General features: G+C 43.7%; 1 protein-coding gene across 1 annotated transcript; it reads right to left on the bottom strand.

Annotated features, from left to right (window-relative positions):
• Positions 1-14,608: 14,608 nt before the first annotated feature.
• NOX1 (NADPH oxidase 1) lies at positions 14,609-57,195 on the bottom strand. Its single transcript, XM_063432225.1, has 13 exons — positions 57,119-57,195; positions 34,717-34,812; positions 32,650-32,760; positions 32,452-32,536; positions 28,351-28,490; positions 27,742-27,923; positions 27,437-27,593; positions 27,059-27,151; positions 25,437-25,672; positions 25,140-25,302; positions 24,693-24,839; positions 15,989-16,113; positions 14,609-15,694 (listed from the first exon to the last, which is right to left on the bottom strand). Exons 1-13 carry the CDS (start codon positions 57,161-57,163, stop codon positions 15,568-15,570), a joined length of 1,707 nt encoding a protein of 568 aa, XP_063288295.1. The 5' UTR covers positions 57,164-57,195; the 3' UTR covers positions 14,609-15,567.
• Positions 57,196-72,089: the final 14,894 nt, after the last annotated feature.

The following is a 72,089-nucleotide window of genomic DNA, read 5'->3' as shown; positions in this document are numbered from 1 at the left end:
AGTCTCCTTTCCCCAGCGGCAGAGTGTTCTATGGGGAGAGGAGCCTGTTACCCCCTCTCCCCAGCGACAGCTTAGTGTACAAGGGGGAGACTGTAAGCCCCACAACTGTGCAGATGGGACCGTGGTCTCTGCACTTACCACACAGGGGGCAGGGATGGTTCGGTCGGTCCTGCCCCCCAACGACAGGGCTGTTTAGCCAAAGGGGAGACAGCCGGTCTCCCCTTCCGGCAGCAGAGCTGTGTAACTAAAGGGGAGACAGTCGGTCTCCAGCAGCAGAGCTGTGCAGCTAAAGGGGAGACCATCGGTCTACAGCAACCAGGCTTCAACCAGACTACTCCCGCGGTAGTACTGGCACCAGGGCAGAGTACCGCTGGTCTCTGCCCACTCAGCAACTCACCACGGCAGCCTACCAGTCTCCCACACAGCCGTGGTGAGGCACCTGGACGTGGACAAGTTTCTCCTCTACCCAGGTGTAGTAACCAGTTATTGTGGGTGGGCTGTACTGCTGTTTCTGTTTTGTGGGTCGGCTGCTGGACTAACAAGGGCACTGACCAGCAGGAGGTCAGATACCCTGTTAATCTGTTTAGAAAAGGGGAGAGATGTGACGAGAGAAATCTCGCCACATTGTATTGGAGAAGCCTGGTTGCCCGCCTGTTGCCTTTGGACTATGGACCAGACTTTTAAATGACTTATTTTTCCCTGCAGAAAGGCTTATTCGTGCCTTTCTGCCGGGGTGTTCGGTAGATTTTATCTACCGAACAAACTACGGAAGGAGCGACCACCCGGGAGCTGGAGTGTGCCGCCAATTGATCACCCTGAAGCTGCGGTTAACCGCAGCTTAATTGACGAATGCAGGGTGGTCTTTGTTCGTTTGCTGAACACGTGGCGGCGGCCATTTTAAAAGTCCTGTACGGCCAGCGGTGTTCGGCACTTAAACTATGGAACTAAAAACGGACACTTACTTGCACGAACACCGCTGAGCCGTCCGCCGCCTGGTTCTATTTCGTACCGATCTAACGAATATATGTCCCTTCGCTATTTTGTGTGATGTGAATGTGTTAACCCAGATAGCACAGCCATGGAGCCCATTCGTGTAATTAAAGACTTTGGCTCCATGGCAATTGAACTGTGTGTATAGGATCTGAGCGCTATTCGGTAGTTTTGTGCGCTCAGATCCCAGCTATCTGGGGATATGTGAAATGTCTGTGTATTATGTGTAAAATGTGACTTTATGTATTTTAAAGTATTTTAGTGTTTTTGTGTCCCCACGTGTGTAATGGAGTTTTGCCTTTGTCCTGGGAGATAATTGAATTACTTCTCGATTATCTCCAGGGCAGAGGAGAGGAAGCCAAGATGCATTGTGGGGAAGTGTTGAAAATGTATGTCCTGAAATGCTACTTGTCTGTCCGTTGTTACAGTCTTCCATCTGGTCCCCTAGGAGAGTGTCCACCAGGTGGGAGACCTGCATAAATACAGGGGCAGGTAGCCCTCAATAAACAGACCACTGCTTAACCCTCAACACGGAGCCTTGTCTCGTTCTTGGGGGGATTCACTGTATGCTGATAGAGACTGATTGCCAGGAGTGTAAGCCGCTCGGGAGCTTTTCCTGTTTGTCTGCTAGCAGCTATTCGTGAGGTTTCGGTTCGGGAGTTTGGAGTGCTACCTTATTCCCTTGCATGCAGTTCAGGAGTTTGGTGCATTCACTTGTATTCAATTCGGGAGTTTGGTGTTCTACAGTAGCTGACTTTATATCTGAAAGGGGAATATCGCCTAAACAGATTTTATCCCCTTTTATGCCGGGGGGTGCCGTTACATTACACATTTAAATCTCTTTAGTTTAGAAAAATGGCACCTCAGGGGATATGATAGCATTATGCAAATATATTTGAGTCCTATTCAAACCATTGTCTGGAAATCTATTCATAGACAGGACTATACATAGGACAGAAGGTCACACATTTAGACTTCAAAAAAGGAGATTTAGTCTAAGGCAAAGGAAAAGTGTTTTTTGTTTTTTTTTTACAGCGAGCACAATAATGATGTTGAATTCTCTGTCCAAAGAGGGTTTTTTTTATCAGAGTCTGTACAGTTGTTTAACCCCTTAAGGACCAAGCTTCTGGAATAAAAGGGAATCGTGACATGTCACACATGTCATGTGTCCTTAAGGGGTTAAACAGCAATTGGATGAATACTTGCAAAAACATAATATTCGCGGATATAATTGTTAATTACTTAGTTACATAGTTACATAGCTGAAAAGAGACATATGTTGTTGCTGTTGATCCAAAAGAAGGCAAAAAACCTAGTCTGAAGCGCTTCCAATTTTGCCACAAACTAGGAAAAAAATTCCTTCTTAACCCCAAAATAGCAGTCAGATGTCTCCTTGGATCAAGCAGCTATTACCCCACTAATTAGAAATGATATCCCTGTATGTTATGTTTTTGTAAGTATTTATCCAATTGCAGTTTAAACATCTGTAGTGACTCTGACAAAACCACCTCTTTAGGCAAAGAATTCCATATCCTTATTGCTCTTACTGTAAAAAAACTTTTCTTTGCCTTACATTAAATCTCCTTTCTTCCAGCCTAAATGTGTGAACTCATGTATTATGTATAGCCCTGTTTATGAATAAATTTCCAGATAATGGTTTGTACTGGCCCTGAATATATTTGTATAAAGTTATCATATCCCCTCTCAGACGCCGTTTTTCCAAACTCAACAGATTTAATTTTTTTAACCTTTCTTCATAACTAAAATGCGCCATTCCTTTTATCAATTTTGTAGCTCGTCTCTGGACCCTCTCCAGTGCCATGATATCCTTCTTTAGAACAGGCGCCCAAAATTGCACAGCATATTCAAGGTGTAATGTAGGGTAATATCTTCTTGGTCCAAAGAGAGATCTGACTACCATTCTGGGATCAAGAAGGAATTTTTCCTAGTTTGCTGTAAACTGGGTTTACTTCAAACTGTTTATTTTTGCCTTCTTTTGGATCAACAGCAAAACCTGATGTGAGATAGGCTGAACTTGATAGACAAGTGTCTCTTTTCAGCTATGTAACTATGTAAGGTGAATTCAGAATACATTTAAAATTTAAGGCCAAAGTAGCTGAACTTAAAGCATAACTGACTGCAAATTTTTCCAGTTCAGCTACTGTGACCTTAATTTTGGAATTCACTTTTAATTTACCTTGAATTCTCACTTTGGTAAATAACCCTGATAATATTAAAATGTTTTTAATAATTCCAATGGTGGGATTATGCAGTAAAGAGTGGTAGTGATTAGTAATTTAAATATTTAGCATGGAATCATAGCATTGTGAAAATTTAGCAATGGCAAAATATTATCTATAACAATTCTCAGTCCTTCTTTATCTAGAATTTATAATCTTTTCATTGAAGACGTGTTTTTCTTACATTCATCTTTTTAATAACAGGAACATCCTGTTGTGACATTATTAAATTGGTAAGTTTTGCAAAATCTGTCAAAGTCCTACTGTCCTCCCCCGCCCCCACCCCTGCGTGGTGGGTGGGGGCCATAAAAATAATGAGGAGGGGACCTACTGTCCTCCCCCCGGCCCCCACCCCTGCGCGGTGGGTGGGGGCCATAAATCACAATGGGTTGGGGGGACCTACTGTCCTCCCCCCGCCCCCACCCGTGAGCGTTGGGTGGGGGCCATAAAAATAATGAGGGGGGGACCTACTGTCCTCCCCACCCCGGCCCCCACCCCTGCACGGTGGGTGGGGGCCATACAAATAATGAGGGGGGGACCTTCTGTCTTTGGAATTTTCCCACGCTGTGTAAAATGACAAAAAGCACTCTGATTGGTGGGCTTGGAATCTAACCAATCAGAGTGCTCTGTGTCATTTTACACAGCGTGGGAATGTTCTTTAGAATTTTCCCACGCTGTGTAAAATGACAAAGAGCACTCTGATTGGCTTAAACCAGCCCATCAGAGTGTTCTTAGCCTAATTGCAGGGCGTGGCAAGGCTTTATAAGCCTTCCCCCGCCCTGCAGAGCTCAGTCTGCGCGGAGCCCTCCATGGGTGAAGATGGATAATTTTTTTTTTTTTTTAAATTGCGTCAGTTCTTATGGCTTTTTATTTGGCCTTTTTGGGGCTGAAAAAAAGAAGATTTTAGAAAAAAGAAGACGTCAAATGGTAAGTTGAATTTTTCTTTACAGGTTAGTTATTTTATTTCCCCCCTCACTATTTTTTAGGGTGAGGGGGGTAGGTAGGGGGTAACTTCTTTTGGGGTGGGTGACTAGGGGCTTGGGGACCCCTAGTCACCTTTGATTGGGGGAGGGGATTTTTATTTAGGGCCCCCACACACCACTCAGGGGTGGGCGCTGGGGGGGGGGGGGGGGGACAGTAGGTCCCCCCCTTATTCTTTTTTTTTTATTCTTTATTTATTCCAGTGCAAGACATCACAAGCAGATTACATACATCAACTGTGCGATCAGCGTAAACAAGTATACATACTGAGCATAAAGCACTTTACATTTACAAGACAAAGTAGTAGATAATGTCTGTTAACAGGGATCGCTAAATATCATCAAGTTTCCACCCTCCTGGAGAAACAGCTGTCTATAGGAAGCTTGTACATCCTGCCTGGGTTTTTTTTTTTTTTTTCATATATAAAACATTAAACTGACATTAAACATTAAGGAAAGATAGCGATCATAAGGTCAAAAGAATAATAGGGAAATTACACCATTTTGCCGTATGACAGGAATAACGTTTCCCCGCTACAGTTCGGTGTTCCCTACGTATAGGCCGCATATGCGATCTTGACCAAAAAAAAAAAAAAAAAGAAGAAGAAATAAAGTAAAACTAAAAATAAAAAGTAAAGGGAAAGAAGGAAGGGATAGTGTAAAGAGGCGCCTCGGAGATCCGAGGACTTAGAAAAGGAGGACATAAGGGTAGGAAGTTAGGGGGGGGAGGGGAGGGGGGGTAGGCCGAGGGAGAATGTCCAGGAGACAGGTGTCTGAAAATGTATCCCTATCGTGTCCCCGCTATCTCTTGCTGGAGGCCACAGGAGCGTTCCCTGCGTCCAAATCAAAATGCAGCATCCTGCCGCCCTCCTTGTACTTCCTCCTGCGATCTAGTGGGGTCCTTAAGTCACCCGACCTAACTCAAGCGTTTGCTGTGCTATTGATCCAGGGGTCCCATATTTTATCAAATTTCTTCTGAGTCCCCCTGACCTGAGCCGTCAGCTTATCCATCAGAAAAGTGTCTCTGATTTTCTGCTTGACCATCTCAATAGTAGGCGATCTCCTCTGCAGCCACACCTGCGCCAGTGCTCTCCTAGCAGCTAGGTTTATTTTATGAACAAGAGCTTGTTCCGCTCTCGTCCAGCCATCTATGGATCTTGACAGCAGGTACACCCATGGGTCCAACTTCACCTCTCTACCCCATACTTCTCGCTGCAGAGCCGCAATCCTTTTCCAATAGGCTTGTGCCTCCGCGCAGTCCCACCACATGTGCATATATGAGCCTCTAATACCGCAGCCCCTCCAGCATAGGTCCGTCGGGTTTACACCCATACGGTACAGTTTCACTGGGGTGGTGTACCACCGAAACATTATCTTGTAAGATTGTTCCTGCACAGAGACACATACCGAGGACTTTGCGGCCGTTTCCCAAATATCCTGCCATTCCACTCCCTCCAATGTCTCCTTAAGGTCTGCCTCCCACTGGTCCGTATATCCAAGATCCCCCCATTCCAGAGTACGCAAGCTTAAATGAGAGTACAAACGAGATATGATGCCGATCGGGAACTGTTCACCTTTGCACATCTTTTCAAAGAAAGTCAACGGGGCCAGGGCCGCGGTTTTGACCAGGGGATCTCTGACAAAATCCCGAAGCTGGAGATACCGAAAATAGTCAAAGGGGCGCATCGGAGCTCTGCTTCGCAGCACATCGAACGTAATAAAAGAGCCATTTTCGAATAACTCACATAACCTTTGCATCCCTGCGTTCTCTATACCCTTGAAATCTCGGGGCTGCAATCCCGGCGGAAATGCCTTGTTCCTCAGGAAGGGGGTCATGGGCGATAGGGTAGAGGTCAAGCCATATTTGACGGCGGCAGTGTCCCAAATCTTAAGTGAGCTGTGTATCGCCGGGCACACCACATGATCAGTCGGTCTATGTTCTTTAGGGGTCCACATAAGGAATTGAGGCATGTCCTGTCCCATCAGAGAGGATTCCAAGTCCACCCACCTCCTTTCCCCTGGGGGCGAGTGCCACAGAGCTATTTGAGCCAACTGGGCCGCTGTATAATAATAGTAAAGGTTTGGGAGGCAAAGGCCTCCCCTGTCCCTCGCTCTGTACAGGACATTGCGAGAGACTCTATGGCGTCTGTTTTGCCAAACAAACTTGCCTATGGCCTGTTGAAGCGGCCCCAAGTTAGATTTGGTCATGTGGACCGGAAGAGCCTGGAACAAGAAAAGAATCCTAGGTAGGACATTCATTTTCACTGAGTGTATTCTTCCAATCCACGAGATCGGCTTATCAATCCAGCTTTCCATATCGCTAATCAGCCACCTAATCAGCGGAATATAATTTTGCTGGTACAGGAGAGAGGGGTCTGCCGTCAACCACACGCCTAGGTATTTAATCTGATGTCTCTCCATTCGAATATGGTAGGTCCCCGCTATAAACGAAGTCTCGGCTTCCGACATGCCCAGAGGAATTGCACTCGATTTCCCTAGATTGACTTTATAGCCAGCAACTTCGCCGTACACCGTGAGAATCTCTGTAAGAGCCGCCATAGAAGCCTTCGGGTCAGTGAGTGTCAGCAGTACATCATCCGCGAAACCCGAGACCACATATTTCGTACCCCTTACCATAACCCCCTTGATACCCGGAGCTTCCCCTATCGCGTGCAGGAGGGGTTCCAGCAATAGGACAAACAACAGCGGTGAAAGTGGGCACCCCTGTCTCGTGCCGTTCCTTATTCTTTTTTTATGGCCCCACCCACCGCTCAGGGGTGGGGACCAGGGGGGAGGACAGTAGGTCCCCCCCCAGTGTGTATCAGGGTCCCTGAGGACAGGTGTCAATCCATATCTGCCAAGTACAAGGCAAACATAGTCAAATTCTCTAAGTCAGATTTGCAACCAGTTTGGCTACTTTCACTTTTAATTTGAATTTCACTGAGAAATCACAAGAATTCTGACTTTATTGAATAACCCTAAATTGTGTTCTCCAATTTTTCCAAAGTAGCTGCTTGATTTGAAAATTAACCCGATTCATTGTTTAGTATTTAAAACCCTGAATTGTTTTAAAGACCATTTTATTGCCTGATACGAATCAAAGACATGCCCTTCTTTTAAGGCTTGTCTTATAATTAAAGATCATCCAAATAATAGTTTTATTTAGGTCAGAGATCTGTATGCGTGCACAATGGTGAATCACCCAATATTAGTCACAGCTTTCCTGTTAATATTCCTATTCTAGTTACAATTAGCAGTAACCAGGAGGTGCTGACACCCAAACAAGCTTCTATTCAATATTTGCATTCAGTGCTCCTGAGTCCTGATATTTCTGCCAAAATCTCTCTTGTATTACACACATCGATCCCTTCCCTTTCTGCTAACATTGCTCACATCTGCATTATGCATTCCTATTGCTGGTTCCGATCCTATCTGCACATTGTTAAACATTATATTTTACAACAAAGAAACACTTGATTGTCTGTAAAGTGGCATATATTTTATAGTGGTTTCATACAGTACAAAAATATTTACACAGCTAACACAATATATGTACAACACAAAAAAAGATTTACTAGCTCTTCTATAAAGATAACAATCATGAAATAAAAGCATTTGGCATGCAGCTGATTTTTTCATCATTTAATAAAATATTCTTTGCAGGGAAACTGTAAAAGTAACAGTTTATAGTGTAGCGATGGTGCAAGAGAAAGCTCATCGTTCCCCTTAGTTCGATAATAACAGAATACCGTATTATTATTATTGCTATTATTATTTATAAAGCACCAACAAATTCCACATCGCTGTACCATGGGAGACCTAGCAGACGAGTATTTGTAACAAAACGAGTTGGGCACAAAGGAACAGAGGGTGTTAAGTGCCCTGGTCAGCGAACTTACATTCTAGAGGATGTGTAACTGGGGATGTATTGTCCTTACAAAGGAACAAAGCAGATCTACTGCCCTGCTTCTAATCCAATAAACGAATGATAAAGCGGTAGGTCTGCACCTTGTCTATGCTACTGGAGAACAAGTGTAAATAAATATGATTTAAAATCCAGGCAACCTCACTCCAAGCTAAAGAGGGTCATATGAAGGTGCTGGAAAGAGAGATTTATTTTGGTAAAGTGTTACAGCTAGGCAGGAGCACGGCATGATTACCGATTACATGTGGCAATAACGTGAAACTATTATCACCCCTTGTGGCTTTCTTTTCCCCACTCTTTAATGAGAAGTCAAATTCCCAGTTTCAGACACTGATATATATATATATTGTAGAGTTGTTAGACTCATTAAATATTTGCAGCTAAGATTTTATTAAAGACACGGAGGCTCATATTATGCATAACTCTTTCTTTATTTCCTCAGCAGCAAAGATAGAGGAATATAAATATTATCAAAAAATGAAAGAAAAAACTGTACAGGCACAACAGGCAGCCAATCACATAATAGAGGAAGTAGCTATATAAGTCCTGTGTCTCCCACAATCCTCCTCTTTCTTTGCTGCTTCCTCAGACAGCTAAGTATTTTACTTGAGCTCTCCTACTCATTGCATTTTGTTTTGTGATGTTTATTTGTGGTTCATGTTTTTTGATTATGCTTATTACTATTATTATTGAATTTATTCGCTGTTGATATTTTTTCTGTTACCTACATCGTTGGTGTATTTGGGGGTTCCCCTGGGACTTTGCCCGCCGCCGCGGGCTGTTTTTCCCCTCCCTCCCGTCCCTGTTTCTCTACTCGCTTCTCAGCGATATTACTCTGCCGCGGCGGTCCTTCCCCTGCGACCGCGGCTGAGTGTGCTCGTTCCCCTCTCGCGGGCTGCCCGCGCGGGTAGGTGCACGCGCCCCTTCCCCCGCTGGGAGCCGGTCCGCGAGCGCACTCTGACACGTGCGGCGGCCATTTTGGGCGGTCACTCGCATCACCCTGTTCTGCCGTGCGGTCGGTCCCTGTTTCTTCTCCGGGTTCCCCTGCTACACCAACGATCAGGTTTTAGCTGTATTCTATTCTGCTAGGTTAATCAACCCATTTCTGGTTTTCCTTTTAGGCTTATATTAGTGCCCGTTTTTCTCTAGTGCCTCATTATGCAGGATAGTAAGGATGGGCCTACTGACCCCTCTGGGGATTTCCCAATAGTTAACCCTGAGGGTGCTATGGCCTCTCAGGAGTTCCAGGCATTCTTAAAGGCCACTATGGCTTCCTCCCTTCAAAAGGCTATTGCCTCCGCTATGGGGGCTGTTTCATCCTCCTTTACCCAGTCACTTCATTCTGGGTTTTTGCCTTCCATGGCTACCCCTACACCTCTGGGTGTGGGGTCCCCTTCCCCTGCCCAAACTGTGCCGGGTGCCCGTAAGGCGAAGGCAAAATCCCGACATATCGGCTCCCACTCCTCGATGCAGGCTTTGCCTGCCATGACTGACACGCCTCTGGCGGTCGCAGATAGCGTGCATCCCACACGCACAAGAGCCCCTGGCCGGGCTAAAAAGGCTAGATTGTGGAAACGGGCTAGAGCCCTGGATGATGGGTCGGATACCAACCGGAGTGTGGAAGATGATTCCGATATTATGGAGTATGACTCTATGTTGAGGGCGAGTCAGGCGAGGATCGACCCCCTACGGGTGTAACCCCTTCTGGGTCCTCTGCCACTCCCCAAGGGAAAGTGCCAGGCCCCGCTGGGGATGATAATAAAGGGCTTTTAGACCCACAGGGTAACCCCCTGTTTGACCCGGACGACCTACGTCACCCGCGTTCTGCTGAATGGGTCCCTCCGGACCATATCGCCCAATATGTGGCTAAGCGAATACGCACACCTCTGTCCAAGGAAGGCCGCAATAAATTGCGCGCCGAATGCCCACGACCTTCCCTCCCTGGCGCTGCCTGTAAGACCCCAGACGTTGACCCTCAAATTGCCCAATTTTTAAATAAGTCTGGGTGGAAACCTAAGCAGGGTCTTGATCACTCTCTGAAAGGGTGCCAAGACAAGATCCTAGATACGCTGGGCCCCCTGTCAAAGCTGTACGAGCTTCTTGACGCCACTCGTACTGGTGACTCTGTTTTGGATGTCGATGTGGCCATCGGGTGGGTCCAGCGGGCTATCTGCCTTATAGGGAATGCTAACACGGCCATGTCTTCCGAGAGACGCAAGGCAATTCTCTTAAAAATAGACCCTAAACTGGCCGCTATGACCGTAGCTGAACCTGATTCAGCCGATGAGGGGATGTTGTTCGGCACATCCTTCGTGAAGGACATGGGATCCTATGTCAAAACATTCACGGCGATCGACAAGGCGCAGGCAAATATGAAGCGCGTATTCGTGCCCAAGGTTTTTGGAGGGGCCAGGCGTAGCAGGAACCGTCCACCCGGCCATGGTTTCCGAGGCTCGTTCCGTGCCACCAGAGGTTCCTTTTTCGCCTCCCGAGGTTTCCAATATCCGAAAACGCCTCCCTTCTTTCCGGCAAGAGGGAGATTGTGGGGCTCCAGATACCCCCGTGGTGGGTCTTCGGGCAGACGCCCTTATGGTGAGTACCCTTTCTTCCCCTCTAGATCAGGTTCGGGTGGCGGGGAGGCTGGCTTTATTCTACCTAAGGTGGGCAGATATAACCTCAGATGCTTGGGTTCTGCAATGCGTAAAGGGTTATCAACTGGAGTTTGTCTCCCTGCCTGTTCAAACGTATGCCCCCAGGGAATTGTCTCTCCCACAGGAGCAGGACGCGATGATCTCCGCAGAAGTCGAGGAGATGTTCTCGAAAGGCGCAATCGAAGAATTGCCGTTCGCCACTCCAGGCTTTACGAGCAATCTCTTCCTAGTGCCCAAGAAAGGGGGCGGAGTCCGCCCAGTGATAAATCTTCGCCCTCTCAACGCCTTCCTACGCTACCAACATTTTCAGATGGAAGGTATTCATTGTCTCAGAGACCTTCTGAGACAGTCGGATTGGATGGCCAAGTTGGACCTGAAGGACGCGTACTTCACGGTTCCGATAGCAGTAGGGTCCAGGGACTACTTACACTTCACCTGGCATGGACGGCATTGGCGTTTTACATGCCTGCCGTTCGGTCTCTCCTCGGCCCCTTGGTGTTTCACCAAGGTGATGAAGCCGGTGGTGTCGTACCTCCGTACCCGAGGGGTTCGACTGATTATTTACCTGGACGACATCCTGATCATGTCCCAATCGTTGGAATGCCTGAGACTGCATTTGGACTGGACAGTCAACCTTTTACAGAACCTGGGTTTTCTGATCAACTGGGACAAGTCGGTCCTGACCCCCGCCCAGTCTATGGAATTTTTGGGGTTCCAGGTGGACTCCATACGGCAATTCCTGTACTTGCCGGAATCCAAGATGAAAGCCATCCAGAAGGAGCTTCGTCGAGCTCTTCATGCTTCGGACTTATCGGTTCGACAGTTGGCAAGGATCATAGGTCTACTGGCCTCCTCCATTCAGGCGATATTCCCAGGCCCTTTGCATTACCGGGCCCTCCAGCGGCTCAAGGGGTCACACCTACGTTCGGGTCACTCCTACGAATCTCGGATATGTTTGGACGAGGAATCCAGAGACGAGCTGGTATGGTGGCTAGCACACATGGAAGCCTGGAACGGCAGGGCGATTTTCGGTTCCATTCCGGACGTGATCATAGAATCAGATGCCAGCTTGCACGGCTGGGGTGCTCGTTGTGGCGACGTTTCCACAGGAGGCAGATGGTCCGACACAGAGAAGTCGTTGCACATCAACTGCCTAGAACTTCTGGCAGGGGCCTTTGCGATTCGCAGCCTTACCCCTGGAAAGGTGAACTGTTGCGTTCTCCTCAAGTTAGACAACGTATCGGCGGTCCGGTACATAAATCACCTGGGCGGCACCAAGTCCAGGATGTTGGCTCTCTTGGCGAAGGATTTTTGGCAGTTCTGCTTTTTCAACAACGTTTCGTGACGGCGGAACATATTCCGGGTCTGGACAATTCGGGTGCGGATTGGAACTCCAGACATTTAAGAGACTCGGGAGACTGGCGCTTGCACGCCTCGGTCTTCCGAAGCCTAACCGGGTTGTGGGGGCGATTCGAGATGGACCTATTCGCCTCTCGCCTGAACACTCAATTGCCGAAGTTCTACAGTTGGAGACCGGACCCGACGGATGCCTTTCTTCAGGAATGGCCGCCGGGCCGCCTGTATGCCTTTCCTCCATTCAACATGATTGCTCGCACAATCTCGAAGCTGGTTCGTCACGACTGCTGTCTGGCTCTGATCACCCCTCTGTGGAGATCCCGTCCGTGGTTCCCTCGACTGATGGAGTTGTCCATAGACTTCCCTCGTCTATTACCGAACTTTCAGGACCTCCTTCTGGATCCGGATGGGAACTTGCACGAATCGGTATTACGGCACCAGTTGCCCCTGGTAGCGTGGTTCCTTTCAGGGGACGCTGGGTTGTCCCTGACGTTCCACAGACGACTCTCTTGCTCCTCGATAACGCCTGGGCTCCGGGCACGCGATCAGCTTGCCGAGCTGCATGGAAGTCTTGGTCTGATTGGTGCATGGAACGGGCAATGGATCCCGTATCTGCCCCTCTCCATTTGATCCTGGAGTTTCTCACAACCCTGTTCGACTCCGGCAAGGCGTACAGAACTGTCAATGTTTTACGCTCGGCCATATCTGCCGGTCACGGCGGTTTGGAAGGTTTACCCGTCGGTAAACATCCTTTTGTCTGCCGCCTTCTCAAGGGTATTCACCTCGTCCGTCCACCTAGGTCGCGTTTTTCGGCCTTTTGGGACGTCAACATAATGTTGCGGTTCCTGTCGGCGTGGTATCCTAACCATGACTTGACCCGTAAGCAGCTATCCTCCAAGATGGTTATGCTGCTTTGCCTGATCTCTTGTAAGAGAGTCTCCGATGTCAGGACTCTTGACTGGGGTGCCTTCGTGTTTACTCCTGAAGGCGTTACTTTCAACATATCTAGGAGGACTAAGTCGGCATCCAAATCCTTTGTATATCCTAGATTCTCGGTATGTCCGGCACTCTGTCCGGTGGATTGTTTGAAGGCCTATCTGGATACTACGCGAACGTTGCGTTCGTCTGACCGACATCCCCTATTCATTTCCTTTAAGGCTCCTCATCGGCCGGTTTCGACACCGACGCTAGCGCGTTGGATTCGTTGGCTTTTATCCCTGGCGGGTATAGACACGTCTATCTTTACACCTCATTCTGTACGAGGTGCTATGGCCTCGAAGGCATCCACAGTTGGTTGCCGTCTGGAGGACATCATGCGCGCAGCGGACTGGTCCCGAGAATCAACCTTCAGGGATTTCTATTTCAGACCAATTGAACACATTGCATCTCAGGTGATAGCACAGCTTTGAACTTGCATAATATGAGCCTCCGTGTCTTTAATAAAATTCCCAGATTTTACTAGTAACATGACGTAAAGTCATGATTTTATTAAAGACACGGAGGCGAGTATTATTCCCTTCCACCCTCCCGGTGTGGATTTGGGATAGGAGATGCTTCGATACTATGCAGGTATGTTTCCAATTAGGTCTGTATTTGGATCATGTATTTATGTCATGTATTTTTATCATGTTTTGGATGATTTTGAACGTTTTTTTGCTGGTTTCTAATTTTATATATTTTCTATTTTCAGAATCCAGTTTTTATGTATGACTCCTCACGGTTATGTTTGGTAAGTCTACAGTTTTGAGTTTGGAAATTACCATATTTTTCTATCTTTTTTAGCTTGAAGTTATCGCATTGTTTCCCGTTTCCTGTTTGGATCAAGTGGGACATCGTTCTTCTTACCTGGTCTTCGGTTTTCGCAAGAAAGAGGGGGATTGTGGGAGACACAGGACTTATATAGCTACTTCCTCTATTATGTGATTGCCTGCCTGTTGTGCCTGTACAGTTTTTTCTTTCATTTTTGATAATATTTATATTCCTCTATCTTTGCTGCTGAGGAAATAAAGAAAGAGTTATGCATAATACTCGCCTCCGTGTCTTTAATAAAATCATGACTTTACGTCATGTTACTAGTAAAATCTGGGAATTATTATTTCATAGTTGTGCCTTCAGTTGAAATTGGTTTCTGCATGTGACTAGAGCTTCCTATTTTATCGGGTCTGTCCAATTACCTCAGCTATTGCAGTTTTATTTCTAAAGGGACATTCTAAGTAACGTAGCCTGCACAGACCTTATAGTAGTTATGGTCCTATGGGTGCTGTGCCCAAGTTTATGTCAATTTGTTTTTAAGCAGGGCTCTCCTTGGCACTCTTAGCGCACCCCCCTCTTCAGCTGATGTGATGAGCAAATTACACTTCTGTATTACCAAGTACAAATGTGTCCAACTCAATAGTAGAATGAAAGTTCTGGGGACAATTTCTGCGGTTGGATTGACAGAACAAACTGGGATGTCTAAAAGGTTGATCTTGACAGAGTTTAATGTTTTTTCAACATATATCACTATGTAAGATGTATAATGTAAATGTTGCAGTTGTCAACATTGGTGGCTTATAACAGGCACATCATTCTACTATGTTCTGTTTTAACGGCCCCAGCGCTGTTTCATGAAACATTTTTTAGAAGGTCTAAGAACATAACATGACGGATTTTCTAATGCAGAGGAACAAATGAAATGTCAAACGTAGAAGGAATTTCAAAACACAAAGTAACAAAAAATGTCCTCTACTAAATTTAACTCACTGCCTTTAAGCCCTTAAAGGGACACTCCACTGCCCAAATACAATATAAATAAAAATCACTGTTTAGTAGATATACCGCAAATGAAAACTTGCATGCATTTAATTTGTCTTTGCATCCCTCTTCTAACCTTGCCCAGACTTTCTGTTTCTGTCTAATCACAGACTTCCCAATGCAGCTCGATAAGAAATGTTTGCAAGGCAGGTGCTCTGGGCCTGTTGATCTGTTGTCTGCTTGAAAAGCCAGGGGGTGTAACCAGTGAAATTCATAAAAGTGTCAATTTCTATTGAAATCTGCACTACTTCCAAAATGAAAAAAAAAGAGGACAATCTCTTCAAATATAAAGATTTTCAGCAAGCTAAAGTGCTTTAGGGGTCTGGGTTGTCCCTTTAAGGACACATGATGGAACTTTCGCGTCATGTTGGCATTTTACTTCTGAAGCCGTGTCCTTAAGGGGTTAAGTGTTGTTTTCCCTTCATAAACTGGCAGTGACAGGAGTCAGGTTGTTTTAATGTAAAAATTGGAATAGTGTACGTCTTTGATGTCCTTTTACATGCAGCTTGGAAGACATTCCAATGTCATCATAAATAATATTTTCACTCTGTTTCACTCAGTATTCCATCCAAATTATTGGCGTTTTTTTTTCTCCAGATTTTTGCCTTGCACTTGCCTGTAAACAGGAATACTCAGAAGTTCTCCTTATTGAAGTAGAATTGTACTTTCCTTGGATCCATGCTAGAAAACTGGTGGCAACATTGCTGTAGATTCTTTGCAAGTGCACTTGGTCCACAAAGAAATACACCCACTGTAGATCTATAACATAAATCAAGAAGAAAGAATGAAAAATCAATCTTCCTATAATTTTTCATTTAACAATAGGGAACCATTCTCTCTTTTTCTACTAACTTATACAATGATGGTAGGTTGAAAGATCCATTTTCACTGGTAAGATACTGCTTGTATGGGAACAACATTTTCTATAAGTCCCTCTGTCGGTGGGTTCTATACAGCCCAACTCTCTATTTGTAATTGACCACAGTAGGAAAGGACAAACTCACTATTTAGAATTCATTTTGTTTTTCTAATTTTCTTGACTAATAGACTAACCTTGGGTGGGCTTCTGACACCATGGAAAACTCATTTTCCCAAAGTGGTCGTCCGTAACTCGTTTTCTGTCTCAGTCCTGTAACTGCATCAGTTGCTTCATCAAAATGAACGATGGCATGTCCAGCCTGGGTGTGAAAAAAAAGAGATATTTATTAAGGATACGGTGTTACAAAGTTCTACTTTGCCAGATATGTTTTAAAAATATGAGAATAAATTTGATAGGACCTATTAAAACAGAAAGCTATAAAACTGAAAGCCAGATTTTGTGTTCTCTCATTTGCCATTTTATTTTCTCTCTACTCCAACTTGGAAGTGCATCAAGGTATTATGAACACTTTTCTCAATGATGGATCTACCATGCGCTGGGCCAGATTTTCCATTAGGCAGAGAAGGCATCTGCTTACAGGCGCCTGACCAGTAGGGCATATTTACAGCATTTATAATGTGCCTTTTTGAACATTAGGTGGGCTGGTGAGGGACCAGTGTCTTCTGTAGTCAAGTCAGCCTCCTTTGTTTGATAACAGAGTTAAAGGAACAGTTATACACAGAACACTACCAGCTCCTCCAGTGTCTGTGTGTGAGGCTGGACAAGAAGTGGAATGGATCACTTCCTATTTGTCCACCAGTAGCCTCTCATACAGGAAATGCCTTGCAGGAGGAGCAGGGTCAGCACTAAATGATTCACACACTAAATAACAGTTTCAGCAGTTTTACTCAACCATAGAGGGTAAACACTTTGCAAATAATCCATTAAACTCAACAGTCCTGTACCCTAAACACCCAATTGTTACCTAAGCCTAAATGTAACCCCTCCCAAAACCTAAACAAACTCTTTCCTTAGTCCCTTAGTCCCAAACTTAAGCACTCAACGCCGGTACCGGAAACAAAATTCTTTACTTTAACCCTAGGTTTAACTTATCTTAAAATAAAACACACCATTTAACCCTTTACTAAACTTAACTCCTAAACCAAATAATGCTGAACACCACGCAGCTATACTCCTCTCAAGCCTTTAGTCCTCGTAACACCAAGCATCCCGTGTAATCTAACTGTGACAGTAACTCCTAACCTTAACACCCCTTTACCCGAATAACTTCTAACATTATCTTTAACCCTGCATGCATTTACACAGTTGCATACACTCACTATACTTACAGACTGAAACACAATGCGTTAAAAATTTGCAGATACATACATTTATACAGATATAGTTGTAAAATTTGAATATATATTTCAATTCAGAATTGTTAGGGTATTATAGTGACCGCCTTGTAAAAAAAAAAAAAATGCGAAAACATCCCTTGTATTCCATGCTGTTGGAGGATGTTTATAACATATCCCATGGGATCAACCAGGGGATCCCCAAGTCTACTGACGCTGTGACATCCCCCAGGTAAGGGAACCTGACACTCTGTAATCTGTTCCAGAACACATTTTGCCAATGGTCATCAAGCCCCTAAAACAAAAAAGTAGCATTTATCAAGCCCCTAAAAGCAAAAACACAAGCATTTATATGTCACTGCTTCTTCTATCTTGGCTTCCCATATTTTGTGATTGGAAAGGTAAACTGTGTAATGATCTACCAAATCCTCCTAGTATGATTTGGATTTGCCATTCTAGAGGCTTGAGTCACAGTTGAACTATGGTCCCCTTGGACACATGATTAAAGGGGCAAGCCACCACAGACCCATTGACCCTGATATCTCTTTTAACTCATTGAACTTCCTCACTGTGACTTTGGATTCTCTTGGGTCTCCTGCCTCTCAGACACATCCCATGTATTTCTCCATGTAACTTTGTGGCAATTTCCTAAAATCTATGCTAAACTTCATATGTTTCTTACTGTTGAATTGCAGTGTTATTCACTAGTGTGAGAATTCAAAGTGATATCAAAGTGAATTTCAAATTGAAGGTCAAAATGGCCGAACTGGAAAAATTCTCTAAGTCAGCTATGCTTTCCTTTCAGCTACTCTGGCCTTAAATTTGACATTCAATTAAATCCAGTTTGGATTCTCACTGTAGTGAATAACTCTGATAATGAGTGGGACAGAGTGCAACAGATAAGACTAACATTGGCAATGCCTTCTTGTAATGTTAGGTGGGGCTTCAAACAGCATAGTTCATCCTCCAGTTTCGATGCAGATCCCGTCCTTTTGCCAAACTACATCCTGCGTTACCATTGATGTGAACTTATGCTGAGAACCCCAGGCCTATATAAACCCTGCAGTTGTTCTCCATTGTGGTTGTTACTTATCTCTATTCCCAAAAGCAGGTTATTCTTTCAGTCTATATAGGTTTAATGATCTGGCTTATCAACCTTTGTTCTGTCCTCTGGCACCCCGACTCAGCTTGGCCTCTCAATGCTCTCTAAACCCTTTGATCTCAGCTTGTTACTGACTTTCCCACCTGCTTGTAGGTGACTATTTTACCTTTATATTGGCAGCATGTTAAGCTTAGCCACACTAAGGACAACTAATACACATTTGTCATATTTTCATTTCCATTAGGATACATAGATTCAATCTGTTTGTGTTGTACAGTCTGTCATTCAAGTCCCATTGAACGCCTTTCATGGGTATAGTTTGATCACTTAATGATTGTGTCCTTTTACGCCATGTGTCTGTACCAAACCTCACATTTGGTTTTATTCTTCTTTTTCTGATTTTTTTCATATCTTATCTACCCATTATTTTAACTCTAACTAATTATAAATCAATGTTTGGGCAACAAACTTTGCAAGAATATGTTCTTTGTCTTAAGGTTCCAAAGGTCATGCAATTACTATTTATATACATGTAGTTACATCAGATTATACTGGGCTTGGTATATTAAGTAAAAAGTATAGCGAAACTTAGTTTGAAAGTCTAAACAGCAATGTACTTTTTACAGAACCCTGTCTGAGGCCATTTTATTTCTGTACATAAATACTTTCCCTAATATAATTTCATCACTGTTTTATCTTCAAAATTATCTTCAATCGTGTTGTCTGTATTATAAACTGTAACAAAAAAAGGTGTGTAACCACTATAGAATTATCGATCACTTTGTTTATGCAACCCTAGCCCCACCTCTTTGCATGTGACTTGCACAGCCTTCCCAAACCTTTCCTATAAAGATAAATCTAATGTTTTTAATGTTATATTTTTAATCTAATGTTTTTAATGTTTTTAAATGTTTTTATTGCACATTCTGTTTAATTTAGTTTTTCATATTTCCTTCTATGTTAAAAGTCTTCCAAATTCTAATTCAAAGAAAAAGCTCCAGGGCCGGATGGCTTTACTAATATATATTATAATATATTTAAGAAAGAATTAGCCCCAGCTCTTACCAGCTTCTATAACACTGTTCAAACGATGGGCACTTTTCCACCTGAGGTTCTGTCTGGCCATGTCATCACTATCCCTAAACCAGGGAAGTCCCCAACGTCCTGCCAAAATTTTAGACTAATATCTTTACTGAATACAGATACAAAACTTTATGCCAAGATCTTGGCAGAGCGACTAAAGGACATAATACCAACATTAATACATTCGGATCAGGTAGGATTTGTGACCGGCAGACAAGGACAAGATAACACTAGAAAGGTGTTAAATTTATACAACATATTACAGACTACCAAGCAGGAAAGCATTATGTTATCATTAGATGCCGAAAAGGCATTCGACAGGTTAAACTGGGATTTTCTACATGAAACATTATTGGCCTATGGATTTCCACCCGGATTTATCTCAGCAGTTGAAGCTCTTTATAATACACCAACAGCAGCAGTACTCTACTCAGGATTTAAGTCAAAGACTTTTAGCATCACTAATGGGACCCGACAGGGGTGCCCACTGTCACCTTTCCTTTACGTATTGGCCCTAGAACCTCTGGCTATATCTATAAGAAACAATGAGAACATACATGGGGTACAAGTGGGTCATAACGAGTATAAACTCAGTTTATTCGCTGATGATTTCTTTTAACAATTACCCAACCATTTATATCACTTCCCTCATTACATAAAGAATTGCAGCATTACAGTCAACAATCATATTATAAATTAAACATGACAAAAACTCAAGCAATGTGTCTCGATACAACTAAATCTACAGATGAAAGATTGAAAGGAAGTTTTTCCTATGACTGGAGAGAAGATCATCTAATATTCTTAGGCATTAGAATCACTAAAAAAGAAAAAGATCTCCTACTAGTCAACTATACGAAATTACTGAAGGAAATCGATAACCAATTAAAATCCTGTAGGAATCTGTTCTTTTCTTGGGTAGGGAAAATAGCAGCACTTAAAATGTCAATATTACCTAAGATATTGTACCTTTTTAGATCATTGAATTTATTACTCCCACAAAAATATATAACAGCTATGCATGCTGCTATGGTTTACTTTAGCTGGGGTAACAAACACCCGCGAATGCCTAAAACATTATTGATGAGAAACTTGGAAAATGGAGGAATGGGGATACCAAATAAAAGGCATATTACTACTTTTCTATACTCACGAACGTTATCAGTGCTCATTCAACCAATTATATCCCTCAATGGGTGGCAATAGAAAATAATTATTGCGGATCACAGGATCTTTCAACATTATTATGGAAACCTCAACAACTACGACAATTAAACTCAAATATGCTGCCCTCTACCAAACATCTAGTGAAAATATGGGATATTTACAGAGATAAATTGTGTACAGCCAACCCATGGGCCTTAGCGACTCCAATAAAAATTTTATACTTCTGCAATGGAACGTTTCCATATCAGAAATGGGAAAAAACGGGAATTACACATCTGTTTCACCTATGTACCACAGAAGGTCTAAAATCATTCTCGACTCTCCAAAAAGAGTTTTCATTACCAGCAAGTTACACATTTGCATACCTTTCAAATTAAAGTGATCTTAGATACAGAAAAGATTCGTGTAAGAACAGAAACGATGCAATCCTCTATATCGAAGTTTGAAGAGAAATGCCTATCATTAAGCCCGCTGAAAAAATGATTGTCTTTATGCTATCAAATATTAGCCAATCCAGTGGAAAATGCAGAGTGGAAATTTATGCAATATTGGCAAGAAGATCTTCAACAGAATATTTCAATAAGGGAATGGGAACACATTTTCAACGCACATTCTGGACTAACCACTAGCACCGCGCACTTAGAAGAAACAAGGAAAATAATGTATAGGTGGTACATGGTTCCGGCCCGTTTGCATACTATCTTCCCGGACTCATCAGACAGGTGCTGGCGCTGCGACACAGATAGAGGCACTATGTTGCATGTCTGGTGGACATGTAAAGAGGTGAATATATTATGGAAGAAAATTGAAAGAATAATAAAACAAACCACAAATCAGCAAATATCTCACAACCCAAAAACAATACTGCTCCGATCACTCCCAATTAATACTACTAAAATAATCAAGAAAATGATATCCCTCTTACTGAGCACAGGGTCTTTATTAATTGCTAGATATTGGAAGTCCAAAGATCTACCTTCATCACAAGAAATTGAAGAAGTAATGTCGACAACAGTAGAATATGAATTATTAATGTGGAACCAAAGAAAAATAGGGAAGCTGAGCCCACAAATAGCCCAAATGTGGAAAACTTATCTTGAATCTAATAATAAGAATTAGTATCTGAGTAGAAAACAGACAACTTATTGGTTTTGGGTAATGTTATTATTTGAATAGTTAATGTCTACCCTGACATTCCTACTCAATTTTCAATAAGGAAAGGGAGTAAGAAAATTTATACTCAATTAAAATTAATTATATAGAAGATAAACGAGCATTATAGCAATTGGAAGTAAATTGAGACATCAAAAGGAATAGGAAGGAAATGAAAGGGAAAGAGAAAGAATATAGAAAAATAAATGAACAAAACCCCAAAGGATAATATAATAATATAAATATCAATACTTGAAAAAAAAAAAAAGGAATTTGTTATTATTTTTTTTTTTGCATAATAGAAATAATATGGTTAGGGTAGGGTTAGGGCTAGGAGTACCTCTACCCCTACCCCTAACCCTACTCCTAACCCTAACCCTACTCCTAAACCTACCCCTAACCCTACCCTAACCTTACTCCTAACCCTAACCCTAAACAAACCCTAACATGGATTTCAAGATCAGAGACAACATGGGTTTACTTCAGGGAGATCATGCCAAACTAATCTAAGTGTTTTTTTTGATTGGGTAACTGAAATAATAGATCAGGGTGGTGCAGTAGACATTGCTTACCTAGATTTCAGTAAGGCTTTTGACACTGTTCCACATGGAAGGCTCATCAATAAACTGCAATCTTTAAGTTTGGATTCCAATATTGTTGAATGGGTTAGGCAGTGGCTAAATGACAAGCAACAAAAGGGGTTGTAGTCAACGGAGTATATCTGAAGCAAGGTCTAGTTACCAGTGGGGTACCTCAGGGATCTGTACTTGGACCCATTCTCTTTAATATTTTTATTAGTGATATTGCAGAAGGTCTTGATGATAAGGTATGTCTTTTTGCTGATGATACTAAGATATGTAACAGGGCTGATGTTCCAGGAGGGATAAGTCAAATGGCAAATGATTTAGAAAAATTAGAAAAATGGTCACAGGTGTGGCAACTGACATTTAATATGGATAAGTGAAAGATAATGCATCTTGGACGTAAAACCCAAGGAGTACCGTATTTTTCGCTCCATAAGACGCACTTTTTTTCCCCTCAGAAGTGAGGGGAAATGTCTGTGCGTCTTATGGAGCGAATATGAAGCTTTACTTACCTGTCTTGCAGCGTTGGCCGGCAGCACAGGGCGCACCGCGGTACTGGAACTTGAATTTCATGTTCCGGTTTCCGGCGGGACTGAAAGGAAGTGTGCACAAGCTGAGTGCGCACTTCCTTTCAGTCCCGCCGGAAACCGGAACATGAAATTCAAGTTCCAGTACCGCGGTGCGCCCTGTGCTGCCGGCCAACGCTACAAGACAGGTAAGTAATTATGGGACAAGGGGAGGGGGACCGTATGGGAGAGAAGAATATGGGGAGGGGGATGAAGTCTATGGGGAGGGGGGGGAGATGAAGTCTATGGGGAGGGGGGGGAGATGAAGTCTATGGGGAGGGGGGGGAGATGAAGTCTATGGGGAAGGGGGGAGATGAAGTCTATGGGGAAGGGGGGAGATGAAGTCTATGGGGAGGGGGGGAGATGAAGTCTATGGGGCGGGGGGGAGATGAAGTCTATGGGGAGGGAGATGAAGTCTATGGGGACGGGGGGAGATGAAGTCTATGGGGAGGGGGGGAGATGAAGTCTATGGGGAGGGGGGAGATGAAGTCTATGGGGAGGGGGGAGATGAAGTCTATGGGGAGGGGGGGAGATGAAGTCTATGGGGAGATGGGGAGATGAAGTCTATGGGGAGGGGGTGGAAATGAAGTCTATGGGGAGGGGGGGAGATGAAGTCTATGGGGAGGGGGTGGATGAGGTCTATGGGGAGGGGGTGGGTGAAGACTATGGGGAGGGGGTGAGTGAAGACTATGGGAGAGAGGAGAAGACTATGGGAGGGGGGGACACTATGGGACAGGGGATAAAAAAAATATTCTGTACAAACTGTCCCATAGTAAGAAACACTATGGGACAGTTTGTTCAGAATATTTTTTTTCTGGGTTTCTTCCTCTAAAAACTAGGTGCGTCTTATGGTGAGGTGCGTCTTATGGAGCGAAAAATACGGTAATTATTTCAGATGACTTAAAGGTAGGAAGACAATGTAATAGAGCAGCAGGAAATGCTAGCAGAATGCTTGGTTGTATAGGGAGAGGTATTGGCAGTAGAAAGAGAGAAGTGCTCATGTCATTGTACAGAACACGGTAAGACCTCACTTGGAGTATTGTACGCAGTACTGGAGACCGTATCTTCAGAAGGATATTGATACTTTGAAGAGAGTTCAGAGAAGGGCTACTAAACTGGTTCATGGATTGCAGGCTAAAACTTAAAACATGTATAGCTTGGAGGAAAGACGAGACAGGGGGATATGATAGAAACATTTAAATACCCAACCCTAACTCTACTCCTAACCCTGCTGCTACTCCTAAACCTACCCCAATCCTAAACCTACTACTAACCCTACTCCTAATCCAACCATAACCCTACTCCTAACCCTACTCCTAACCCAACCCTAATCCTAACCCTACTCCAAACCCAACCCTACTCCTAACCCTACTCCTAACCCAACCCTAGCCCTACTCCTAACCCAACCCTAATCCTAACCCTACTCCGAACACAACCCTAACCCTACCCCTAACCCTACACTTACACAAAGTCCCAAATTCCCAAAGTGCCAAGCCGAATTGCCGAAGTACCGCATTTTGGAAGTGCCGAACCGAATTGCCGAAGTGCAGAATTGCCGAATCGAACCAAATTTTTTGCCCATGCACATCCCTATTGTCCTTCATTTTTTAGATTGAGATGGATTAATGGTTGTACCACAGATAATTAGTGGAGCAAAATAGTGTAAAATAATCTTGAGAATCAACATTTCACCTTTCTTGTTGTGCGTTAACATCATTACACACATATTACTTAAAAGCATAAAAATGCAGTTTATACAATTATAGAGCTACACTCATTGTAGCCACTATATCGTAAAAAATCCACATGCTTTACACAAGTTATCTATGCTACATGTTACAGAATGTGAATCAGCCTCAAGTTATTTTGCTAGCATGTATTATACGTACAATGCTGCTGTCCCAATTGGTGAGAAAGAGTCTGTAATTAAGGAATCCATCTTTTCCAGAGGAGATCATTTCTTGCTCAAGAGAGCGAAGAAGATCAGCAAACCAGGCAAATGCTCCAGTATCTCGACAGATCCAGTAGAAATAGATCTATAATATAAAGTGGAGAAGAGGAACATCTAAATAGTTTATTTTCTTATTACTCATCAATAATTAATATACTGTTCTATAGAGGTTATTCCATCATTTATATTGTGTGTGCTAAGAATACATCAAACTAAAGGTAAATATGTTCACAATTAGGTCAGACTGAAAGTAAGATGCATTTGTCTATGAACACATGACATGCTGCTATCTCTGTCCTTGATTTCAATTTACCAATCTAAATCGCTATTCAGACGTAGATTCACAATGCCATACATTTTTTTGTGTTACACTTTTTTATGATACCTTTTGGGTTTTTAGCCGTTGATCCTCTTTTTGAAGCTTGTACCAAATGGATTTCAAGATGGATGCAAAGGGAGTGACCCCGATCCCAGCACCAACCAGCATGCTGACCTCGTACTTGAAAACATCCTCACTAGCTGTCCCAAATGGACCGTCAACCTCCAGTCTAATTACAAAGAAATTTGCAGTTATTGCCATATTAAAGAAAAGAAGAAATACTTTACAAATAACATATAGAAGGACTTTGAGAAATGGTAGTAATCATCAAGAAGAACAAGTGACCTTTTGGCTGTGTCTCACCGTGGTGTGTTATCTGCTTTCTCCTGAAAGTCCTGAATCAGTTTCTCAGTCCAGTCCCCTGCAGAGCGGATGTGCACAGAGAAGAAGTCTTCTTCCGGGGCCGAGGTTAGAGTGAATGGATGCCATTCCAATGTAGAAATTGTTGGGCAGTTGATAAAGATGTATTGCCCCACTTCCATACTAAATCCTTGTTTTTTCATCTGAATCTCAAGAACCTTAGATGGATGACTGACAGCCTAGGAGGACAAGACAGGAGTGAAGAGTTTAGGTAAATTCTATTATATCTTGATTTTAAGGAATGAGGATAATTGACTTGTGGGCCCAGGATTTAAAACACAGCCTAAAATAACTCCCAGCCAAAGGGAGAAATAGTAGGGAAAGTCACTCAATCCTCTATCCCAAATCCGTAATAAACCTAGACAATAACTTAAATGAACATTAAATGAATGTTTGAAATAACTTTGTTGAGTAATTTGTTTAAAATGAGGACAACTGTCCTCTTTTTAACTATATTACCCAATAAAGTTTTTTTTAATTATTTATTTAGAGGACACTATAGTCACCAGAACAACTATAGCTTAATGTAGTTTTTCTGGTGAGTATAATCATTGCCTTCAGGCATTTTAATACAAACACTGCCTTTTCAGAGTAAAGGCAGTGTTTACATTGCCCCTAGGGACACCTCCAAGTGGCCACTTCTCAGATGGCCACTGGAGATGCTTCCAGGGGCAGTGCTGCATAGTAGGCGGCACTACCATTTAGCGTCTCCACGCACTGCATGAGGACGCTGAAATTTCCCCATAGAGATGCATTGATTCAAGGTGGAGGTGCTGATTGGCCAAAATGGCGTTTGGCCCCAACCCCTTGGCACTTTTAGCCAATCCAATGCTTTCCTCATGGGAAAGCATTGGATTGGTTAAAAATCGGCAATTCTGATGATGTCACCAAGGGGACGGGGCCAGTGCCGGCGGACCTGCGCGGCGCTGGAAATAAGCTGAGTTTGAATTGCTTTTAAGAGGGCTAAGTGGGGGGCAAGCCACCTAAATGGTGGGTTTAGCCGTATAGGGTCAGAAATAAATGTTTGTGTTCCTGACCCTATAGTGTTCCTTTAATTTCCATTTGTCCCCTCATTCTTCTATTTCTGGATTGGCATTGACTGGATCCAGAATAGTTTATATTTATTGTCAAGGATTTAGAACACACTTTCCACTACATGCAATTGTAACTTATATGTTTAATGTGGGTCGATAAATTTGTGAACCAGTTGTTTAGCAATGAATGCATGGAGTAGACTTAATTCTTTATTATACTCTGTTTTGACTTTATTAGTGTGACCCAACATATTGTACATTAGTATGGAACCTTTAAAATTATGGTGACCACAAATTACTTCCAGTGGGTGTTCTGGAGCAACAACTTTTATTGGAAATAATTAGCAAATATTTCTGAGTGGTAAATTGACGATACTCGTAAAGGCTTTGTGCTAAGCAGCAAAATGCTATTATTAATGTGATGTTTGGGCAATATGCATCTCTTGTGTTGTTTACTGTCCCTCCTCATGCTGTCATGGGTATGTTGATATATATGAAAACATCCATAATCTAATTCACCGTGTGACTTACCTTTGTCACAACAACTCTCTGTTGAGATCGATAAAACCTCAGAATACGTTCAAAAACATATAGAATTATTGGTGCTAAAATCCACTTCCAAGTCTGGAAAAAAACATAAAATATTTAAGTAAAATTTGGAAAAAAAATATTATTATACATTATTATTATTATTATTATTATTAAAAAACACATTTTAATAATTAGACAAACCATCGCTCAAATTGCTCTTTTTGACTAAAAGGTTCATCACAACTAATTTGATAACTGAAATAATACAAAAGTTCAATTCTCATATTTCTAATTTTTAAACAAAATCTAATTCCATCATAAATCAAAGATACAATATTACACACTAGTACACATGAGGCAGAGGGTTTTAGCCCTTACCATAGGATCATTGCCTTGGAAAACGGGTACGAGGCATTGATTATCATCTTCCTCATTGCTGTTTGGGGTAACCTGTTTCCATTCCATGAACTTGTCTTTACAGGATGAATAAACATTTTGTTTCATACTGTCAGGTGTCTGTCCTCGTACAAGACGTCTGTAGTAGCATGGTGGGGAAAGAAATGTAAGCAGCAAATCAGTGGACTCGGTATATTGTGTATATTACAGAAAGTTGTTAAAAGAGGTGTTAAATCCCGTATTACATATTTGGTCAGGAATATGCAACAACAAGGGTCAACACTTACCCAACTCCATGAATCAGAAGACCCACAAAAAAGACGACAAAGAGGTGGTGTGTGTACCAGAAAACCTCGAAGAAGCTTCTACGGATGAACTCCGTGGAGGAGGTAATCATAACTATCAGCGCCAGAGTGATAACTACGCCCGTTATACCAGCAATGGTTGTGAATACAATATAGGATGGTGTCTGTGAATAGGAAAACGTGTTATATCACTCTGTATAACCTTAAATATCCACATTACTCCTGACAATTAGTCTTGTGAGCAGGTGATATGTTTTATCATATTCTTTTAAAAGCAACATTTTGCAAATCAGTGATCCTACTACTCCTCGTTCCAAAGCATTCAGACCAAGTGTTTCCCTCTATTGCTGCTCGGTTGTTGCATTTTGCAATCACTATAACTTTTTGCACATAATCTACCGTCTTTAATGTTCTTCACAAGCATTCTGCCCATATCTATTCACCATAATTATTGTAAAAACTGACATTATTCCATACAGCTCATACCACTATATACATCAGTTCATAATCGAACCAAGCAAGCCTATGGTTGTCTTGCTGCTCATACAATGTATTCAAAAGAGCTTATCATCATAACATATGGTCGAATACCTGTTCCTTGGATCTCATAGGGTTCACCCATCCTTCATTTTCCCCAATGATTGATAACTTTCCTTTTAGAGTGGTATCCGGACTCAGTATCCCATCGTAGAACCACTCCACGTTAAGTAAGTGTGCAATGGTATGAACAGCTAAATAGAGAAAATAAATATGTATAGGAATACAATAGCACGGCGAAACATAAGTAGCACCATCACAAAGAAGTTGCTAAACTCTTAAATAGCATCTCCTTACCTACCAATAACATAGCCTTTTAATGCAGTGAGGGGCAATGTGCCACTATCCCTGTAGCACTGAAATAAATCACATGCGTGTAAATATGTTGTTAGATGCCTTCAGGACCCTCATATAATCTGAGGAGGTCACAAGTGATTTCCATTTGAGAAAGAACCAGAATTTAATGGTGGTCATCGAAAGTATTCCATCCACATGAAGAGAGGTGGAGGGTTAATATAACAAGGTAGATGACTACAACTAAACCCTACTCCTTACTATATCATGTGTAAAGAAAGATCAAAGTTACTCAATATATATTGTACATTAGCACCCTAGCTAAAAAAAGACCAGTCACCTGATCCCTTATATGCTACTTTTAGGTGGGTCCCAAATTCTTAATAATGTAATAACTCCTCTTAATATAGGTCCCTCATTCCCAAATAAAATACTCCCCTTCATTTTAAGGTCTTAAAATAAAAGTACCCCTTATTCCTACCTACTTACTTCTTTACTTATTTATAGAAAGTGGTGGGTTTTCTCCATAACCCTTACAAAAATGTAAATAGTAATTGATATTTGCTTTATGCAGATCATATTCTATTAATGGAAATAGGTTCATAACCTCTGATGTATGATGGAGGTGACTGTGTAACAAGCTATTCACAAAGCATCTTTGAGTAAGCCATACTCTCGTTTCATAGTATTAATGTTATAGGAATGTAGTCCTAATGGCTTTAGCATTAATTAAATCAGGGGACTTGACATGGGACCTGAAGAAGCTGTACTTATGTATTGATTGTCCTGCACACCACATTATATAAGTACATTAAGAAGATATAAGCTATCACAACAGACAATATAATATAATTGGAAAACTTGTTTTCCTGTCCTCTTGTCTTGATTTTCCCCACCTCCACTCTGTTCTATTTATAGCCCTCCTGCCTAAAAAGGTATTTTGCACATGATTATTCTCTACACCTGCCTTGTTCCCAAGTAGGACACAATCACTTTTTTTCTTGACTTTCATCCTTCACTATCCTGAGTTCTTTCTCCCACTTCTTTGTTCCCTTATTTCCCTGAAGTCTGTCCTCTTTACTCCTCCCAACTCATTTGTGTTCTCTCTTTCTCTCTAATATCAGTTCTCTTAAACTTCAACTCCCTCTCTATCTTCCTCTGACCCCTCTATGCCATCTGCACGGTTATTCGAATGATGCACACTGTATAACAGCGCCTACTTTTCTACTATCATAGGAGGGTGTCTACAGATTATGATGAGGGTGAGTACTCTGCAAACAATTCTCCAAACTGCACGTCTGTACCCTAAACATCCCCTTTACCTAACCCTAATTTTAACCCCTCCAAAAATCTAAAAAAGCTTTTCCATTAGTGTCAAAGTAAAGCACTCAAAGCCTCACCTGAAAAATGTTGTTTTACCTTATTTCTAGGTTATTTGAGGACAAAGTTAATGCAGCAAACGTTTCGAGCAGCAGCCCTTTCTCAATGCTAATGGGGACATTAGCATTGAGAAAGGGCTGCTGCTCGAAACATTTGCTGCATTAACTTAGTCCTCAAATAAATTGTGGTAGCGCCTTGGTGTGCACACCTATACTGGATACGCAGGACTCGTGTTTGTTTTTTGGTTGTATATACACTGTTGGGACTTCAGTGTGGAGTATCTGCAGCACAGGTCTATTTTTTTCTTTGTTTTTATTTTGAATTTTGTAGGCATTTTTTGCCTCTACCTCACCCTATATATAGTTATTTCTAGGTTAGACACTCTATGTAATCTAACTCTGACATTAACCCCAATATAACGTTAACCCTAATTACTTCCAACATTTTAATCATACATGCATTCACATAGCTATATATGCTCACTATATTCACATCTTCAAACACAATAAATTAGATGTAGAAATATGCAGTGAGTGTGCTGGATCTCGTATGTTGTATTAAAGGGACAGTACAGGAACTCAGACCACTTAATCTCATCAAGTGATCTGGGTGCACTGTCCATGTCCTCTTAGGCTCTTACCCCTGCAAATGAAAACATTGCAGTCCTCAAGCTTTGTATAAGGATGTCCAGTATCTTCCAAATCCTCTTAGGAAGGTCTAATGCGTGCAGCGCTTGTCGTGCATTAGCATTAGGTCCTCCATCGGTGTGATGTTGCTGGAGGAGGAGAGCGATTCAGTGCTGTAATTAAGCTAAGTGAAAAAAGGGTTTTTGACCCTTTCATTGTCACAGGCGGGGGCTCTAAAGCTAGGGCCAAGAGATGACTGTAGTGTTATGAATACAGTTTTGTATTCCTAATGCTACAGTGTTCCTTTATTCAGATGACTCCAGCCCTCTCGTTTCATATTCAGCAGGTGCCCCATTCCAGGGCCCTTTTGCTCTGCAGAGAACCTCAGGAGAAGGATTTCCCAAGCTAATGTGTTAATAGTATCATAAGAGCAAACATTAGGTTGCTAGGATGGAACCTGACAAAATTGGGGTACTTGGCGTTTTGTCAGGCTTATGCAATGTAAGATTATATATTGTAACTAAATGCCTATTATTTTTGCCCAAGTCAGGTGTTTAGAAAACAGCAACGAAAAAAGTTATTACATTTTGTGAGCTTTAAGAGGTTTTTATACATGTAATGATTGTATGGGGGTGCAAAATAGCTATAAAAAAGAGCGAAAACAGATGAGTTTTAGATCCACTGTCGCAAGGAAAGATTATTCTTTTAAATAACACATGAAGTGTAAAAGTAACTATGTAATTTACCTTTTTACATGTCCATGTGGCAGTAATATATTAATATATTAATTTTTTGTACATTTTTAGCATTCATTATTTTTGCTATTAATTTTCATTATTATATTTAAATTTTTATTAATAATGGTCTACTAAAGTAAATACATAAATACATTTTTGAAATTTACACACAAGAGTTTTGTGTAGGTGATCGGCCCCTGTTTCTATATCTTTCTGATTTTTTGTGATGTCAGGAATCCATGGAGAAGTAAAAGGCTGTATTGGGAACCCGCTATAGGAGAGATGGCTGAAGTCTCATTGTGTTGCGGCTGCCGGTGTTACAGTATAACTTTCAGATACTTTGTATTGGGATATTAACCGCTACTGCTTCACATCTTTTGCCTAAGATCACTATATATATTCAGAACTCCGGAATTGGTCATTTTTACATTTATTTTTAATACTCAAATCTTAACAATATTTCTGGATACCTGAATGTCATCTTCATCTGTCTATCCAAGAATCGGATTGACCTGATGTGTTGTATCCAATGTTCTCAAGGGGCTGATCCTCCCGGAGAATGCTTGCTTTAGTGGCAGATAGCAACTCTCCATTTGTGAGTTACCATTTTAAACAGGAATTGTGCTATTTGTGTGTTTTGAGTAGATACATTATTGCATTATTTTTATATTTTTTTTTTAGGAATTAATATTCTTTTTGGCATTATATACCTTTTGGCTATAACTATTTTCCACATATTGTTGTGCACCCTTTTCCTTTTTTTTTTGTTATTTTAGAATTGTGTGATATTTGTTATCTTATAATTGTGTGATTTTGGTGCTGCATTTGAGGTAATGTATGGTTTCTCTTTAGACTGGGTTTTTATTATTTAATATTGGTTACTGTTAAATAGTTCAGTAACAATCACAAGATTTTAGCATCTAACACTCACCTTTATTTTTTTGTTTGTTAATTTTAAGAGCTTTGTTTGAAATTGGTGTTTAATGAGTAAGTGCACTGGTTCTTGTATGTTACAAATACGAATTCTGTGGCCTGATTGACATTATCACTAGAGCAGAGAAACACCGATTAACTTGCCATCAAAAATCACACATTTACCTACTTATCTATCATATTACCTGTCATCAGAGCAATAGTATATCCAAGGAGTTTGTGAAATGCTAAATTATTATCAAGTTGTTTCCTGATTGAGCGCTGACAGCACTGAAAAAAAAAAAAAAAAAAATCAATATAGTCACATACAATATATTATATATATAATATAAAAATATTCAAAAAACCAATAAAACATTCCATATGATACAATTTCCACTCACCGAGCAGGTGCCTCGCAAAAATGACAAAAGATTCCGACACACAGGTAACAGGATGAGAAGACAGTTGAAGTTGAGGCAAGCAGCTGAACCACGGGCCCAAGCCAGAGCGGACTAAAAAAATAGGTTAAAGGTTACCCTTCTTTATTCTTAACTTTTATTTTTGTGTATTCTACAGCTAATCATTCTTCATCATAAATCACTGGTGAAGATATGGCATAACAGACAACATTAGAAATCTCAAGGAGTATTGTAAACACTACCCTTTAATATCTATAGATATGCAAGCTATTGCAGCAACAATAATCAAGAAATTTAAAGAACATTGAAGCTTTAGGAATAGAAAACCTGTATTCCTAATGCCTTAGTGTCCCGGTCTCTATGTTTAATCAGGTCCCCCTTCCGTGGGCAGTAAAAAAATTAAGAAAATAATTTTCCCTTAACTTTTTCCAGAGCAGAAGCTTTCATCTCCTGCTTCTGCAATGTCACAGAGGGGGTATGGCCTCTTAGAGGACCTGATATGTATGTGCGAAGAGTGCATCCAAGCTTAATTATAGGAATATATTGAATCAATGCTTTTTTGTCAGTCAGTGCTGCGGGAGCACCTCTAGTGGCTGTCAGGAAAACAGCAACTAGAGGAGGATTGAATCTTGTTTTACATTGCAGGGTTAAAAGCGCAGGACCATTGCACCCAAGTCTGGGTGACCTTATGTTTCCTTTAAAATAAATCTGACAAGGAAAGCATATATATATATATATATATATATATATATATAATGAGAGAACTGAATAATTTAACAACATGATTAGACTCTCCCAGTTCAGACAGGACATTGCAATACTTTTTGTGATTTCCAAGAAAACTCATTAAATTGTAATTATTGTCCAATGTTTTTTTTTTGTTTTTTTTTATTGAATAGCTTGGCAATTTTAACAAATGAAACAATAATAATAATAATCAACATTTGTCAAGATAACATAAATTAATGCAAACTCATTAAGAAAAAATTTAAATAAAAAAAATAATCAATAAAGTAATAATAAGAATAGGGGAAAAACATCTATCAGTTATGGGATCGGCAATAGCATTATTATATTAAGCAATATACCGGTACAAACAAGGTGTATCAAAATATTGTAAAACAAAACAGGTTGCTTGGGTTGGTAATTAATATCATGTGCTGGAAATGGAGACACATCTGGGTGAGGAAAACCATTGCACATCTTGTTACATTTGGACATACAGTTACATGTTACTTTGCTGTATACACTCGGTGAAGCCTCAATCTTGCCCCAGAATGCTGTCTGATGCAACCCTGTGTGTTATTCTTCCATACACAAACATAAAGAAATAAAAATTACAATTTTATCAAAATGGCACTGTGTCCTCCCCCCTGTCCCTCCCCCCAGTCCCAAAAGTGCAAAAATGGTGGGAACAATTCTGCCCCCCAGACCTAAGTGACAATATAAGTGGGGGGGCCGAGGCTGCTCACTGTTTAGTAGACATGCCCATACTCGCAGCATAGCGAGTAGGGGTATTAGGGAGATTTTAATCTCCCTTATACTGATAAAGGGGTCATATAGAACCTGATAGAATGATGGGGAACATGGGGGGATTTAGGAAGTAGCAGTGAGCCGCTTCTATTTTTACATATTACAAGGAGGGAGCTTTGAGTCAGTAGCTCCCTCCTTGTGATAAAGTAAACGAACAAAGACAAATTGAAATTCGGTTTTCGTCATTTCTTTTCATTCATTTGTCTTTCTGACAAATTAACAAACAGCTGAAATTCCAGTCCGAATTTCGGACAACAGCGTGCAACTGGGCATACGTGGGAGTTTCACATTGCTATCTAGTGTGGGCAGATGACTTGCCCCACAGGGCCTTCATCTGCCCACAATAAGATGGCTGCACCTAGGACCTCGGTCTGGGCAAGAAATAAAGTTATAGTGGGGTCAGGAGAGGTGTGGTGAGTATGCACATGGAAAACCTTTAATTTACTATCCATAACTTCCCAACTCTGAGTAAAGTATGATCTCATTTCATTCCATGGGTGTCACTGCATTACTTACCCCCAATAGCACTCTTGTATATGCATATTGTTCTCCCTTCTCAAAGACCATGTAGTAATATACAAATAGGAAGATGTTCAGTCCCAACCAGGTGGCCTGTTGAAGAGAGGGGAATATTGATGATTAGTAAGTGAAAGTTGCAAACAGGGAATGGTTTAAGGTAACTAGTAAATGAAAACAAGTAAATAAGAAATCCCTTGCCTTAGCTAATAAGGGTCTCATTGTACACCATATATACTTAGTAGGAAAGACTCTCCATTAGGCCATGCCAAATTGCCAGAAGCGCCTGAATGGTGATATTCTTACACTCAAACCAAATCTAGTTCTTTTTTTTTTTTTTCTATCTCTTCCTCCTCTTTAAGGAACCAAGAGCAAGCATTTTGGCTATCAACTTTGTATACAACTTTGCTCTTTGGGATTCTCTCCACTCAGGGCCGGACTGGCCCACCGGGATACCGGGAAACTGGCTGTGTGTGTGTGACTGTCTGCCTCTGTGTGTATGTATGACTGTCTGCCTGTGTGTGTGTGTGGCACTGTCTGTGTGTGTGTGACTGTCTGCCTCTGTGTGTATGTATGACTGTCTGCCTGTGTGTGTGTGTGGAACTGTCTGTGTGTGTGTGACTGTCTGCCTCTGTGTGTATGTATGACTGTCTGCCTGTGTGTGTGGCTATCTGCCTGTATGTGTGTGACTATCTGCTTGTGTCTGAATGTATTGTTCACTTTTAAATGTGGATGTAGATTTCTGGGAAGTATTTGTGTTTGAGTGAAGGGGTGTGTTTGCATATTTTTTAGTTTGAATGCAGGGGTGTGTTTGTATGTAATATTTGTGTTAGATTGCAGGAGTGTGCTTTTATGTTGTGCTGGTGTTTGACTGCTTTGATGTATGCACATACACTACCACATACATACTTACACAGATATTCATGCACATTAACACACAGATGCATATAAATACACTGACACATACACACAAATTCATATAGACACCAACACATACACACATATAGATACACACAGACACATACACACACATAGATACACACATGCACCCTCATACACACACTCATACTCACACACACACTCATACACTCACACACACGCACACACGCACACACAAGTGATTTTCTTGTGATTCCGGCTCCCGGCATCACTGTGCAGCGGGCGAAGGAGCTGAGCAGAGAGCTCATGGGAAAGTGCTCCCTTGCTGCCCGCCCGAGAAACAACTGCCTGCTGCCCCGGGGAAGCCCAAAGGTGGCCAGCTGACCAGCTCTTGGGCTCCCATAAAACGAGGCAAACAAGGTATTAGCCTGGGCATTTGGGAGCGGTGTTTTTTGCCACCCCCTGGAAATGGCCGCCCAAGGCAAATGCCTTGTTTGCCTCGAGGTAGACACATCCCTGCCTCTGCTGCTTCCTTTTATCTCCCACACACTTCCTCCCAGGCTGCTGATACTACAGGAATCCAGTCGCACTGTTAAAGAGCCACAGCTACCATCCGTGCCCCTGTTCCGCAATACCCACTGGGTGGCTCTATATGCATGGGCCACCCAATGAGCACCCTCCAGCATGCAGGCCTGCTGGGTAGAAGGGCAAGTGCCTATAAAAGTAGGAGTCTCTACAGGTTGTTTCTCTCCTCTTTTTGTGTTTGCATATTGTATCCAGGGCTTATATACACTATTTTATCTCACACAAGGATAAAGGTTGCACCATGTTTGAGATCCTGTAGGATTTAAAAAAAAAATATTTTTAAATGAACACAGGTTAAAATATACTTTCTGGTCACTAATCATATCTAGCAAGTAGTTGGTTAGTTTGCAAACAAGCAGAGACGATTTTGAGGTAATTTCGTATGAGTAGGAGACCAGGGTTAGGAGAGCTGTAGAATGATTAGATGTTTTGATTGTTGTGTTTTACTGTATGCACCTAGACCGCACTTCCTGTAAAGTAATCTGATCGTTATCACACAAAATAATTACATCCAAAGTAATAATTAACTAATCTGTCATCATATTGGCACTTTTACAAATATGTTTCCGTAATTACACACTACAAAGCGTTTTTGTCTATTCACTATTTGTCGATGTAAGTGAGTATTTGCTCTGTTTGTGAGTATGGGCAAGATGAAGGGGCCCTAGGATTATTACTAGGTTATCTGGCCCCCGATGATCATCACCAGTACCGGCTTTAGGACATTCTAGACTATACTTGAATACATCAATTTTAATGAGATAACTAATCCTGATTCTGTTGATTTCAGTAGGAATGCTTTGCATATGCCATAGATGTTTTCCCATCTAGTGTCAATAAGATATTTAGTCCGTAATTTTCTTAAGTTATGAAAATACTGCGCGGATTCTACCTCAAAATCAGGTCAAGTATATTATAAGACTGTATGAAATAAGCAGGCTTAAAAACAACTTTTTAGGAGAACCGCTCCATTGTTCAATGATGTGCATAGTACTAATGTCATGCCTTCTACTGGCCAGCCCATCCTCCATTCCTAATATCGGGAGATCAAACAAAATGATGTCATTCATTTATTACCTGTAGCTGTGCTTTGCGTTTGAGTGGCTGTTGTTTCTCTTAAACACTTTCATAAAGAATCTGTATTGCTCTCCAGAGGGCCCAGTAATCACAGGGGTTATCTCCAGAATCAAAGAATGTATAATTATGGATGACATAACGGCAAGGGTGAGGGGGACCACCGCGACATTCCAAAAAACCTGGGATCCATGGGACAATCGGGTAGTTGACTTGAATGGGGGCATACCCCCTGCGAGTAAGGACCAAAATGATTTACACCACCGCTAGAAGGGACTTCTCTGTCAACGTAGTGATGGCGGAACCCCCGCCCTCCCCCCGACCCCTCCTTTACCTTATATGCCTTGATTAAGCTCTTCTTACTTTATTTCTTTGTTTCTCACCTTCTCTCCTTTTCCCTCTTTCTTTGTTTTGTACCATTTTGTCAGGCTAGATCGAGCGTTCGGAGGAACAATGTAGCACAGTTAGGAGGATCTTTAATACATATGATGGCTACTTATTTTTGCTTATTAGCCTGTATTTTTATCTACCATGAGCCACCTCAACAAACGGCGAGTGCCAAGGTTAAGATACGATCTAGGCCTGCAATGTTTACGCTGACTTTTGTTCTCTTACAAAGTTATGTAATTTAATTGGCCTCTTTATAAGCCCGACAGAGAATGTATACTTGTTGCGTATATTGAAAAATGATGAATATACAAAAAACGGGTATCCAAAATTAAAAAACACCTCGATAGATGGCAAGTGCCAATGGTCTCTGCTAAGGAAGGGGCATATATTGATTTCTTGTTGAACTGTATAATGTATTCCAAACTGATACTCAAGTTGGCTTCTGCGTAAGCCCCAAAGTTGATGTGCACTTGATATATCTATTGAGTAAAAATAAAGAATTATAAAAAATAGAATCTGTATTGCATGTCATAGAAACATAGAAACATAGAATGTGACGGCAGATAAGAACCATTCGGCCCATCTAGTATGCTGTTGCGGTCACCGGCCCGCCGAGCCTCACGGTCGTGCCCGACCGGCACGACCGCTCCGACTACACGAACTTACCTGCTCGTCGGCGTGTAGTTCTTCCGGGCATCACGCCCGAATCCAATATGGCGCCGACCACGTGGTCGCGTCTATGGATAGCCCCGCCCCCGAGAATTATACTAACGTGTGCGTGACGTCACGACGTCAACGCACACGTACGTTCTGGGGTCAGAGGTCGCCCTCTGACCAATCATAGCTTAGAGAGGGGTATTTAAACCCCTAATTCACCCTAGTACTTTGCCATGTCGTGGTTTCAGTTTCCTGGTTTCCTGAAAGTGCTAGTTTCGTGTTTCTGATTTCCTGGTATCCTGATCCTTGGCGTTTCCCTGGTTATTCTGATCTCTGGTTTCCCTGACTTGGCTTGTCTTATCGGTATTGAGTATTTTCTGGCTTCCTTGACCTCGGCTTTCCCTTTGACCATTCTCTGTCTCTAGCGTATTAGTCCGGCCATTCTAAGGTCCGGTTTACGCTCTGTCCTGTTATTTTTCCTTTTCTGACTTATGTATATGTTTACATAGATTCTGCGTGCTGGACCACATTACTAGTCGTGACATTACGACATGGCCATGGATCCTGCAGAACTATGCAAACATATGATCGCCTGTGAAAATAGGGTGGAAGATATGGACCACAGGTTAGACCAATTTGCTCAGGCATTTCAGACCTTGCTCCAGAGGACTGCCTATTTAGAGGTCCCTCCTGTACCACCTGTGGTTCCGCCACCTGTAGTGGTTCCCGTACCACATAAACCACCGTCCATAACTTTGTCACCGCCCCCTCGTTATGGAGGTGATTCTAAGGAATTTAGAGGTTTTTTAAACCAAATAGAATACCACTTTGAGGCCTCCCCAGGTTCATTCCCAACAGATAGATCTAAAATAGGCTATCTGATGAACCAATTAACTGGAAAAGCCTTGACTTGGGCTAACCCCTTATGGGAAAGTGGTGACGCAATAGCCCGTGATTACAGTACCTTTCTTACGGCCTTTAAGGCTACATTTGAACCTAAAGGCAGGGAGAAGAACGCTGCCAAAGCCCTTATGAGAATCAGGCAAGGCAATCGTTCTGTAGCCGATTATGCAATAGAGTTCAGGACATTAGCGTCTGAGGTTGATTGGACCAATAGCGGTCTGGTGGCTGCTTTCTCTGAAGGTTTAGCTGAGAATATACAAGATGAAACTGCAGCTAGAGACCTTCCGGTTAGTCTTAATGAGTTTATTGCCTACATGATAAACATTGATAACCGGCTCAGAGAGAGAGAGAAAAACAAACAACGTAACAGACGTTCTAATTTGTCCATAGCTCCTCGTTTCTCTAACCCAGTGGTGAGTAGCCAAACGCCTCTTCCAGAACCTGAACCCATGCAATTGGGTAGTGCTAAACTCACTGAGGCAGAGAGACAACACAGACGTAACGAGGGGTTATGTATGTATTGTGGCAAGAAGGGACATCTAAGATCGTCATGCCCGGTTCGGCCGGAAAACTTGCACACCTAAGGCACGTACGGGGACCGACCTTAGGTGTGATGTATATGTCCCCTAAATTGACTAAGAACCGTTTCCTGGTCAAAGTAACCTTATCTTTCGAGAACACTACTGTTCAGTGTGAGGCTATGATTGACTCTGGGGCAGCGGAGAATTTCCTAGACAAAGAGTTCTCTGCTAAACATCTCCTGCCCTTAAGACATAAAGAGAAACCTATAGCAGTCGAGGCCATTGATGGAAGGCCTCTTACCCAGCCTTTCATCACACACGAAACTCTGCCAATCACTGTTTCAGTGGGTATTCTCCACTCTGAAGAAATTACCTTTCAAATCATATCTTCACCTACAGTTCCGATAATACTCGGTTTCCCTTGGCTCCTGAAACACAATCCACGTTTAGATTGGATTGAAGGAGAGATTGTGAGTTGGGGTGAGAGATGCAAAGGTGTTTGCTTTAAGCAAATCCCACAACCTATTGGCACCATTAATGTTCCTGTTACACCTCCCTTGACCACACAAATTCCTCAGCAGTATATGGATTTGAAAGAGGTATTTAACAAGGTCCAGTCAGAAGGGTTACCTCCTCATAGACCTTATGACTGTACTATAAACTTATTACCAGGGACTATGCCTCCCAAGGGAGGAGTCTATGCCTTGTCCCCCCAGGAAAATCTTTGTTTGGAGGAATATATTAAGGATGCTCTCAGAAAGGGTCATATCCGTAGGTCCTCCTCACCAGCCGGGGCTGGATTCTTCTTTGTCTCTAAAAAAGAAGGAGACCTACGCCCTTGTATTGATTATAGGGGTTTGAATAGGATTACCATAAAAAATGCCTACCCTATTCCCCTTATATCAGAGCTATTCGACAGATTAAAGGGAGCTCGAGTCTTTACCAAGCTCGATCTCCGAAGTGCCTACAATCTAGTCAGAATTAAGGACGGTCACGAATGGAAGACCGCATTTAACACCAGAATGGGACATTACGAATACCTGGTTATGCCGTTTGGATTATGTAACGCTCCAGCGGTATTCCAGGATTTTATCAACGATGTCCTAAGAGAGTACCTTCACATGTTCGTTCTAGTGTATTTGGACGACATTCTCATCTATTCCCCAGACCTAGAGACACATCACGAACATGTGAGAATTGTACTGAAAACCCTGTTACAGAACGGCCTTTACTGTAAACTGGAGAAATGCCAGTTTGACCAAACGGAGATACAATTCCTTGGATACGTTATATCTCCGTCTGGTTTCCAGATGGATCCTCGTAAACTGGAGGCAGTCTTACAGTGGCCATTACCCAAGGGCCTTAAAGCTACTCAACGCTTTATAGGTTTTGCGAATTACTACCGCAAATTCATAAGGGGATTTTCCTCCGTGATTTCCCCTATAACCAATTTAACAAAAAAAGGAGCAAATTGTATATCTTGGCCCAAAGAAGCAAGAGAGGCATTTGAACGATTAAAATCTTTATTTTCCTCAGCACCTGTCCTGACCCATCCTGATCCATCCAAACCATTTATCCTAGAGGTGGATGCATCAGAGACAGGAGTTGGAGCCATTCTGTCTCAAAGAGAGAGTCCTGATACGCCTTTACATCCCTGTGGATTTTACTCTCGCAAACTCACACCTGCAGAGAGGAATTACGACATAGGGAATAGGGAACTTTTGGCCATTGTACTTGCCCTTAAGGAATGGAGGCATCTCTTGGAAGGTTCCAAAGAGCCACTTTTGATCTTTACTGATCATAAGAATTTGGCTTATATTGGGGACGCTAAGAGACTGTCCTCTCGTCAGGCTAGGTGGTCATTGTTCCTCTCCCGATTCAATTTCGTAATTACATACAGACCTGGTACTAAAAACACCAAGGCAGATGCACTTTCTCGGCAGTTTGAGACAGATGAAGTTCCGGAACAGGTGATATATCCTATTGTACCTCCTGAATGCCTCATTGCCACTACAGTTTCCGAAGTGTCTTCTCCACTCTTCTGTGCCATAATAGCAGATCAAACTCAGGCACCTGTGGGAAAACCTCCGGACAAACTGTATGTGTCACCTCAGTTTCAAAAGAAGGTACTAGATTTGTTCCATGACAGCCTCACAGCGGGCCATCCTGGAGTCCATAAAACTCTCTCTGCCATCTCCAGGAGATTTTGGTGGCCTGCTCTTAGAAACGATGTCAAAGATTATGTTGGGGCATGTCAAATATGTGCTGTTTCTAAAGTTCCTCCCAGGTCACCTCCTGGACTATTACAACCACTGCCCATACCTAGTGCTCCATGGACCCACTTGGCCATGGATTTCATTGTGGATCTACCCAGTTCAAACGGGTTTAATACAGTCCTTATGGTCATTGATAGATTCACGAAGATGGCACATTTCGTCCCACTTAAAAAATTACCATCTGCTCAAGATCTAGTTCAAATATTCTTGAGAGAGATCTTTCGGTTGCACGGTGTACCCAAAAGCATAGTATCTGACAGAGGTACCCAGTTTGTTTCTAGGTTTTGGCGTTCCTTTTGCAAACAATTGGGCATCGAACTCTCCTTTTCGTCAGCATATCACCCTCAAACAAATGGAGCAGCAGAGAGGGCGAATCAGTCTTTAGAAGCCTATTTACGTTGCTTTATAAATGCCAATCAATCTAACTGGTACGAGCTCTTACCCATGGCTGAGTTCGCCAGAAACAACGCCACTCATGAATCTTCTAATCACAGTCCATTCTTTGTTAATCAGGGTTATCACCCCACTGTTTTTCCTTCTGCATTCTCAGACACAGAAATCCCCGCTTTGAACACCCGTTTAGATTCGATTCATGATACTTGGGATTCCGTCCATTCAGCTCTGCAAAAAGCCTCATTACGAGCGAAGGTCCAAGCTGACAAGAAACGGGGCGCTAATCCTGTCTATATTCCAGGTGACAGGGTGTGGCTCTCCACAAGACATATCAAGCTTAAGGTCCCGTCCATGAAATTTGCCCCTCGGTACATTGGTCCCTTTCGAGTTACCCAACGTATTAATCCAGTGACCTATACTTTGGCACTACCGGCTCATATGAGAATAGCGAATACTTTCCATGTGTCTCTGCTCAAGCCCCTTACTTGCAATCGCTACACAAGGGTATCCACTCCTCCTCCGCCCTTGGTAGTGGGTGATCAAGAGGAATACGAAGTCCGTTCTATCATGGACTCCAAATTATCCAGAGGTGTCTTGTCCTATCTCGTTGACTGGAAGGGTTATGGTCCCGAGGAACGTTGTTGGGTTCCTGCTGACCGGGTCCATGCGCCCCGTCTTATCCGGTCATTTCACAACCGCTTTCCTCTTAAGCCGGGTCCTTCCCGCTCGGTGCGCGGTCTTCGAGTGGGGGGTACTGTTGCGGTCACCGGCCTGCCGAGCCTCACGGTCGTGCCCGACCGGCACGACCGCTCCGACTACACGAGCTTACCTGCTCGTCGGCGAGCCGGGAACCGCGCGTGTAGTTCTTCCGGGCATCACGCCCGAATCCAATATGGCGCCGACCACGTGGTCGCGTCTATGGATAGCCCCGCCCCCGAGAATTATACTAACGTGTGCGTGACGTCACGACGTCAACGCACACGTACGTTCTGGGGTCAGAGGTCGCCCTCTGACCAATCATAGCTTAGAGAGGGGTATTTAAACCCCTAATTCACCCTAGTACTTTGCCATGTCGTGGTTTCAGTTTCCTGGTTTCCTGAAAGTGCTAGTTTCGTGTTTCTGATTTCCTGGTATCCTGATCCTTGGCGTTTCCCTGGTTATTCTGATCTCTGGTTTCCCTGACTTGGCTTGTCTTATCGGTATTGAGTATTTTCTGGCTTCCTTGACCTCGGCTTTCCCTTTGACCATTCTCTGTCTCTAGCGTATTAGTCCGGCCATTCTAAGGTCCGGTTTACGCTCTGTCCTGTTATTTTTCCTTTTCTGACTTATGTATATGTTTACATAGATTCTGCGTGCTGGACCACATTACTAGTCGTGACATATGCCCAGTTTTCTAAATACTTTCATTAGTCCCTGGCCTTATCTTATAGTTAGGATAGCCTTATGCCTATCCCACGCATGCTTAAACTCCTTTACGGTGTTAACCTCTACCACTTCAGCTGGAAGGCTATTCCATGCATCCACTACCCTCTCAGTAAAGTAATACTTCCGAATATTATATTTAAACCTTTGTCCCTCTAATTTAAGACTATGTCCTCTTGTTGTGGTAGTTTTTCTTCTTTTAAATATAGTCTCCTCCTTTACTGTGTTGATTCCCTTTATGTATTTAAATGTTTCTATCATATCCCCCCTGTCTCGTCTTTCCTCCAAGCTATACATGTTAAGATCTTTTAACCTTTCCTGGTAAGTTTTATCCTGCAATCCATGAACCAGTTTAGTAGCCCTTCTTTGAACTCTCTCTAAGGTATCAATATCCTTCTGAAGATAGGGTCTCCAGTACTGTGTACAGTACTCCAAGTGAGGTCTCACCAGTGTTCTGTACAATGGCATGAGCACTTCCCTCTTTCTACTGCTAATACCTCTCCCTATACAACCAAGCATTCTGCTAGCATTTCCTGCTGCTCTATTACATTGTCTGCCTACCTTTAAGTCATCAGAAATAATCACCCCTAAATCCCTTTCCTCAGATGTTGAGGTTAGGACTCTATCAAATATTCTGTACTCTGCCCTTGGGTTTTTACATCCAAGATGCATTATCTTGCACTTATCCACATTAAATGTCAGTTGCCACAACTCTGACCATTTTTCTAGTTTACCTAAATCATTTTCCATTTGGCTTGTCCCTCCTGGAACATCAACCCTGTTACATCTCTTAGTATCATCTGCAAAAAGACACACCTTACCATCAAGACCTTCTGCAATATCACTAATAAAAATATTAAAGAGAATGGGTCCAAGTACAGATCCCTGAGGTACCCCACTGGTGACAAGCCCAAGCTTCGAATATACTCCATTGACTACAACCCTCTGTTGCCCGTCACTCAGCCACTGCCTTACCCATTCAACAATATTGGAATCCAAACTCAAAGATTGTAGTTTATTGATAAGCCTTCTATGTGCACCAGTGTCATAAATGAACACAGTATACAAGGTCTTCTAAGAGTAACACATGACATCAAATGTGTTTTAGACAAATGACTGATTGATTTTTTGCTGATGGAAAGCAGGCAAACAGGCTTATCTATTGTCCTCCCTACAGGAGTCTGCCAGTTGCACACAATAATAAATATGAATAATCTCATTACAGAGAGTACACTATTTGGGTCAGGCAATCAAGCAGTGGTCTTGTTGGCTGCCTAGCTATTGGAGTGCTGTTACTCAGAGTAAATACTGTACTCTGTTGTATATGTTAGGGAGGCAGTGACAAAGATGGGAAAACAGTAACACATACAGGGTTAGTCACTAAATTTCGGATTTTGTCTGTATGGTGAAAATGACCTAATTCACATTGCAATGGCCTTTCAAATATTTACTCAAGCCGAATAGGTCAATAATCAGTCAAGCCGAGTGAAATTGCAGAAATTGCCCTGAAGCATTTGATGTCCGGATTAAAATCCTATGCAAAACATAGGATTTGGAATATTAATAAAGCACTAATTGTACTGAAATTCTGGATCTACTGCATCCGGTTAATTATGTAGTGTGTGGCACTGGCTTGCTAGCCACATGAAAAAAACCTTAGCAGCAGTTGGCAGCTATTGCAATAATGGGGGGGGGGGGGGGAGGTATAATGTCCCTATCCATTAGCAGGTATATACAACAGACAAGAGGCCACCACCAAGACTGGAAGATAGGTGTTTTTGCTGATAGCAAATGAAAGGGTTCTTTAACATAAGGACAATAAAGATGCATAATTTTCTACCCAAAAGCCTGGATTTTGGGGGGGGGAATCAGAATATTCGTGGATATAGTTAAAATGTATGTGAACATTGTACAGCGCTACGGAATTTGCTGGCGCTACATACATAATAAAATAATAACAGGGTGCTGATCCAATTTTGTGGCAAAATTGGCCATCACGTCAGATTGTTTAGTTGTTTTTTTTTGCTATCTTTTAGATCAATAGCATAAAACAATTGTTTTAAAGGTTGAACTCAATGCACTTGAGTATTTTTTTTCCAAGCAAGATTACTGTGTAATTATATGTGCAAGCTGGAAGGTCAAGGCATAGATTAATTTTGCCTAGGTTGACATTTGGGTTAGGAATCAATAAAAACGAAATAGAAAAAATAATAATAAAGATATTCACGTTTGTTAAAACGTTTGCATTGGGTTCTGCTGAGCCTGGAAATCATATTAGCCTGCCACAGTGCTCCATGATTTTCCATAGAAAGTCAGAGTATTTCCATATATCCTGGCTTGGCAGGTATTAAAGGCACAGGACTCTAGGAGATGTTGCATATTTTTCTACTTTGGAAAGCTGAGGGCTAAATTACAACTCCCAGACAACCTTGCACTGCAGCCTGCCAAGTTTAAATACTAACCTGTATGGGCAGAGTAAGGGCCGGAATTATAGTAACAGTAATTATTGCACAATGCTGTCATTATGCACTGTTCTACAGTACTGTGAGTTCACGAAGACAGGATAGGGGAACCTCCTAGTACTGTAAGCTGTATATTTTGTTTTGGTTTTTTTAATTCTTTATTTTTGGTGCAAAAGATTTTACATGCAGGCCCGTGTAGCCACGACAGCAGGTACAGGCAGGTTCATGCAGACATATTCGTGTTTTTTTACATTTGCACATTTTTTGTTAAAAATGAATATAACAGGCTAATAAACATTGCTTATATATAATAACATGCTACAGTATTTAGGCATATTAATAGTTAAACGTAAGAGTGATAATCCGCTTTGTCTATTTGGTATGATTCTAATAGGTTAATACAAGTCGAGTGTTCGTTAAAGGTTAAACAGGCTTATTGGTGAACTGTAAAATTACAAGATTTGTGACATTAGTAGTCGTATTAAACATTCTACGCTAGACATGCATGTGATAAAGTTAATGATAGATGAACAATTTCAGTTAAATTACGTTGAGTATGCTGGGATAACATTAGCAAGAGTAACATTGGTAAGGTTGGGGTAGACTAGGCTGCATACAAGCTATGTATAGTTAACTCTGGTAGCAAGTTCGTTTGGTTGTTGCAGGGAGGATTAGGTTATTGCCCTATAGCCCCGAGTTAAACTCCCCTTTCCCAGTATCAGACCACCACCTGTTGCTGCAAGTAGCTTTGTGGGTCTATGCCCCCAGTTAGTTTCAGTGGGCTGCTGATATCAGGAACCGGTTTGGTTGCCTTTAAATACTGCTTGGGAAAGCTTATGCAATTTTAAAGGGATAAGTAGCGATATAACATGAGTAATAATAACACTGACGTAGTATGGGTGCGTTATACACAACATTTCTATGATTGCAAGATATTCATCTGTATCCGTCTAAGTTATGTAGTACAAGACCTGAGCTGTTGCCATTACAGTTAGATTGTGAAGTTGCTTGTCTTGTCTGTTTATGTCGCTTGATAAGGGTGATTATGTCTAATGTAGGTTCTAACCCGGCTCGGGCTGCCCCCTTAATTTTGTCTAGGTGGTCTATTTTTCTTTGTGCAAACGTTCGTCAGTGCTACAACAGCATATTCAAAAGAGATAGACACAGTAGTGCACATTTGTGACATGAGAATATCGGCACATTTTTTTAAATGTAGTAAGGTTATACATAGTATTGACTAAAATTGCTTTGGTATGTTCGATACATAACATGGCATAGAAAGGTAGTACGTGTTTTAAGCTGACTAAATGTAGGCATGATCTGTGTGTAGCAGAATCAACATAGGTTTCAGGTTATACATTTTATGCACACTTATGCTAAGTCTAAATATTATAACATGCTCGCTGCTTTGGGTGGGTGACAGTGCCCTAGGGCTTGCTAGTGTAGCTTATTGCCATGCCTCGTGTTGTGTGTAACGTGTTGTCGTTAGGCAGCTTGCCTGGCCAAACATATTATGAATCAGTGCTAGGGCTAGGAATGTTATGTATATGTTTATGTCCATGGATGCAAACTCGGTATATGTGTTCGCCAGGGTCGTCTTTGTCGGTGTCATCACCAGAGCTGGCCAGCCGGCAGTCCGGATCCTCACACCTGCTCATCCGACGCCCAGTCTGTGGGGAGGTTTGTGATCGCTCTTCCGTGGGCTTGTTTCATGTGAGTTAGTGTCCTTCGGTAGGGTGTAAAGCTGTACCCCGCTTAGGCTCCATGTGTTGCCTCGCCATCTTGTTCCGCCAGGGTCCTTTTGAATGCTGGTTGCGGCTAAGTATCCCCGGTGGTGGGAGATGGGCCGAGCATATGCCCCTCGCGTGCGCCTCTGTGGTTTGCACAACGGCGGACCGTGTTTAACAGCTCTCCGAGCATGTCGGGACCTGGGCCGGTGGTGTCGGATGCGTGGTCCGCGGTCTCTAAGTTTGTGCAGTGCCCCTTGCTGCGTTTTGCAGGCCTGTGGCATGACTGTGTGTTTCAGGGCCGGTACGTGTGCAGGTATGGCGGTAGACAGTCGAGCGATCTTTGTGGCTGCTTGGACCTGTGCCAGTCTGGTCCAAAAGAGGTCAAAGGCCGCTGCTATGCGGTCCTCGTGGGAGAGCTCGCTTATCAGTTGCGCCGGAATAGGTTGGGTGAGTGGAGGCCCAGGAGCCCGGTCGGCAGCCGCCATCTTGGTTTCTGGGTGTGTGGTGAGTGCGGTCTCGTGTGCTTGCAGGGTTCTGTGGTCCTGTGGAGATTGGACCGGGATGACCCCCGCCGGTCCGTAGGGGGGGGAACGTGGGCTCAGCAGGGTGTGTGCCGGATAGGTAAGCAGCAGGAGAGCGGCCGTCTCTCCCGCGCCGCCCCGCGTGAGCAGGCCGCATGTCGGCGCCGGGCAGTATCTCCGCTTTTGAGGTGTCTTTAGGAAGGTCTCGGTGTCCTCTGCCCGGTATCAGCTGTTTAAGAGCCCAATTAGGGTGCCTTTTGTGGTAAAATCCGTTTAAATTGCGTTTTTGCTCAGGAGCTGTTGCTTTGTGCGTCCTTTCCTCTTAGCGGTCAGGCCCCGACCCTAAGCTGTATATTTTAAGCATACATTGTTAGGATTTTTTAATTGATCCTTTAATGAAATCAGCTGGTAGATCCATGTTCATTCTCCCTTAGGTGGTGCTTTCTATGATAAGTATTCTCTAAAGTGTAGAAGAATACTAAAAATGGTTAAACCTCATCGACATATACAAGTAAATAATACACGTCACTGACTCTCCATTTACTTAACTTGAGCTACTAACAGGTGTATGCTAGCAATGTAGCTCTGGCTGTTTTACCAGAATCCTGTCTAACGTGAGGTTAAGCATGGATGGAATAGCATCCTTTCAAATGCAAGAGTGAAATATTTAAACATTCAAACATTTAAGTTTAAAATAATAATAAAAGTCACATTCCTTCAGAAGATAGTAGTTAATTTACTTCACAAAATTATGCATTATTGAATGACGATAGATGTAGACTACCCAGATAGTTTGATGTGCTAAACACATATGTACATTAAATATTCAGTACATGCATTAGAGTAACGCATACCAGCTCAAAAATACATATATGACTTTTTTCTAGAAATACTGATTGTTATGGTGAATAGAAGAGTAGGCTTTATTCCGAAATGTCATTCCAACAGTTGCTTTTTGCATGATTTTAGTTATTTTATTCGACAGGTAAAATTGTCAATGCATGTAAGTGCACAAGGCAACTATCAGTTGCAAAATAATGTGTCAAAAAGAATTGTTGGGAAATGAAAACAGAATTTCAAAACAGAGGCTAAAAAATCTGATTTGGAAAATATTCTTCAGTTTAGCCTTGGTCAGTCACAGCATGGCACCTTTAACCTACATTGTAGCATTTGGATTGCAAGTTTATTCAGTTTGAAATTTATTTTAGTGTTTTTAACATGTGTTTATCCAACATGATAAAATAATTCTAATTTGAGAATAAATGTTTACAGTTAAAAATATACTGATAACCGGTTATTTGATTAGTAGATCACTACAAGAGCTAAACACACAAAAAATAGTCATTTTTAAATTGAATGTTTTTTTTTGGCACACATGCTTCTCAAGATATTATATATTACCATCTTTATTCAATCTCTTTGCAGTACACTGACAGAACAGCTAAGAATAGTGAAAGTAGATTTCACAGCTAATTTGGTAGTTTTTTTTTTTTTATAAACGTAGCAATGAAAGGTTTTCAATAAAAGAAGGTAATGTTACACACGTTTATTAACTTAAGTGAGTATTCAAAGTGAATCTGAAGAGAATTTCAAATTTAAGGGTCTAAATAGCCAAAGTGGAAAATTATCTATGCTTCCAGCTTCCAGTTCAGCTACTTTGTCCTTGAAGATAAAATTCTATTTAAATTCTCACTTTCGTGAATAACCCTGACAGTATTATACACAACAGATATTTGTATAATTTATGTATCAATAAAACAAACATTTCAATTATATATCAAACACATTGACTATAATTTGTGATTGATAACCATAAGATTTATACAGCAGAATACAGTAGGTTTTCAATGAGGGCATTAGTAGTTAAGGGATGTAGCAGCCTGGGGATGATTAAAAGGGATAAGGGGGCAAAAGGGGAGCAATCCCTAGTAAAAAAAAAAATGCTTGTTTTTACTAGGGATGCTCCCCTTTTGCACCCCTATCCCTTTTAATCATCCCCGGGCCGCTATATCCCTTAACTATGAATGCCCTCATTGCACTATTCACTTTTAGCTGGCGGCGGCCATCTTGGTGTCCCCAAGGAACATGTCCCGGTTGCCATCTTGGTGCCCCCTCTTAAAGCCATCCCATTATTTTTAACTTCTCTTTTCTTATAATAAAAATGCTCTTCTTTAAACTTGTATTGTTATATTATGAAGATCCTAAGTACATATGTAATCTGTTGTTTTTATTTCATTTTTACTGTCATATTTTACCTGAATGTCTGGTCACATGATTTATGATGTCACTAATTAGAATGATGTCAGTTATTGCAATGCTATTTAACCCCTTAAGAGCCAAACTTCTGGAATAAAAGGGAATCATGACACACATATCACACATGTCATGTGTCCTTAAGGGGTTAAACAGGATAGGCCTTGTATGCTGTAACACTTTGAAAAAGATTTGCTAACAAGTGAAACGCAGTGTTTTATACAGTCTTTTTGCTATATTGTTTTATTTTATTAATTTCCAATAAAGATAGCGAATTTTAGCTATTTTGGAGCCTCCCAGCCTATCCTTCTAAACATCACAATTTCATCATTAAGAACCTGAGAACTCGCAAGTGATATCCTTGGTGGGGATTATTCCACCTACGCTTCCTATACTGAGCAATATTCCTTTTGCTCCCCGCTTGTGAGTATACCTCCACTTTTTTATTCTAGTTTTATTCCAGACTGTACAGAGAGCACTATATTGTGTTTTTATTTCTCCTTCTATACACTGAGGATACCGATTGTTGGCACTGACACCAGAACACCCTGACTTCGAAGAAGCCTCTGAGAGTACCCCAGGACCATCATCATATCCTTAGATGGGGATTATACCATCCAGGCGCATATATCTGGAGCTGAATATAAGCTCCAAAAAATTGTTAGTGAAATTTTTTCTTCATTTATCATTATGAAGCAATTTAACATACTACACTATATTCGTGTCTTCTCCTCTCTCCCCTATATTTCACTGAGCTTGAGAACACTACTACAGGCGCTGCTTCCTGACATTACCTTCTATAGCAAACAAGTGTATCTTAAATTAAAGCTAATAAGCTCAAATACCCGTGGTTAGTTTATTTTCTTTCAATTCGGTGTAGATTTCTTGCAGTGCTGTAAAATATTTTGCTGTTTTCAGCAGTGTAACCCCGCCTTCTTAGTCACCCCCTCTCACATTTCAACATGTTCCTGATTTCCAGTCTCTGAAATAAACGTACCTTTTTCAGCCAATGAAAATAGAGGCATGTCTTCACTAGTGTAAGGAGAAGGAAGCGCTCATCCACATTCACATTCACTTGTAATGCAAGTAATAATCTCTCCTCCAGCCCCTGTCAGCTGACACCTACCTAATGTGGTGAGGAAATGTTTGTGTGTGTGTGATATAGTATGTACGTTCTAGTGTCTGATTGCTGTATTTGTAGTGCAACTTAGGTTGATTACTTTTTGGGCATGTCACTGGAGCATGGCCATTGGTTGGCAATCTGGATGAAATACAGGAAGTAGGGAGTAAGCATAGGGGGGAAATGACATGCAATCACACAAGGAGCAGAAAATCTGATCAAAGCAAAGAATAAAATACTCCTAAAGCTTATTTTTACACTATTCAAGGAAAAAACATTTAGTGACAGTAGGTTTGTTGTTGGGGGGCAGGGGGGTGCGGAAGGAGCCATAGTGATTTGAGAACTGACTGAAGAAAAAAGTCAATTCTCAACTCACCAAATGTAACTTTTCTGTGACTGAAGCCTACATTTTGTTAAAGATACTTAAAGGAACACAATAGGGTCAGGAATACAAACGCATATTGCTGACCCTATAGTGTTAAAAAAAAGTGTATTCCCCCCTTAGCCACCTTTAATAGGTAATAAACTTACCTTTATTCCAGAGTTGCGCAGGTCCGCCATTACTTGGCTGAGATTATCAGAATTGACAATCTCAGCCAATCCAATGATTTTGTATAGGAAAGCATTGGAAGGCTAATGCGCATGAGCGGCCAAACGCAGCGTTGGTCAATCAGCATCTCCTCATAGATATGCATTGACTTAATGAATGAACTCCTACCAAGATTCTTCTACCCCTTTCAAACGTTCCTGTGAAGAAAATTGACTTTTTTTCGACATTTTCTTCTGTATTCGTGTGTTTTCTCCATTTGCCTTATAAATATTGGTTATTAGTTCGGCAGTTTGAAACTACCGAACACCGACCACCCTCCTGGCTTGTTAAGTTCAAAAGCACTGTCGATTAAGTGTTCCCTGGGTGGCCGCTGTTCGTATAGCCGAACGCCATGTGGAAAAGAAAACGGCGGCCATCTTGTTCGCACTAGGGGAGTCAGCGGGACTTGGTCGTCGAGTGTCTGGAACTAAAATTGGACACTCGACCTCACGACCCACGCTGAAATTACAGAACACCAGCTTCTCCCACTTACCAAACAGCCAGAAGAGCGGCATTCGGTAGTTATGTTCGTGCAGACAAGAGGAACAATCGCTGCTATGAGCCAGGAGGATGTATTCGGTATTTTGCTCGCTTTTCACCTTTTTCCTCATTGACCGACCGCACACGCTGAATTCGTGGAACTGTTTTGGGCAGGAGCCTTGTGTGTGGTCGGTAAAACATGACTTCCACACTTTTCAAGAACCCCTGAACCAAAATTTGGATATGTTTGTCCCCCAGATTGGGGCTATCAGGGGATATGTATTTTGTGGGGATACCTTGTGGGGAAAGGGGTGTTCTAACTTTTGGGGAAAATGTGTGCCCTTTGCCTGGAGATAATTGATTTATTCCTTAACTTATCTCAATATCTCCCAGGCAGAGGAAAGGCGTGTATTAGTGAAATACTGGGTAATGATTGCTTAATGTATTTGTTTGCTGTGGGAGGTCCTCTTGCAGGAGGATTTCTCATAAAAGCCAGCCTGTTTTCAATAAAGATCATTCCTGTTACACCCTTCATGAAGTCTAGGCTCATGTTTGGGGGATATTCTATTTGCTGGGAAGAATCGTCTTGGAAGCTGTATTCATCTCTATTATTCCTCTACTCCCTGCTGTAGCTATAATCACTTAGGCTCAGCTGTTGGGAAAGGAATAGAAGACTGCAGTACCATAACCACTGCAGGTCTTAACAGTTCCCTATTAAAGGAGCAGACTTTAAAGGCCTACAAGCAGCTATTGATGAGTTCATCTGGAAGGCTCGGAGACCTTGAATATGCCGATCAGCCAAGTATGTTCGCAAGACCCATGGGGGTTTTGGACTCCCCACTTTCATACACTATAACGTGGCCCAGCTTTCTCAGATCAAAAAGTGGTATACACCACCAGGTTTGCAAACACTGGGTGGATCTGGAGCATCCTAACTATCCATCCTTATATATGTGGGTCCCACATATGCATAAACCCCTTCCTTCGACCACATCCACAACTATCACTCACTTACTCAAATTACAATTTGAGCTCTCTTCATTCCTCTTCCCCCCTCACACCAATAATAGAATGTTTCCACCTGGTTTATTATCACTTCATTTTGCTCACTATGAAGATAGGGACATTAGAAGGCTGATGTACCTCTATCTCAAATCATAGAATACTCAGACCTTCCCAATCACAAGGAACCTGCCACATGAGACTTCTTTTGCTTCATACGATTATGTGACTTAGCCGCAACCGCAATAGTTAAACAAGCAGGTGCAGTCCAACCTACTACCTTTGAACGACTTGGCCTCATAGCACCAGTCCAATTTCAACAGTATACACCATGCTAACAACACATCCCTCACAAATTGTACTACCACACATAGAAGCACAGGAACAGGACTTAAGTTCCCCTGATGAGTAAAGTAGCTGGTCAGAGATTTGGGAGGAAATAGGTAAATTGACCATTTGTATCACACATAAGGAACAAGCATACAAGATGCTCTTTAGATGATATCTTACCCCCAGCAGACTTCACAGAATGGGAAAAATTCCAACAGACTTTTGTTGGAAAAAGTGTGGGGAAACAGAAACCTTCTTTCAATATTGGTGGACATGCCCAAAATTGAAAACCTTCTGGTCCCAGATACAAGTACTACTCACGCAAGTGATGAGAAAACCTTTTTGAAACTTTAGATATGGATAGGTTGACTTCCCAACTGAATGACACCCCTAAAATTTTCCACAAAGGCTAGGACCCCTGCCTCTCATGTGAAATATAGGCCCTCCCCTAGAAGCCCATGTCATTTAATTCTTCCTATAGACATGGATAAAATCATATTTTGAGGCATTTTGATTTCCACTTCCACCAATTCCCTTTCTATATATTCCTCTCTCGGGGACTTGGGGAAATCACGACTCGTACTATACTTTCCTCATTTTGTTCTTCTCTAATGCCCTTCTTTTATCTTTCTCACACCTCACACTCTTCACACTCATGTAAATCACAGATGATTTACCTGTAGAATCTTCACCTTCCCCTATTCACCGTGTTGGAACCGGAGCATAAATCTAAACATATCTACCTAAGAAGGTAGGTCCTACACACATATTATCCCTTAATAGTGAACACATGGGGTAAGTGGCAGCATTGTAACAAGGCTGTGTAATACAGAAGCAAAAACAAATTAAGTCCTTCGCTCAAACTCCCACTACTCCTGGGCAGCAGCAATGACCATAGTATAGCCCCAATACATACAATCAAAACCGAAGAAATTAGTTACTTGCACACTATCCAAAATCCCTATGCACATTTAAATAACTGTAGGTTTTTTAGTATCACTCCAGTAACCATTAAAATGTAACCTGCCATATCAAGTACTATACTTGCCATGTCAAGTACTAGAGTCTCTCCTGCCGCCCTGGAGGAGTGGGATTTTGAGCGCATGACTTAGTTTTGTATGTTTGTATTTGTAATTGTATTACACAGCCATGTTACATTTTTGCCGCCCACCCCACGAGTTCCCTATGAAGGGTTAATAAGTGTGTAGGGGTTTAACAAAAATACCCCTCTCTGTCTCAGCAGCAAGGTGAATTATTAGTGTAGGACTCACCTAAAAGGTTTTGCGTTGAAGTGGCACTTACACTTTATTGGCCATTGGAGTGATAATAACAACCTCCAGTGATTTAAATGTGCCTAGGGCTTTGGGATAGAGCGCAAGTAACTCTATTCTTTGGTGTTGACTGTATGTATTGGGGCTGTATGATGGTCGTTGCTGCTGCCCAGAAATAGTAGGAGTTTAAACGCAGGGCTTCATTTGTATTTGGCTTTGTATTACAAAGCCTTATTGCAATGCTGCCACTCACATCATGTGTTCACTATTAAGAGATAATAAGTGTGTAGGGGTTTAACAAAAATACCTCTCTCTTTCTCATTAGAGATTTTGCCTTTTGGATGAAAACAGCAAGGTGAATTATTAGTGTGGGACTCACCTAGGAGGTTTTGCGTAGATGTGGCATGTGAGCTTACACTTAAATAGCCATTGGAGTGATCCTAAAAAAAGCCCTTTAGTTGTTTAAATGTGGATACAGATTTGGGACAGTGCGCAAGTAACTTTTTTCTTTGTTTTTTATTGTATGTATTGGGGATGGTGTATACTATAGTCATTGCTGCCACCCAGGAGTGGTGGGGTTTTGAGTGCAGGGCTTAATTTTGTGTGTTTTTATAAACATACCTACCTGGTCACCAACATGTAGACATGAAATTTGTTACTTCTGAATATTCCTAGAGATCTAATACATGTTCTACCTCCTTCACCCATTATCTATCACCTATCACCTACCACTTTAAAAAAGAACTTGCACAGATCACCATTCTGTTAAAGGAATTTAGGTTTAGGCAGTTCCAGTTCACAAACAATGCGTGGCTGTACAGAACGACAAAAGGTTTCAGTTGAATTTTGCAAGCATAAGCTCACTGATTCTATGTATAATGGGGGGAAAGTTGCCATATCTATTTTCAATTATCCATATATTGATTATCACCAATTTTAACATAAATGGACAACTCTGTGCAGTTTCTGTAAGTCTATGGCTTCATTTACTGCTCTTTTTGCTGGTTTGTACTTTATACATGCAACACTTAAAAAAGAATAAGAAAAGACAAGGCAAAGCCAGGACACACATTGTTAATAAGAAAAGATGAACAGAAACTTGGGTACAAATGCATGCTTTTTATCAACACAAAAAAAAAAAAAAATAATAATAATTGTGCTCATGTCTTGTGTAGCACACCCTATGTTAATTTGCGAACAGGTAGTATGGTAGCATTTTTGCAAAAGTCACTCACGTGTACATTAACGATGGACAGTCACTCACCAGAACTTTTTAGTATTATATTTACTTATATATATTGTACAAATATGTATTTGTGAGATCTGAAAATATAAATTGGAATGTATACATTCACACCTCTTTACTTTGGAAACGCATCTTGGCTCCCTACCGTGGTTATAAGCCCTTATCAGACAACATAGAGAAAGCGTTTAGAGAAGCAATTAAACCGTGTTTACATGCAACAAACATACAATAGCTGTGAGTTAAAGAACTCTGAACATTAATATTTGCCTCTAAATACAGAGATATATTAATTCCTTACCAGTACCACAGCAGAGACCCAGTGGTTAACAATCCAATTTCCCATTGTGTTCTTGTTTTCCTATACTTCTTTCGTCTCTGTGTATTACAGCACCTATGACTTTCTGTTCATTACTCTGTTTGTAAGGAGACACCCACAGCTCTTAACTCACATCTATAACTCATTCCTTTTGTTCCTCCCTTTCTATCTGTCACAGGTGAAATCCCAGTATCAGGAAATAATGTGAATTTATTATTCCATTTATTATTCCCTTACTTCCTTTGAACGTATTGCACAATTTTGTAAGTGATTAAGCCTCCCTAAAATATATTTGTGTTACGGGTTGTCTCCCTAAATAAATAAATGCATGATGGTTCAGTCTGCCTAAAAATATATACAGGTATGTTTTATGGGTAAAATCCCAGCATTAGGAAATAATGTGATATTTTTGTTGTTGTTCCCATACTTCCTTTCTGCTTATTGCATTATCTTAACATTTAGCAAATGGCTTTTCTATTTCTTCAATAAACTAATCGGTCTATCCTATAGACCAGTGATGGCGAACCTTTTTGAGCCCGAGTGCCCAAACCGCAATACATGCCAATTTTTTTTCCTTAAAGTGCCAACACGGCAATTAAACCTGAATATTGAGGTTTAAGTTTAGAAAAAACAACTCGGACTGTTGTCCGAACTAATTAACAACTTTTGTTTTAAAAGAACACAACAACAGAGAGTTCAATGATACAAATTTTAAATAATTATATAAATAGATACAATTAAGCTTATATTTATTAGTATCTCCAACAAATGCAATACATACACACACAGACTGCTGAATACATACACAGACTGCTGAATACATACACACATACTGCTGAATACACACACAGTCTGCTGAATACACACACACACACACACACACACAAGACTGCTGAATATAGAAACTGATGAATACACATACAGACAGTCTTCTGAGTACACAGACAGACAGCCTGCTGAGTACACCGACAGACAGTCTGCTGAGTACACCAACAGACAGTCTGCTGAGTACACAGACAGACAGTCTGCTGAGTACACCGACAGACAGTCTGCTGAGTACACCGACAGACAGTCTGCTGAGTACACAGACAGACAGTCTGCTGAGTACACAGACACAGTCTGCTGAGTACACAGACAGACAGTCTGCTGAGTACACAGACAGACAGTCTGCTGAGTACACAGACAGACAGTCTGCTGAGTACACAGACAGACAGTCTGCTGAGTACACAGACAGACAGTCTGCTGAGTACACAGACAGACAGTCTGCTGAGTACACAGACAGACAGTCTGCTGAGTACACAGACAGACAGTCTGCTGAGTACACAGACAGACAGTCTGCTGAGTACACAGACAGACAGTCTGCTGAGTACACAGACAGACAGTCTGCTGAGTACACAGACAGACAGACTGCTGCGTACACGCAGACACGCAGACTGCTGCGTACACGCAGACTGCTGAATACACGCACACACACTGCATTGAGGGGTGTGTGTGAGGGGTGCTGTGTGTGTGTGTGAGGGGTGCTGTGTGTGTGTGAGGGGTGCTGTGTGTGAGTGTGAGGGGTGTTGTGTGTGTGGGGTGGTGGGTGTGGGGTGCTGTGTGTGTGTGTGTGTGAGGGGTGCTGTGCGTGAGAGGGGTGCTGTGCGTGAGAGGGGTGCTGTGTGGGGGTGCTGTGCTGTGTCGGGAGGTAGGGGTGCTGGGCGGGGGTAAGGGTGCTGTGTGTGGGGGGGTAGGGGTGCTGTGTGTGGGGGTAGAGGTGCTGTATGTAGAGGGGAGGGGAGGGGTGCCGGGTGTGGGAGAGGGGAGGGGTGCTGGAAGTGGGGGAGGGGAGCTGGGTGTGGGGGAGGGGAGCTTTGTGTGGGGGGGTAGGGGTACTGTGGGGGGGTAGGGGTACTGTGGGGGGGGGGGTAGGGGTACTGTGTGTGGGGGGGTAGGGGTACTGTGTGTGGGGGGTAGGGGTACTGCTGGGGGGTAGGGGTGCTGTGTGTGGGGGGGGGTAGGGGTACTGCTGGGGGGCAGGGGTGCTGTGTGTGTGGGGGTAGGGGTACTGCTGGGGGGTAGGGGTGCTGTGTGTGGGGGGGTAGGGGTACTGCTGGGGGGCAGGGGTGCTGTGTGTGTAAGGGGGTAGGGGTACTGCTGGGGGGTAGGGGTGCTGTGTGTGGGGGGGTAGGAGTACTGCTGGGGGGTAGGGGTGCTGTGTGTGTGGGGGTATGAGTACTGCTGGGGGGTAGGGGTGCTGTGTGTGTGGGGGTAGGAGTACTGCTGGGGGTAGGGGTGCTGTGTGTGGGGGGGTAGGAGTACTGCTGGGGGTAGGGGTGCTGTGTGTGTGGGGGGTAGGGGTACTGCTGGGGGGTAGGGGTGCTGTGTGTGTGTGGGGTAGGGGTACTGCTGGGGGGTAGGGGTGCTGTGTGTGGGGGGTAGGGATACTGCTGGGGGGCAGGGGTGCTGTGTGTATGGGGGGTAGGGGTACTGCTGGGGGGTAGGGGTGCTGTGTGTGGGGGGGGTAGGAGTACTGCTGGTGGGTAGGGGTGCTGTGTGTGTGTGGGGTAGGGGTACTGCTGGGGGGTAGGGGTGCTGTGTGTGTGTGGGGTAGGGGTACTGCTGGGGGGTAGGGGTGCTGTGTGTGGGGGGTAGGGATACTGCTGGGGGGCAGGGGTGCTGTGTGTGTGGGGGGGGTAGGGGTACTGCTGGGGGGTAGGGGTGCTGTGTGTGGGGGGTAGGAGTACTGCTGGGGGGTAGGGGTGCTGTGTGTGGGGGGGTAGGGGTGCTGTGTGTGTGTGGGCTAGGGGTACTGCTGGGGGGGTAGGGGTGCTGTGTGTGGGGGGGGGTAGGAGTACTGCTGGGGGGTAGGGGTGCTGTGTGTGTGGGGTAGGGGTGCTGTGTGTGTGGGGTAGGGGTACTGCTGGGGGGTAGGGGTGCTGTGTGTGTGGGGTAGGGGTACTGCTGGGGGGTAGGGGTGCTGTGTGTGTGGGGTAGGAGTACTGCTGGGGGGGCAGGGGTGCTGTTGGGGGTAGGGGTGCTGTGTGTGGGGGGGTAGGAGTACTGCTGGGGGGTAGGGGTGCTGTGTGTGGGGGGGGTAGGAGTATTGCTGGGGGGTAGGGGTGCTGTGTGTGGGGGGTAGGAGTACTGCTGGGGGGTAGGGGTGCTGTGTGTGTGGGGGGTAGGAGTACTGCTGGGGGTAGGGATGCTGTGTGTGGGGGGTAGGAGTACTGCTGGGGGGTAGGGGTGTTGTGTGTGTGGGGGGTAGGGGTACTGCTGGGGGGTAGGGGTGCTGTGTGTGTGGGGTAGGGGTTCTGCTGGGGGGTAGGGGTGCTGTGTGTGGGGGGATGGGGTGTGGGGGGGTAAACGTTTAAAAAAAAAAAGTACATTCAATTATTATCTTCTCCCCCCCCCCCTTCTTACCTTTAATGAAGGAGGGGGGGGGGACACAGTCATCCCTGGTGGTCTGGTGGTGGCAAGTACTGCTTCCGGTTCGGGAGGCAGGGGGAGGCAGGGGAGGGATCTTTGAAGCAGCTCCCCTGTCCTCCCGCGCGATGCTGTGTGGAGCGTTGCCATGGTAACGCGCGGCAACGCTCCACATATCTTGCTCGCAGGAGGACAGGGGAGCTGCTTCACAGATCCCTCCCCTGCCTCCCCCTGCCTCCCGAACCGGAAGCAGAGTAGGCGCCTGCCATTTCGGGCAGGCAGGTGCCTACTCTGCAGCGATGGCAAACCTATGGCCGCGTGCCCACAGAAAGGGCCCGGCGTGCCACCTGTGGCACGCGTGCCATAGGTTCGCCATCACTGCTATAGACTGTAAGCTCGTTTGAGCAGGGCCCTCTTCAACCTATCGTTCCTGTAAGTTTTCTTGTAATTGTCCTATTTATAGTTAAATACCCCCTCTCATAATATTGTAAAGCGCTACAGAATCTGTTGCCGCTATATAAATGGCAATAATAATAATAATAATTCACTATATCATTAATAGTGATGTCGCGAACACAAATTTTTCGGTTCGCGAACGGCGAACGGGAACTTCCGCAAACGTTCGCGAACCGGCGAACCGGGCGAACCGCCATTGACTTCAATGGGCAGGCGAATTTTAAAACCCACAGGGACTCTTTCTGGCCGCAAAAGTGATGGAAACGTTGTTTCAAGGGGACTAACACCTGGACTGTGGCATGCTGGAGGGGGATCCATGGCAAAACTCCCATGGAAAATTACACAGTTGATGGGCAGAAATCACCTAACATTCCTAAATCACAATGGATATGGATTGACACCTGACATATGACATATTGACACCTTGACATATGGATTGACACTTGTCCTCAGAGACCCTGATACACACTGACACAGCGCAGAATAGGGACTATCCCCCCTACATAGGGTCACTTGGCAGATATGGATTGACACCTGTCCTCAGAGAGCAGAATATGGACACTGACACAGAGCAGAATAGGGACTATTCCCCCTACATAGGGTCACTTGGCAGATATGGATTGACACCTATCCTAAGGATCCCTGATACACACTGACACAGAGCAGAATAGAGACTGTTACTCCTACATAGGGTCACTTGGCAGATATAGATTGACACCTATCCTAAGGATCCCTGATACACACTGACACAGAGCAGAATAGAGACTGTTCCCCCTACATAGGGTCACTTTGCAGGTATGGATTGACACCTGTCCTCAGAGACCATGATACACACTGACACAGAGCAGAATAGAAACTGTTCCCCCTACATAGGGTCCCTTGGCAGATATGGATTGACACCTGTACTCAAAGCCCCTGATACACACTGACACAGAGCAGAATAGAGGCTGTTCCCCCTACATAGGGTCACTTGGCAGGTATGGATTGACACCTGTCCTCAGAGACCATGATACACACTGCCACAGAGCAGAATAGAGACTGTTACCCCTACATAGGGTCACTTGGCAGATATGGATTGACACCTGTCCTCAAAGCCCCTGATACACACTGACACAGAGCAGAATAGAGACTGTTCCCCCTACATAGGGTCACTTGGCAGGTATGGATTGACACCTGTCCTCAGAGACCATGATACACACTGACACAGAGCAGAATAGAGACTGTTACCCCTACATAGGGTCACTTGGCAGATATGGATTGACACCTGTCCTCAGAGACCATGATACACACTGACACAGAGCAGAATAGAGACTGTTCCCCCTACATAGGGTCACTTGGCAGATATGGATTGACACCTGTCCTCAGAGACCATGATACACACTGACACAGAGCAGAATAGAGACTGTTCCCCCTAAATAGGGTCACTTGGCAGATATGGATTGACACCTGTCCTCAGAGCCCCTGATACACACTGACACAGAGCAGAATAGGGACTGTTCCCCCTACATTGGGTCACTTGGCAGATACGGATTGACACCTGTCCTCAGAGCCCCTGATACACACTGACACATAGCAGAATAGGGACTGTTCCCCCTACATAGGGTCACTTGGCAGATATGGATTGACACCTATCCTAAGGATCCCTGATACACACTAACACAGAGCAGAATAGGGACTGTTCCTCCTACATAGGGTCACTTGGCAGACATGGATTGACACCTATCCTAAGGATCCCTGATACATACTGACACAGAGCAGAATAGGGACTGTTCCTCCTACATAGGGTCACTTGGCAGATATGGATTGACACCTATCCTAAGGATCCCTGATACACACTGACACAGAGCAGAAAAGAGACTGTTCCCCCTACATAGGGTCACTTGGCAGAAATGGATTGACACCTATCCTAAGGATCCCTGATACACACTGACACAGAGCAGAATAGGGACGGGTCACTTGGCAGATATGGATTGACACCTATCCTAAGGATCCCTGATACACACTGACACAGAGCAGAATAGGGACTGTTCCTCCTACATAGGGTCACTTGGCAGATATGGATTGACACCTATCCTAATGATCCCTGATACACAATGACACAGAGCAGAATAGAGATTGTTCCCCCTACATAGGGTCACTTGGCAGATATGGATTGACACCTGTCCTCAGAGCCCCTGATACACACTGACACAGAGCAGAATAGGGACTGTTCCCCCTACATTGGGTCACTTGGCAGATACGGATTGACACCTGTCCTCAGAGCCCCTGATACACACTGACACATAGCAGAATAGGGACTGTTCCCCCTACATAGGGTCACTTGGCAGATATGGATTGACACCTATCCTAAGGATCCCTGATACACACTAACACAGAGCAGAATAGGGACTGTTCCTCCTACATAGGGTCACTTGGCAGACATGGATTGACACCTATCCTAAGGATCCCTGATACATACTGACACAGAGCAGAATAGGGACTGTTCCTCCTACATAGGGTCACTTGGCAGATATGGATTGACACCTATCCTAAGGATCCCTGATACACACTGACACAGAGCAGAAAAGAGACTGTTCCCCCTACATAGGGTCACTTGGCAGAAATGGATTGACACCTATCCTAAGGATCCCTGATACACACTGACACAGAGCAGAATAGGGACGGGTCACTTGGCAGATATGGATTGACACCTATCCTAAGGATCCCTGATACACACTGACACAGAGCAGAATAGGGACTGTTCCTCCTACATAGGGTCACTTGGCAGATATGGATTGACACCTATCCTAATGATCCCTGATACACAATGACACAGAGCAGAATAGGGACTGTTCCCCCTACATAGGGTCACTATGAGCCTTTTTTTGGGTTTGGTTTTTGAAGCCACAGTGCAGCACCAGAGGGCCGAAAAATTAGGCATGTACACATGCCTGAAAAATTAGGCATTGTTGCAGCCGCTGCTGTAGCAGCGGCCATAAAAATTGATGTTTGTTTCCCAGGCAGAAAGTGCCCTAAAACATTGCGGCTTGAACCCTAGTTGGTGGCGGATAAGTCACGCAAGTCAACCGGCATTCAGAGCTAAAATACAGCAGCCTGTGGACCATTTTTAGCCCAAGGCAGCTCATCTCATCAGGCCTTTTTTAGTCGAATGTATCGCCCAGTGTCAGTCCCTTCGGGATCCATCCCTCATTCATCTTAATAAAGGTGAGGTAATCTAGACTTTTTTGACCTAGGCGACTTCTCTTCTCAGTGACAATACCTCCTGCTGCACTGAAGGTCCTTTCTGACAGGACACTTGAAGTGGGGCAGGCCAGAAGTTCTATCGCAAATTGGGATAGCTCAGGCCACAGGTCAAGCCTGCACACCCAGTAGTCAAGGGGTTCATCGCTCCTCAGAGTGTCGATATCTACAGTTAAGGCGAGGTAGTCTGCTACCTGTCGGTCGAGTCGTTCTCTGAGGGTGGATCCCGAAGGGCTGTGGCGATGCGTAGGACTTAAAAAGCTCCGCATGTCCTCCATCAACAACACGTCTTTAAAGCGTCCTGTCCTTGCCGGCGTGGTCATGGGAGGAGGAGGATGACTTCCACCTCTTCCCCTGTTAGATTCCCGTTGTGCTGTGACATCACCCTTATACGCTGTGTAAAGCATACCTTTTAATTTATTTTGCAAATGCTGCATCCTTTCCGACTTGTTGTAATTCGGTAACATTTCCGCCACTTTCTGCTTATACCGGGGGTCTAGTAGCGTGGACACCCAGTACAGGTCGTTCTCCTTCAGCCTTTTTATACGAGGGTCCCTCAACAGGCACGACAGCATGAAAGACCCCATTTGCACAAAGTTGGATGCCGAGCTACTCATTTCCCGTTCCTCCTCCTCAGTGATGTCAATGAAGGTATGTTCTTCCTCCCAGCCACGTACAACACCACGGGTACCAGATAGGTGACAACGAGCACCCTGGGATGCCTGTTGTGGTTGGTCTTCCTCCTCCTCCTCAAAGCCACATTCCTCCTCTGACTCCTCTTCCTCACAATCCTCTTCCAGCGTTACCGCAGGTCCAGCAAGCGATGCTGATAGGGCTGTTTCTGGTGGTGATGGTGACCGCAACTCTTCCTCTTCACGCTCATCTACGGCCTTATCCAGCACTCTTCGCAGGGCATGCTCCAGGAAGAAAACAAATGGTATGATGTCGCTGATGGTGCCTTCGGTGACTAGGTTTGGCACCTCCTCAAAAGGACGCATGAGCCTACAGGCATTGCGCATGAGCGTCCAGTAACAAGGCCAAAAAATTCCCAGCTCCGCAGAGGCTGTCCTAGCACCCCGGTCATACAGATACTCGTTAACGTTTTTTTCTTGTTGGAGCAGGCGGTCGAACATTAGGAGTGTTGAATTCCAACGTGTCGGGCTGTCGCATATCAAGTGCCTCACTGGCATGTTGTTTCGCCGCTGGATATCGGAAAAGTGCGCCATGGCCATGTAGGAACGCCTGAAATGGCCACACACCTTCGTGGCCTGCTTAAGGACATCCTGTAAGCCTGGGTACTTATGCACAAAGGGTTGTACGATCAGATTACACACATGTGCCATGCACGGCACATGTGTCAACTTGCTCAACTGCAATGCCGCCAACAAATTTCTTCCGTTGTCACAAACCACTTTGCCGATCTCCAGTTGGTGCGGAGTCAGCCACTGATCCACCTGTGCGTTCAGGGCGGACAGGAGTGCTGGTCCAGTTTGACTCTCTGCTTTCAGGCAAGTCAACCCCAAGACGGCGTGACACTGCCGTATCCGGGATGTGGAACAGTACCTGGGGAGCTAGGGGCGTGCCGTTGATGTGGAGCAAGACGCAGCAGCAGAAGAGGACTCAGCCGAGGAGGTTATGGAAGAGGATGGAGTAGGAGGAGTAGAGGAGGTGGCAGCAGGCCTGCCTGCAAGTCATGGCGGTGTCACCAACTCCTCTGCAGAGCCACGCATTCCATGCTTGGCAGCCGTCAGCAGGTTTACCCAATGCGCAGTGTAGGTGATATACCTGCCCTGACCATGCTTTGCAGACCAGGTATCAGTGGTCAGATGGACCCTTGCCCCAACACTGTGTGCCAGACATGCCATTACTTCCTTTTGCACAATCGAGTACAGGTTGGGGATTGCCTTTTGTAAATAAATTTCGTCCGGGTACCTTCCTCTGCGGTGTCCCAATAGCTACAAATTTTTTGAACGCCTCAGACTCCACCAGCTTGTATGGTAAAAGCTAGCGGGCTAATAGTTCAGACAAGCCAGCTGTCAGACGCTGGGCAAGGGGGTGACTTTCTGACATTGGCTTCTTACGCTCAAACATGTCCTTGACAGACACCTGACTGAGGGCAGATGAGCGGGAACTGCTCAAGGCGGGAGACGGAGTGGCGGATGGTTGAGAGGGGGCAAGGAGGACAGCAGTGGTTGACGTGGCTGAAGATGCTGGACCAAGAAGAGGATGGCGGCTTTGAGTTTGCGTGCTGCTTGTACTCATGTGTTGATCCCATAGGTGTTTGTGATGTGCGATCATGTGCCTACGCAAAGCAGTTGTACCTAGGTGGGTGTTGGACTTCCCATGACTCAGTTTCTTTTGGCACAGGTTGCAAATGGCATCGCTGTTGTCAGAGGCAGACACACAAAAAAAATGCCACACTGCTAAGCTCTGCAACGACGGCATTCTGGTGGTGTACACAGCATGCGTTGATTGGCGTGCTGTCGGGCTGACCCCGGGTGCCGATGCATGCTGTCTGACTGTGCGACGACCTCCCCCTGCTTCCAACTCGTCTCCTCCTCCTCCTCTCTGTCTCCCCATCTGAACTTTCGTCCTGTTCTTCTTCTTGCCGAGCGGGCACCCACGTGACATCCATGGACGCATCGTCATCATCAACCGCTTCACTTGTATCTGACAACTCAGCAAAGGAAGCAACAGCAGGTACAACATCATCATCATCACACCGTACGTCCATGTGTGTAATGCTGCCTGCCTGCCTGAGACATATCCCTGTTATCTACATCCTCTGGCAATAATGGTTGCGCATCACTCATTTCTTCAAACGGATGTGTGAATAACTCCTCTGACATACCAAGTGAAGTGGCTGTGGTGCTAGTTTTGGTGGTGGCGGCAGGCGGGTGAGTGGTATCTTGAGAGGTGCCCGAAGCTAAGCTGGAGGAGGATGGTGCGTCAAGGTTCCGAGCGGAAGCTGTAGAAGATTGGGTGTCCTGTGTTAGCCAGTCAACTATGTCCTCAGAACTTTTCAAGTTCAGGGTACGTGGCCTCTGAAAACTGGGCATTATTCTAGGGCCAAAGGGAATCACAGCACCACGACCACGATTCTCCCCTGCGGGGTGGCCTGCCTCTGCCTGTCATTTTTTTTGGGGATTAGTGGTACTATGCGTGCAAGCTACTGTGAGACCAGATATGAATGGCACTGTGCAGTGGCAGAGGTTGGCAGAGTACACGCTGTAGGCCTGACACACCCGCTTGAAGACAACTAACTACTATTCAATCTATAACAGTGAGAAAAGTTTTTTCTTTGTAAAGGCACACTATAGAGACACCAGATATGAGTGGCAAAGTACACTTGCAGAGGTTGGCAGAGCACACGCTGAAGGCCTGACACCCAGACGCTTGCAGACAACTAACTGCTATTAGCTTACAGTGAAAAACTTTTTTCTTTGTAAAGACACGCTATAGAGACACCCGATATGAGTGGCAAAGTACACTTGCAGAGGTTGGCAGAGCACACGCTGAAGACCTGACACCCGCTTTAAGGACACTGACTGCTATTAGCTTACAGTGAAAAACGTTTTTTCTTTGTAAAGGCACGCTATAGAGACACCAGATATGAGTGCCAAAGTACACTTGAAGAGGTTGGCAGAGCACACGCTGAATGCCTGACACCCAGACGCTTGCAGACAACTAACTGCTATTAGCTTACAGTGAAAAACGTTTTTTTCTTTTTAAAGGCACGCTATAGAGACACCAGATATGAGTGGCAAAGTACACTTGCAGAGGTTGGCATAGCACACGCTGAAGGCCTGACACCCAGACGCTTGCAGACAACTAACTGCTATTAGCTTACAGTGAAAAACGTTTTTTCTTTGTAAAGGCACGCTATAGAGACACCAGATATGAGTGGCAAAGTACACTTGCAGAGGTTGGCAGAGCACACGCTGAAGGCCTGACATCCAGACGCTTGCAGACAACTAACTGCTATTAGTTTACAGTGAAAAACTTTTTTTCTTTGTAAAGGCACGCTATAGAGACACCAGATATGAGTGGCAAAGTACACTGGCAGAGGTTGGCAGAGTACACGCTGAAGGCCTGACACCCAGACGCTTGCAGACAACTAACTGCTATTCAATCTATTACAGTGAAAAAAATGTTTTGTTTTTAAATGTCAAGCTTCAACTATTGTGACACCAGATATGAGTGGTGGCACTGGGCAAGTGGGCACAGTATCCACTGTGAGCCTGACACAGAAGCTGGCAGACAACTAACTGCTATTCAATCTATTACAGTGGAAAAAAAATTGTTTTTAAATGTCAAGCTTAAGCTATTGTGACACCAGATATGAGTGGTGGCACTGGGCAAGTGGGCACAGTATCCACTGTGAGCCTGACACAGAAGCTGGCAGACAACTAACTGCTATTTAATCTATTACAGTGAAAAATATTTTTTTTATTTTTAAATGTCAAGCTTAAGCTATTGTGACACCAGATATGAGTGGTGGCACTGGGCAAGTGGGCACAGTATCCACTGTGAGCCTGACACAGAAGCTGGCAGGCAGGCAACTGCAATTAGATTACACAGGGAAAAAAAGCAGACTGATGTTCTAGCCCTAAAAAGGGCTTTTTGGGGTGCTGTTCTTACAGCAGAGATCAGATGAGTCCTTCAGGACTGTAGTGAACACTGAATACCCTAGCCTAGCTATCAATTTCCCTATCTAATGAACAGCAGCTACACTTTCCCTCCTCTCACTAAGCATGCAGCTTCAGAATGAATCTAAAATGGATGCTGGGAGGGAGGTGGGAGGGTCTGGGAGGGAGGGTCTGCTGCTAATTTGCTGGAATGTGTCTGCTGACCGTGAGGCACAGGGTCAAAGTTTGCTCAATGATGACAAATAGGGGGCGGATCGAACCGCGCATGTGTTCGCCTGCCGTGGCGAACGCGAACACGCTATGTTCGCCAGGAACTATTCGCCGGCGAACAGTTCGGTACATCCCTAATCATTAAGTAAGAGGAATAACAAAAATTTAAGGCCAAGATGGAAAATGTAAAGACTGAACATTTTTTTCAGATTTTCAGTTCAAGCTTAAAACTTAAAATAAATTTACTGTCAGTTCTCCAAAAGATAATTTAGTGGATAACCCAACTGGATTAAGGCTTTAATGAAGAAATAGTGCTTTGTTTTTGTGACTTGGCAATCAAATCACCTTTTTGGGTACAACATAACTTAACAAAACACTACAGTGTTTAGGTTCAAGCAGTGAAATGCAAGTGCAGCACTTAAGAAATAGTGTTGCATGAATGCTTACTTTAAATATAGCGACGGGGAAGCTGGTATTCATTGACACATATAAGAGAAGAAAAAATACAAATGGTACATTTGCAAGTGCAAAATTACATCTTTAACTAATATTCTCACAATTTAAACAACTTTTTTTTACGATGTGGCTCTGAATGTGAAAGTCTTATTTGGCGGCAGCAAAACCTGTTCTGGCGGTTGAGCAAAAAAACCCCAATAAGGTGCATAGAATAAACAGAAAACAATGGAATTCTATCTAGTGTGATATTGCAATTAGACAAAATAGTCATAGAATGGTGGTGCTTCATTGGCGGATCCAGGGGGGGGGCAACGGGGCAATTGCCCCCCCCGAGATTCTCCCCTGCCGGCTAGTGCAGGGCTGACATTGCCCAAGTGCCAGCCCTGCATTGTGCCTGCAGACCGGGAGGGAGATCAGTGATCTCCCTCCCCGGTCCGCAGGCACATTACTGACAGCCGACCGGCAGGGGAGGGAGAGAGGACCCGGGAGCTGTTACCAGCAGCTCCTCCGGGTCCTCCTCTCGCGAGATTTGGAGCGTTGCCGCGGTTACCACGGCAACGCTCCAAATCTCGCGAGAGTGAACTCTAGCCCTGGAGCGCGGGCTAGAGTTCACTGGAACCACTGGACCACCAGGGATTCCCCACTGGGACCACCAGGGATCCAGAAATGTCCCCCCTCCTCCTCAATAAAGGTAAGAAGGGAGGGGGGACATAATATATTTTATTAAATACATTTTTTTTTTATTTTTTTATTAAAAAGCCTCCCTTCCCTCCTCCCCTCCCCCATACACACTGCCCCCATACACACTGCCCAACATACACTGCCCCCATACACACACTGACCCCATACACACTGCCCCACATACACTGCCCCCATACACACTGCCCAACATACACTGCCCCCATACACACACTGACCCCATACACACACTGACCCCATACACACACTACACACACTGACCCCATACACACACTGACCCCATACACACACTGACCCCATACACACACTGACCCCATACACACACTACACACACTGTCCCCATACACACAATACACACACTGTCTCCATACACACACTACACACACTGTCCCCATACACACACTACACACACTGTCCCCATACACACACTGTCCCCATATACACACTGTCCCCATATACACACTGTCCCCATACACACACTGTCCCCATATAAACACTGACCCCATACACACACTACACACACTGACCCCATACACACACTGACCCCATACACACACTACACACACTGACCCCATACACACACTGACCCCATACACACACTGACCCCATACACACACTGACCCCATACACACACCACACACACTGACCCCATACACACACTGACCCCATACACACACTGACCCCATACACACACTACACACACTGACCCCATACATACACACACTGACCCCATACACACAAACACTGCCCCCATACACACAAACACTGCCCCCATACACACAAACACTGCCCCCATACACACAAACACTGCCCCATACACACAAACACTGCCCCCATACACACACTGTCCCCATACACACACTGTCCCCATACACACACTGTCCCCATACACACACTGTCCCCATACACACACTGTCCCTATATACACACTGTCCCCATATACACACTGTCCCCATACACACTACACACACTGACCCCATACACACACTACACACATTGACCCCATACACACACTGACCCCATACACACACTGACCCCATACACACACTGACCCCATACACACACTGACCCCATACACACACTGACCCCACACACACTGCCCCCATACATACACACACTGCCCCCATACACACAAACACTGCCCCCATACACACAAACACTGCCCCCATACACACAAACACTGCCCCCATACACACAAACACTGCCCCCATACACACACTGCCCCCATATACACACTGTCCCCATATACACACTGTCCCCATATACACACTGTCCCCATACACACACTGTCCCCATATACACACTGTCCCCATACACACACTGCCCCACACACACACTGCCCCACAAACACTGCCCCATACACACACTTCCCCCTTACACACACTGACCCCATACACACACTGACCCACAAACACTGCCCCACATACAAACACTACACACACTGACCCCATACACACACTGCCCCCACAAACACTGCCTCCATACACACACTGCCCCACAAACACTGTCCCCATACAACACTGTCCCACAAACACTGTCCCCATACACACTGCCCCACAAACACTGCCCCATACACATACTGCCCCGCACACACTGCACACCTATACACACACACAGTGCCCTACACACCCTGCTGCCCCCCCATACACACATTGCCCCAAACACACACACACGACCCCCCCATACACACAGTGCCCCCCATACACACACTGCCCCACACAGACATACAGTGCCCCCCCATACACACACTGCCCCACACAGACATACAGTGCCCCCATACACACACTGCCCCCTAACACACACACTGCCACCCTTACGCACTCACACTCACTTCACCA

This window comes from Pelobates fuscus, chromosome 9 (genome assembly GCF_036172605.1).
Source record: "Pelobates fuscus isolate aPelFus1 chromosome 9, aPelFus1.pri, whole genome shotgun sequence".
NCBI lineage: Eukaryota > Metazoa > Chordata > Amphibia > Anura > Pelobatidae > Pelobates > Pelobates fuscus.
Note: the sequence above shows the minus strand (reverse complement) of the source record. Positions and strands in the feature narration are given on the sequence as shown.

Bases quoted from the DNA above. Each gene is read 5' to 3' on its own strand.
- NOX1 (XM_063432225.1), bottom strand. From the start codon at position 57,163: ATGGGAAATTGGATTGTTAACCACTGGGTCTCTGCTGTGGTACTG. The intron at 32,761-34,716 runs GTAAGTAATGCA...CTATTTTTTTAG, and splicing joins ATACAAGAGTGCTATTGGGG to TCCGCTCTGGCTTGGGCCCG. The intron at 25,303-25,436 runs GTGAGACACAGC...CTTTGTAATTAG, and splicing joins AAAGCAGATAACACACCACG to ACTGGAGGTTGACGGTCCAT.